Source organism: Diadema antillarum, unplaced genomic scaffold, assembly GCF_040938485.1.
Source record: "Diadema antillarum isolate AM-2024a unplaced genomic scaffold, OU_Dant_1.0 seq00000585_RagTag, whole genome shotgun sequence".
Lineage (NCBI taxonomy): Eukaryota > Metazoa > Echinodermata > Echinoidea > Diadematoida > Diadematidae > Diadema > Diadema antillarum.
This window is the reverse complement of record NW_027271519.1, coordinates 1-57,475: the sequence shown is the minus strand read 5'-3', so window position 1 is coordinate 57,475 and position 57,475 is coordinate 1. Positions and strand designations below refer to the sequence as shown.

Sequence of the window (57,475 nt, the reverse complement as noted above, 5' to 3'; positions counted from 1 at the left end):
GTAATCCCGACATCGTATGAAAAAACAAAGGAAACAAAACGATAGCGCAAAGTCTCAGCTACAACATATTAAAATCTGGGAGAAATTCACCGAAGGGTAAGTGAGCTAATGCTCGATAAAGACAATCATGTCAATTTTCACATTAAAGAAAATTCCCTCCCATAGAGATAACACGTCATAACGAAGATACAAAAAGAAGTACATATGACCTTTGACCTCAATTTGCAACGACAAGATGGCATCTGAGTAAAAAGTGGTTATTTTGTGAAATAATCCTTGTAACATGGTCTTTGCGTGTGCAAAATATGGGAAAGAGAGGACATGTATTCACTAAGATACAGGGTGAAACACTTATGACCTTTGACCCTACTTTACATACCCAAGATGGTGTCCGATCAAGTAGTTGTTATTTTATGAAATAATGTACGTGACATGAACTAAACATGTGCAAAATATAGAAGTGATAGAGGCCGTTTTTCTTGAGTTATTGCAAAGAAAGTTGCAGAAAGAAAGAAATATCTCAATACATCGAAGATAAGCCTGAATTTCAACCCAATTTTTTGACGTGATTCCGACATCGTATGAAAAAACAAAGGGCACATTTACGGTAGGGTAAAGTCTCAGCTACAACATATTAAAATCTGGGAGAAATTTACCGAAGCTTAAGTGAGCTAGTGCTCGATAAAGATAGTCATGTCAATTTTCATTTCCAGAAAAACTGCACTCCCATAGAGATAACACGTAAACTGGTCAAATTTGACAAGATTACTTTTAATCCATTTTTACGAGGTGATACCGTTATCCAATCAAAATATTGTAATTTTATGTTTGAAAGAACATTAAATAAGCTACATCATACTGAAATCTGGGTGAAAATTGACAAAGGACTAGTGAGATACGCTCGAATGAACTTGAAATTTGATGACGTCATTTTGAAAATTTACTTTTTTTACTTTATTAAGAAATTTGATATCTTTTAATCATTTTGTCAGCATTGCCACCCCATGAAATGACATGTACAACTCATCAGCTTTCAAAATATGTACAGAAAATGGAGGGTCACCGTCCATCCTGACGAGTAAAATCGGATTTAAAATTGACAGTTTTTTGGCATAGTTGTACTGTATATCGCCATTGACGCGCGCGCGGAATTTCAACTTTGACGGGCCCGTATGACCTCATATTGAGTCGGATTGACTTGAAACTTGGTAGAAATATTCCTTGACATTTCAGGCAGCCGATAAGAGTGAAAAAACGGGAAATTTCTATTGCATATGAGCTGTGCGTGCGTATATGAGCGCGCGCGTACGCGTCCGTCCAATTTTTTCAATTTTTCAAAAAATGCTCCAAATGGTCTGAAACGTGTGCAAAAAAAATTTGAGCTCGATTTGAGCATACAAATATTTCAACGCGCGCGTACGCGCACGTTTTAAGATATAGATGAATTTTGAGAATGTGAGTAGAATGCGCTTGACTTGAACTATATGTGACGTAAATTTGATTGAAAAATTCCATTCCATTAATGAGATATGAATGAAAATGTGTTTTCATATAATGACGTCATAGTGACGTCACGGTCGACTGATCACAATGATTTTACAAGATTTGTCGTCTTTGGGTCACCATACATATATGGTATAAGTTTGACATTGATAGGCAATGCACTTTCTGAGCTAACCTCTGCACAACTTTTGGGGAGAAATAAAGAAAAAAAAGAAGAAAGAATCCGTACAGATACAGAAGGTGATCCGAGAGGATACTCGGATCACCTAACAAAGAATCAGTACAGATACAGAAGGTGATCCGAGAGGATTCTCGGATCACCTAATAAAAAGAAATAAAGAGAGATTTTGACAATCACAATAGGTGATACGCTGATAGCGTATCACCTAATAAAGAGAGATTTTGACAATCACAATAGGTGATACGCTGATAGCGTATCACCTAATAAAGAGAGATTTTGACAATCACAATAGGTGATACGCTGATAGCGTATCACCTAATAAAGAGAGATTTTGACAATCACAATAGGTGATACGCTGATAGCGTATCACCTAATAAAAAGAAAGAAAGGAAGATTTTGACAAACACAATAGGTGATACGCTAAAAGCGTATCACCTAAAAAGAGAAATTTTGGCAATCACAATAGGTGATACGCTGATAGCGTATCACCTAAAAAGAGTAAGTGAAATATCTAAACATATTTTAAAAAAAGACCTTTACTAAAGTGAAACCTTTTCAAGTTTCCATATTTAGGTGATACGCTTTTAGCGTATCACCTATTGTGTTTGTCAAAATCTTCCTTTCTTTCTTTTTAGGTGATCCGAGAATCCTCTCGGATCACCTTCTGTATCTGTACTGATTCTTTGTTAGGTGATCCGAGTATCCTCTCGGATCACCTTCTGTATCTGTACGGATTCTTTCTTCTTTTTAGGTGATCCGAGTATCCTTCGGATCACCTTCTGTATCTGTACGGATTCTTTCTTCTTCTTTGTTTCTTTATTTCTCCGCAAAAGTTGTGCAGAGGTTAGCTCAAAAAGTCCGCTGCCTATCAATTTCAAAATTATACCATGTATGCATCATGTCCCAAAGACGACAAATCTAATGTATCATTGTGATCAGTCGACCGTGACGTCACTATGACGTCATTATATGAAAACACATTCTCAATCATATCTCATTAATGGAATAGAATTTTTCAATGAAATTTACGTCGCATATATTTCAAGTTATGCGCATTTTACTCATGTTCTCAAAATTCATATATTCTCTTAAAACGTGCGCGTACGCGCGCGTTGAAATATTTGTATGCTCCAATCGAGCTCAAAATTTTTTTGCACACGTTTCAGATCATTTGGAGTATTTTTTGAAAAATTGAAAAAAATGGACGGACGCGTACGCGCGCGCACATATGCGCGCGCACAGCACATATGTCATACGAATTCCCCGTTTTTTCAATCGGATCGGATGTCCGAAATGTCAAGGAATATTTCTACCAAGTTTCAAGTCAATCCGACTCAATATGACGTCATAAGGGCCCGTCAAAGTTGAAATTCCGCGCGCGCGTCAATGGCGATATACAGTGTAACTATGCCAAAAAAACTGCCAATTTTAAATCCAATTTTGCTCGTCAGGATGGACGATGACCCCCCATTTTCTTTACATATTTTGAAAGCTGATGAGTTGAACATGTCAAATCATGGGTTGGCGATGCTTAGAAAATGATCAAAAGATATCAAATTTCTTAATGAAATAAAAAAAGTACATTTTTAAAATGACGTCATCAATTTTCAAGTTTACTCGAGCGTATCTCACTTATCCTTCGCCGATTTTCACCCAGATTTCAGTATGTTGTAGCTAATTTAATGCTCTATAAGTTTTGATCAATTAAAGTTTTAATCAGATGATTTCTTTACCTCGTCAAATGGATTGAAAGTAACCTTGTCAAATTTGACCAGTTTACGTGTTATCTCTATGGGAGTGCAGTTTTTCTGGAAATGAAAATTGACATGACTGTCTTTATCGAGCACTAGCTTACTTACGCTTCGGTGAATTTCTCCCAGATTTTAATATGTTGTAGCTGACACTTAGGGCTATCGTAGGTGTGCCCTCTGTATCTTCATACGATGTTGGGATCACGTCAAAAAACTTGGTTGAAATTCAAGCTTATCTTCGATGTATTGAGATATTCCTTTCTTTCTGCAACTTTCTTTGCAATAACTCAAAAGAGAGAGCCCCTATCACCCCCATATTTTGCACATGTTTAGTTTATGTCACGTACATTATTTCATAAAATAACAACTAATCGATCAGACACCATCTTGGGTATGTAAATTAGGGTCAAAGGTCATAAATGTTTCATGCTGTATCTTGGTGAATATATGTCCCATCTTTCCCATATTTTGCACACGCAAAGACCATGTTTCAAGAATCATTTCATAAAATTATCACTTTTTGCTCAGATGCCATCTTGTCTGTGCAAAGTGGAGTCAAAGATCATATGTGCTCCATTCTGTATCTTCGTTATGACGTGTTATCTCTATGGCAGGGAATTTTTCCAGATGTGAAAATTGACATGATTGTCTTTACCGAGCACTAGCTCACTTACCCTTTGGTGAATTTCTCCCAGATTTTAATATGTTGTAGCTGAGAATTTGCGCTATCGTGCATATGTCCTCCGTTTTTTCCTACGACGTCGAAATTACGTCGAAATCACGTCGAAAAACTCGGCTAAAATCAAAGCTTAGCTTCATTAGGTGATCCGAGTATCCTTCGGATCACCTTCTGTATCTGTACGGATTCTTTCTTCTTCTTTGTTTCTTTATTTCTCCGCAAAAGTTGTGCAGAGGTTAGCTCAAAAAGTCCGCTGCCTATCAATTTCAAAATTATACCATGTATGCATCATGTCCCAAAGACGACAAATCTAATGTATCATTGTGATCAGTCGACCGTGACGTCACTATGACGTCATTATATGAAAACACATTCTCAATCATATCTCATTAATGGAATAGAATTTTTCAATGAAATTTACGTCGCATATATTTCAAGTTATGCGCATTTTACTCATGTTCTCAAAATTCATATATTCTCTTAAAACGTGCGCGTACGCGCGCGTTGAAATATTTGTATGCTCCAATCGAGCTCAAAATTTTTTTGCACACGTTTCAGATCATTTGGAGTATTTTTTGAAAAATTGAAAAAAATGGACGGACGCGTACGCGCGCGCACATATGCGCGCGCACAGCACATATGTCATACGAATTCCCCGTTTTTTCAATCGGATCGGATGTCCGAAATGTCAAGGAATATTTCTACCAAGTTTCAAGTCAATCCGACTCAATATGACGTCATAAGGGCCCGTCAAAGTTGAAATTCCGCGCGCGCGTCAATGGCGATATACAGTGTAACTATGCCAAAAAAACTGCCAATTTTAAATCCAATTTTGCTCGTCAGGATGGACGATGACCCCCCATTTTCTTTACATATTTTGAAAGCTGATGAGTTGAACATGTCAAATCATGGGTTGGCGATGCTTAGAAAATGATCAAAAGATATCAAATTTCTTAATGAAATAAAAAAAGTACATTTTTAAAATGACGTCATCAATTTTCAAGTTTACTCGAGCGTATCTCACTTATCCTTCGCCGATTTTCACCCAGATTTCAGTATGTTGTAGCTAATTTAATGCTCTATAAGTTTTGATCAATTAAAGTTTTAATCAGATGATTTCTTTACCTCGTCAAATGGATTGAAAGTAACCTTGTCAAATTTGACCAGTTTACGTGTTATCTCTATGGGAGTGCAGTTTTTCTGGAAATGAAAATTGACATGACTGTCTTTATCGAGCACTAGCTTACTTACGCTTCGGTGAATTTCTCCCAGATTTTAATATGTTGTAGCTGACACTTAGGGCTATCGTAGGTGTGCCCTCTGTATCTTCATACGATGTTGGGATCACGTCAAAAAACTTGGTTGAAATTCAAGCTTATCTTCGATGTATTGAGATATTCCTTTCTTTCTGCAACTTTCTTTGCAATAACTCAAAAGAGAGAGCCCCTATCACCCCCATATTTTGCACATGTTTAGTTTATGTCACGTACATTATTTCATAAAATAACAACTAATCGATCAGACACCATCTTGGGTATGTAAATTAGGGTCAAAGGTCATAAATGTTTCATGCTGTATCTTGGTGAATATATGTCCCATCTTTCCCATATTTTGCACACGCAAAGACCATGTTTCAAGAATCATTTCATAAAATTATCACTTTTTGCTCAGATGCCATCTTGTCTGTGCAAAGTGGAGTCAAAGATCATATGTGCTCCATTCTGTATCTTCGTTATGACGTGTTATCTCTATGGCAGGGAATTTTTCCAGATGTGAAAATTGACATGATTGTCTTTACCGAGCACTAGCTCACTTACCCTTTGGTGAATTTCTCCCAGATTTTAATATGTTGTAGCTGAGAATTTGCGCTATCGTGCATATGTCCTCCGTTTTTTCCTACGACGTCGAAATTACGTCGAAATCACGTCGAAAAACTCGGCTAAAATCAAAGCTTAGCTTCATTAGGTGATCCGAGTATCCTTCGGATCACCTTCTGTATCTGTACGGATTCTTTCTTCTTCTTTGTTTCTTTATTTCTCCGCAAAAGTTGTGCAGAGGTTAGCTCAAAAAGTCCGCTGCCTATCAATTTCAAAATTATACCATGTATGCATCATGTCCCAAAGACGACAAATCTAATGTATCATTGTGATCAGTCGACCGTGACGTCACTATGACGTCATTATATGAAAACACATTCTCAATCATATCTCATTAATGGAATAGAATTTTTCAATGAAATTTACGTCGCATATATTTCAAGTTATGCGCATTTTACTCATGTTCTCAAAATTCATATATTCTCTTAAAACGTGCGCGTACGCGCGCGTTGAAATATTTGTATGCTCCAATCGAGCTCAAAATTTTTTTGCACACGTTTCAGATCATTTGGAGTATTTTTTGAAAAATTGAAAAAAATGGACGGACGCGTACGCGCGCGCACATATGCGCGCGCACAGCACATATGTCATACGAATTCCCCGTTTTTTCAATCGGATCGGATGTCCGAAATGTCAAGGAATATTTCTACCAAGTTTCAAGTCAATCCGACTCAATATGACGTCATAAGGGCCCGTCAAAGTTGAAATTCCGCGCGCGCGTCAATGGCGATATACAGTGTAACTATGCCAAAAAAACTGCCAATTTTAAATCCAATTTTGCTCGTCAGGATGGACGATGACCCCCCATTTTCTTTACATATTTTGAAAGCTGATGAGTTGAACATGTCAAATCATGGGTTGGCGATGCTTAGAAAATGATCAAAAGATATCAAATTTCTTAATGAAATAAAAAAAGTACATTTTTAAAATGACGTCATCAATTTTCAAGTTTACTCGAGCGTATCTCACTTATCCTTCGCCGATTTTCACCCAGATTTCAGTATGTTGTAGCTAATTTAATGCTCTATAAGTTTTGATCAATTAAAGTTTTAATCAGATGATTTCTTTACCTCGTCAAATGGATTGAAAGTAACCTTGTCAAATTTGACCAGTTTACGTGTTATCTCTATGGGAGTGCAGTTTTTCTGGAAATGAAAATTGACATGACTGTCTTTATCGAGCACTAGCTTACTTACGCTTCGGTGAATTTCTCCCAGATTTTAATATGTTGTAGCTGACACTTAGGGCTATCGTAGGTGTGCCCTCTGTATCTTCATACGATGTTGGGATCACGTCAAAAAACTTGGTTGAAATTCAAGCTTATCTTCGATGTATTGAGATATTCCTTTCTTTCTGCAACTTTCTTTGCAATAACTCAAAAGAGAGAGCCCCTATCACCCCCATATTTTGCACATGTTTAGTTTATGTCACGTACATTATTTCATAAAATAACAACTAATCGATCAGACACCATCTTGGGTATGTAAATTAGGGTCAAAGGTCATAAATGTTTCATGCTGTATCTTGGTGAATATATGTCCCATCTTTCCCATATTTTGCACACGCAAAGACCATGTTTCAAGAATCATTTCATAAAATTATCACTTTTTGCTCAGATGCCATCTTGTCTGTGCAAAGTGGAGTCAAAGATCATATGTGCTCCATTCTGTATCTTCGTTATGACGTGTTATCTCTATGGCAGGGAATTTTTCCAGATGTGAAAATTGACATGATTGTCTTTACCGAGCACTAGCTCACTTACCCTTTGGTGAATTTCTCCCAGATTTTAATATGTTGTAGCTGAGAATTTGCGCTATCGTGCATATGTCCTCCGTTTTTTCCTACGACGTCGAAATTACGTCGAAATCACGTCGAAAAACTCGGCTAAAATCAAAGCTTAGCTTCATTAGGTGATCCGAGTATCCTTCGGATCACCTTCTGTATCTGTACGGATTCTTTCTTCTTCTTTGTTTCTTTATTTCTCCGCAAAAGTTGTGCAGAGGTTAGCTCAAAAAGTCCGCTGCCTATCAATTTCAAAATTATACCATGTATGCATCATGTCCCAAAGACGACAAATCTAATGTATCATTGTGATCAGTCGACCGTGACGTCACTATGACGTCATTATATGAAAACACATTCTCAATCATATCTCATTAATGGAATAGAATTTTTCAATGAAATTTACGTCGCATATATTTCAAGTTATGCGCATTTTACTCATGTTCTCAAAATTCATATATTCTCTTAAAACGTGCGCGTACGCGCGCGTTGAAATATTTGTATGCTCCAATCGAGCTCAAAATTTTTTTGCACACGTTTCAGATCATTTGGAGTATTTTTTGAAAAATTGAAAAAAATGGACGGACGCGTACGCGCGCGCACATATGCGCGCGCACAGCACATATGTCATACGAATTCCCCGTTTTTTCAATCGGATCGGATGTCCGAAATGTCAAGGAATATTTCTACCAAGTTTCAAGTCAATCCGACTCAATATGACGTCATAAGGGCCCGTCAAAGTTGAAATTCCGCGCGCGCGTCAATGGCGATATACAGTGTAACTATGCCAAAAAAACTGCCAATTTTAAATCCAATTTTGCTCGTCAGGATGGACGATGACCCCCCATTTTCTTTACATATTTTGAAAGCTGATGAGTTGAACATGTCAAATCATGGGTTGGCGATGCTTAGAAAATGATCAAAAGATATCAAATTTCTTAATGAAATAAAAAAAGTACATTTTTAAAATGACGTCATCAATTTTCAAGTTTACTCGAGCGTATCTCACTTATCCTTCGCCGATTTTCACCCAGATTTCAGTATGTTGTAGCTAATTTAATGCTCTATAAGTTTTGATCAATTAAAGTTTTAATCAGATGATTTCTTTACCTCGTCAAATGGATTGAAAGTAACCTTGTCAAATTTGACCAGTTTACGTGTTATCTCTATGGGAGTGCAGTTTTTCTGGAAATGAAAATTGACATGACTGTCTTTATCGAGCACTAGCTTACTTACGCTTCGGTGAATTTCTCCCAGATTTTAATATGTTGTAGCTGACACTTAGGGCTATCGTAGGTGTGCCCTCTGTATCTTCATACGATGTTGGGATCACGTCAAAAAACTTGGTTGAAATTCAAGCTTATCTTCGATGTATTGAGATATTCCTTTCTTTCTGCAACTTTCTTTGCAATAACTCAAAAGAGAGAGCCCCTATCACCCCCATATTTTGCACATGTTTAGTTTATGTCACGTACATTATTTCATAAAATAACAACTAATCGATCAGACACCATCTTGGGTATGTAAATTAGGGTCAAAGGTCATAAATGTTTCATGCTGTATCTTGGTGAATATATGTCCCATCTTTCCCATATTTTGCACACGCAAAGACCATGTTTCAAGAATCATTTCATAAAATTATCACTTTTTGCTCAGATGCCATCTTGTCTGTGCAAAGTGGAGTCAAAGATCATATGTGCTCCATTCTGTATCTTCGTTATGACGTGTTATCTCTATGGCAGGGAATTTTTCCAGATGTGAAAATTGACATGATTGTCTTTACCGAGCACTAGCTCACTTACCCTTTGGTGAATTTCTCCCAGATTTTAATATGTTGTAGCTGAGAATTTGCGCTATCGTGCATATGTCCTCCGTTTTTTCCTACGACGTCGAAATTACGTCGAAATCACGTCGAAAAACTCGGCTAAAATCAAAGCTTAGCTTCATTAGGTGATCCGAGTATCCTTCGGATCACCTTCTGTATCTGTACGGATTCTTTCTTCTTCTTTGTTTCTTTATTTCTCCGCAAAAGTTGTGCAGAGGTTAGCTCAAAAAGTCCGCTGCCTATCAATTTCAAAATTATACCATGTATGCATCATGTCCCAAAGACGACAAATCTAATGTATCATTGTGATCAGTCGACCGTGACGTCACTATGACGTCATTATATGAAAACACATTCTCAATCATATCTCATTAATGGAATAGAATTTTTCAATGAAATTTACGTCGCATATATTTCAAGTTATGCGCATTTTACTCATGTTCTCAAAATTCATATATTCTCTTAAAACGTGCGCGTACGCGCGCGTTGAAATATTTGTATGCTCCAATCGAGCTCAAAATTTTTTTGCACACGTTTCAGATCATTTGGAGTATTTTTTGAAAAATTGAAAAAAATGGACGGACGCGTACGCGCGCGCACATATGCGCGCGCACAGCACATATGTCATACGAATTCCCCGTTTTTTCAATCGGATCGGATGTCCGAAATGTCAAGGAATATTTCTACCAAGTTTCAAGTCAATCCGACTCAATATGACGTCATAAGGGCCCGTCAAAGTTGAAATTCCGCGCGCGCGTCAATGGCGATATACAGTGTAACTATGCCAAAAAAACTGCCAATTTTAAATCCAATTTTGCTCGTCAGGATGGACGATGACCCCCCATTTTCTTTACATATTTTGAAAGCTGATGAGTTGAACATGTCAAATCATGGGTTGGCGATGCTTAGAAAATGATCAAAAGATATCAAATTTCTTAATGAAATAAAAAAAGTACATTTTTAAAATGACGTCATCAATTTTCAAGTTTACTCGAGCGTATCTCACTTATCCTTCGCCGATTTTCACCCAGATTTCAGTATGTTGTAGCTAATTTAATGCTCTATAAGTTTTGATCAATCAAAATTTCATCAAATGAAAGTCTTCACCTCCTAAAAATTGATTGAAGGTAACCTTGTCAAATTTGACCCATTTGCGTGTTTGCTCTATATATTGGAGTGCAGTTTTTCTGGAAATAACCGCCAATTTTAAATCCGATTTTACTCGTCAGAATTAATTGACGTTGATATCCCATTTTCTTTACACATTCTAAAAGCCAATGAGTTGTACATGTCATTTCATGGGTTGGAGATGCTGGAAAAATGTTTAAAAGATATCAAATTTCTTAATAAGATAAAAAAAAGGAATTTTCAAAATGACGTCATCAAATTTCAAGTTTATTCGAGCGTATCTCACTTATCGTTTGCCGCTTTCCCCCTAGATTTCAGTATGTTGTAGCTTATTAAATGGTCTTTCATTATTATTACGTTACAATTTGATTGGATGACTGCATCACCTCGGAAAATGATTTAAAAGGAACCTTGTCAAATTTGACCAGTTTACGTGTTATCTCCACGGGAGTGCAGTTTTTCTGAAAATGAAAATTGACATGACTATCTATATCGAGCACTAGCTCACTTACCCTTCCGTGAATTTTCCCAGATGTTGCAGTTGAGACTTTGCGCTATCGTTATCGTTTTTTCAGACGACGTCCGGATCACGTCAAAAAACTTGGTTGAAATTCAAGCTTATCTTCGATGTATTTAGATATTCCTTTCTTTCTGCAACTTTCTTTGCAATAACTCAAGAGAAACAGCCCCTATCATCCTCATATTTTGCATATGTTTAGTTTATGTCACGAACTTTATTTCATAAAATAACAACTACTCGATCGAACACCATCTTGGGTATGTAAATTAGGGTCAAAGGTCATAAATCTTTCATGCTGTATCTTGGTGAATACATGTTCTATCTTTCCCATATTCTGCACACGCAAAGACTATGTTTCAAGAATCATTTCACAAAATAACCACTTTTTGCTCAGATGCCATTCTCGGTGTGCAAAGTGGGTTCAAAGGTCATATGTAATTCTCTCTGTGTCTTCGTTATGACGTGTTATTTCTATGGGAGAAAATTTTTCTAGATGTGAAAATTGACATGATTGTCTTTACCGAGCACTAGCTCACTTACCCTTTGGTGAATTTCTCCCAGATTTTAATATGTGGTAGCTAAGCTTGGCTTGTGCCGAAAGGGTGGGTTGGGTGGTGGCGCGTCGCGTTAATGGGAACACCCCCCTTCGTCCAATGCCCCCCCCCCGGTTTTGCCGAAAGGGTGCGTTGGGAGCGTTGGATCGCGTCGCGTTGACTGGAACCCCACCCTTCGTCCAAAGCCCCCCCCCGGTTTTGCCGAAAGGGTGCGTTGGTACTTTTTCTCTTTTTCTCATGTAGCCCTATAAAGCCCAAGCTATCTTGATGTTATTGTTTGATGTTTCATCGTCACATTCGGCACATGGGTAGAGCAACTCATAGTCTACATGACCGCATACTTGATTTTTTTCATGGTGACACATAGAGGGCGCTATTCACCAAAATATAAAGAAATACATAGGAAATATGCTAAAAACATGATTTTTCTGTATAATTTCTTTATCCCCACTATGTGTTATCATAGACCAATATATTTCATATTTGCCACAAACGATTTGCAAGTCAAAGCTCATTATTTTTTATGGTCGAAATTTCTCAAGGTCACTACATGGGGGCGCTATTCATAACAAAATAAAGAAATACATTATGAGACCTGAGATGTATTGTTAGGGATAGGTACATGCATATAGTTATCATATTTCATATACCAATAATATCGGAATTTTAAGTTTGCAGATTGATAATGTGATAAACAAATGATATTAGAGGTATAACTTGGGTGGAGGAATCAAAATGACACAAAATAGAATGGCAATCTTTGGAAAATACTGTTATTTTCAAGTATCTCTATTATATCTACTGTTTTATGGCATTGTTACAGAAAAACAAAGGAAATAATAGGAAAAACATTTCAGGGCCATAATTACTTCACATTTTGCTCCTTCAGCAAATTTCAGCCAAGAAACGCCCATTTTATACATTATAATATGGGTAATTGGAATTGGAACAGAAAAATATGCAAAATCTGACTGACATGGTTGTCAGTTTTATTGTTGCCATGGCAACCAGCAATATCAAATATAGCTTAATCATATATCAAAATGTTTGGAATAAGATTTTTAGAAAAGTCACCAAATTTGGTTAAAACTGAATTAAGGGCGAAGGAGTGGCGAATGAAAATCGGGTAGGGGGCACAATGTGCCCCCCCCTTGGGCTTTATAGGGTTAAAGGACGAGTTTTGAATTCATATCTAACCAACTGATATTAAACAACAAATAGCAATTAGACCAAACAGTAATTGGACGAAATGATGACTAGACCAACTGGTACATATTAGACCAACTGATATTAAACAGTCTATTAGACCAACTGGCTGTAGACCAAGTTGTATTAGAGTGTAAACTGATCCGGACGATAGCCTCTTTGAAATGGTTGTTTGAAGGTTAAATATAAATTCAATTCTTTTGATATTACATAAGAAAAAGTACCAACGCACCCTTTCGGCAAAACCGGGGGGGGGGGGGGGCTTTGGACGAAGGGTGGGGTTCCAGTCAACGCGACGCGACCCAACGCTCCCAACGCACCCTTTCGGCAAAACCGGGGGGGGGGGGGCTTTGGACGAAGGGTGGTGTTTCCATTAACGCGACGCGCCACCACCCAACCCACCCTTTCGGCACAAGCCGCTAAGCTTTTGCGCTATTATTTTCTGCCCTTCGTTTTTTTCATACGATGTCAGCATCAGGTTAAAAAACTTGTTTGAAAATAAATCTTATCTTCTACGTATTGAGATATTTCTTTCTTTCTGCAACTTTCTTTGCAATAACTCAAAAGAAACATGCCCCATCACTTCCATATTTTGCACATGTTTAGTTCATGTCACGTACATTATTTCATAAAATAACAACCACTTAATCGGACAACATCTTGGGTATGTAAATTAGGGTCAAAGGTCACACATGTTTCATCTTGTATCTTGGTGAATACCTGTCCTATCTTTCCCATATTTTTTACACGTATAGACGATGTCGCAAGAATCATTTCACAAAATAACCACTATTTCATCAGATGCCATCTTGGGAGTGTAAAGGTGGGACAAAGGTTATATGTACTTGTTGCTGTTTCTTCGTTATAGTGTATACAAAATTTGGTACCAAACATGGCAGATATGAGTCCCTTTGCTAAATGAGAATCCAAACATCACACGGCTAATGTCTCTAAACACAGATGAAACTTTCATGGTCATGCCTATTGCGATCAGGACTCGAATCATTGATAAAAAAAATCGGATCACCTTAATTTGTCAGTGATGACAAATTACAATCTCTAGTTTTTCTTTATTTCTCCCCAAAAGTTGTGCAGAGGTTAGCTCAGAAAGTGCATTGCCTATCAATGTCAAACTTATACCATATATGTATGGTGACCCAAAGACGACAAATCTTGTAAAATCATTGTGATCAGTCGACCGTGACGTCACTATGACGTCATTATATGAAAACACATTTTCATTCATATCTCATTAATGGAATGGAATTTTTCAATCAAATTTACGTCACATATAGTTCAAGTCAAGCGCATTAACTCACATTCTCAAAATTCATCTATATCTTAAAACGTGCGCGTACGCGCGCGTTGAAATATTTGTATGCTCAAATCGAGCTCAAATTTTTTTTGCACACGTTTCAGACCATTTGGAGCATTTTTTGAAAAATTGAAAAAATTGGACGGACGCGTACGCGCGCGCTCATATACGCACGCACAGCTCATATGCAATAGAAATTTCCCGTTTTTTCACACTTATCGGCTGCCTGAAATGTCAAGGAATATTTCTACCAAGTTTCAAGTCAATCCGACTCAATATGAGGTCATACGGGCCCGTCAAAGTTGAAATTCCGCGCGCGCGTCAATGGCGATATACAGTACAATTATGCCAAAAAACTGCCAATTTTAAATCCGATTTTACTCGTCAGGATGGACGGTGACCCTCCATTTTCTGTACATATTTTGAAAGCTGATGAGTTGTACATGTCATTTCATGGGGTGGCAATGCTGACAAAATGATTAAAAGATATCAAATTTCTTAATAAAGTAAAAAAAGTAAATTTTCAAAATGACGTCATCAAATTTCAAGTTCATTCGAGCGTATCTCACTAGTCCTTTGTCAATTTTCACCCAGATTTCAGTATGATGTAGCTTATTTAATGTTCTTTCAAACATAAAATTACAATATTTTGATTGGATAACGGTATCACCTCGTAAAAATGGATTAAAAGTAATCTTGTCAAATTTGACCAGTTTACGTGTTATCTCTATGGGAGTGCAGTTTTTCTGGAAATGAAAATTGACATGACTATCTTTATCGAGCACTAGCTCACTTACCCTTCGGTGAATTTCTCCCAGATTTTAATATGTTGTAGCTGAGACTTTACCCTACCGTAAGTGTGCCCTTTGTTTTTTCATACGATGTCAGAATCACGTCAAAAAATTGGGTTGAAATTCAGGCTTATCTTCGATGTATTGAGATATTTCTTTCTTTCTGCAACTTTCTTTGCAATAACTCAAGAAAAACGGCCTCTATCACTTCCATATTTTGCACATGTTTAGTTCATGTCACGTACATTATTTCATAAAATAACAACTACTTGATCGGACACCATCTTGGGTATGTAAAGTAGGGTCAAAGGTCATAAGTGTTTCACCCTGTATCTTAGTGAATACATGTCCTATCTTTCCCATATTTTGCACACGCAAAGACCATAATACAAGGATCATTTCATAAAATAACCACTTTTTACTCAGATGCCATTTTGTCGTTGCAAATTGAGGTCAAAGGTCAATTGTACTTCTTTTTGTATCTTCGTTATGACGTGTTATCTCTATGGGAGAGAATTTTCTTTAATGTGAAAATTGACATGATTGTCTTTATCGAGCACTAGCTCACTTACCCTTTGGTGAATTTCTCCCAGATTTTAATATGTTGTAGCTGAGACTTTGCGCTATCGTTTCATTTCCTTTGTTTTTTCATACGATGTCGGGATTACGATAAAAAATTGGTTGAAATTAAAGCTTATCTTCTATGTATTGAGATATTTCTTTCTTTCTGCAACTCTCTTTGCAATAACTCAAGAAAAACACGCCCTATCACCCCCATATTTTGCACATGTTTAGTTCATGTCTCGTACATTATTTCATAAAATAACAACTACTAGATCAGACAACATCTTGGGTATGTAAATTAGGGTCAAAGGTCATATATGTTTCATCTTGTATCTTAGTGAATACCTGTCCTATCTTTCCCATATTTTCCACACGTATAGACGATGTCGCGAGAATCATTTCACAAAATAACCACTATTTCATCAGATGCAATCTTGGGAGTGCAAAGGTGGGTCAAAGGTCATATGTATTCATTGCTGTATCTTCGTGATTCAGTGTATACAGAATTTGGTACCAAAGATGGCAGATATGACTCCCTTTTCTAAATGAGAATGCAAACATCACACGGCCAATGTCTCTAAACACAGATGAAACTTGTATGGTCATGCCTATTGCGATCAGGACTCGAATCATTGATAAAACAAAAAATCGGATCACCTTAATTTGTCAGTGATGACAAATTACAATCTCTAGTTAGGTGATCCGAGTATCCTTCGGATCACCTTCTGTATCTGTACTGATTCTTTCTTTATTTCTCCTCAAAAGTTGTGCAGAGGTTAGCTCAGAAAGTGCATTGCCTATCAATGTCAAAATTATACCATATATGTATCATGTCCCAAAGACGACGGGTCAAGTAAAATCGTAGTGATCAGTCGACCGTGACGTCACTATGACGTCCTTATATGAAAACACATTTTCAATCATATCTCATTAATGGAAAGGAATTTTTCAATGAAATTTACGTCACGTAAATTTCAATTCAAGGGAATTCTACTCATGTTTTCAAAATTCATCGCATTGTTAAAACGTGCGCGTACGCGCGCGTTGAAATATTTGTATGCTCCAATCGAACTCCAAATTATTTTGCATACGTTTCAGACCATTTGGAGCATTTTTTGAAAAATTAAAAAAATTGGACGGACGCGTACGCGCGCGCACATATACGCACGCACAGCTCATATGCAATAGAAATTTCCCTTTTTTTTACACTTATCGGATGCCTGAAATGTCAACGAATATTTCTACCAAGTTTCAAGTCAATCCGACTCAATATGACGTCATACGGGCCCGTCAAAGTTGAAATTCCGCGCGCGCGTCAATGGCGATATACAGTACAACTATGCCAAAAAACTGTCAATTTTAAATCCGATTTTACTCGTCAGGATGGACGGTGACCCTCCATTTTCTGTACATATTTTGAAAGCTGATGAGTTGTACATGTCATTTCATGGGGTGGCAATGCTGACAAAATGATGAAAAGATATCAAATTTCTTAATAAAGTAAAAAAAGTAAATTTTCAAAATGACGTCATCAAATTTCAAGTTCATTCGAGCGTATGTCACTAGTCCTTTGTCAATTTTCACCCAGATTTCAGTATGATGTAGCTTATTTAATGTTCTTTCAAACATAAAATTACAATATTTTGATTGGATAACGGTATCACCTCGTAAAAATGGATTAAAAGTAATCTTGTCAAATTTGACCAGTTTACGTGTTATCTCTATGGGAGTGCAGTTTTTCTGGAAATGAAAATTGACATGACTATCTTTATCGAGCACTAGCTCACTTAAGCTTCGGTAAATTTCTCCCAGATTTTAATATGTTGTAGCTGAGACTTTACGCTACCGTAAGTGTGCCCTTTGTTTTTTCATACGATGTCGGAATCACGTCAAAAAATTGGGTTGAAATTCAGGCTTATCTTCGATGTATTGAGATATTTCTTTCTTTCTGCAACTTTCTTTGCAATAACTCAAGAAAAACGGCCTCTATCACTTCCATATTTTGCACATGTTTAGTTCATGTCACGTACATTATTTCATAAAATAACAACTACTTGATCGGACACCATCTTGGGTATGTAAAGTAGGGTCAAAGGTCATAAGTGTTTCACCCTGTATCTTAGTGAATACATGTCCTTTCTTTCCCATATTTTGCACACGCAAAGACCATGTTACAAGAATTATTTCACAAAATAAGCACTTTTTACTCAGATGCCATCTTGTCGTTGCAAATTGAGGTCAAAGGTCATATGTACTTCTTTTTGTATCTTCGTTATGACGTGTTATCTCTATGGGAGGGAATTTTCTTTAATGTGAAAATTGACATGATTGTCTTTATCGAGCACTAGCTCACTTACCCTTCGGTGAATTTCTCCCAGATTTTAATATGTTGTAGCTGAGACTTTGCGCTATCGTTTTATTTCATTTGTTTTTTCATACGATGTCGGGATTACGATAAAAAATTGGTTGAAATTAAAGCTTATCTTCGATGTATTGAGATATTTCTTTCTTTCTGCAACTTTCTTTGCAATAACTCAAGAAAAACGGCCTCTATCACTTCCATATTTTGCACATGTTAAGTTCATGTCACGTAAATTATTTCATAAAACAACAACTACTTGATCAGACACCATCTTGGGTATGTAAATTAGGGTCAAAGGTCATAAGTGTTTCATCCTGTATCTTAGTGAATACCTGTACTATATTTCCCATATTTTGCACACGCAAAGACCATGTTACAAGGATCATTTCACAAAATAACTACTTTTTACTCAGATGCCATCTTGTCTGTGCAAATTGAGGTCAAAGGTCATATGTACTTCTTTTTGAATCTTCGTTATGACGTGTTATCTCTATGGGAGGGAATTTTTTTAAATGTGAAAATTGACATGATTGTCTTTATCGAGCACTAGCTCACTTACCCTTCCGTGAATTTCTCCCAGATTTTAATATGTTGTAGCTGAGACTTTACGCTACCATAACTGTGCCCTTCGTTTTTTCATACGTTGTCGGCATCACGATAAAAAAACTTGGTCGAAATTAAAGCTTATCTTCTATGTATTGAGATATTTCTTTCTTTCTGCAACTTCCTTTGCAATAACTCAAGAAAAACACGCCCTATCACCCCACATGTTTAGTTCATGTCACGTACATTATTTAATGAGATAACAACTACTAGATCGGACATCTTGGATATGTAAATTAGGGTCAAAGGTCATAAATGTTTCATCTTGTATCTTGGTGAATACCTGTCCTTATATCTTTCCCATATTTTTCACACGTATAGACGATGTCGCGAGAATCATTTCACAAAATAACCACTATTTCATCAGATGCAATCTTGGGAGTGCAAAGGTGGGTCAAAAGTCATATGTACTTGTTGCTGTTTCTTTGTTATAGTGTATGCAGAATTTGGTACCAAACATGGCAGATATGACTCCCTTTGCTAAATGAGAATGCAAATATCACACGGCCAATGTCTCTAAACACAGATGGAACTTGTATGGTCATGCCTATTGCAATCAGGACTCGAATCATTGATAAAAAAAAAATCGGATCACCTTAATTTGTCAGTGATGACAAATTACAATCTCTAGTTCTTCTTTATTTCTAACCAAAATTTGTGCAGCGGTTAGCTCAGAAAGTGCATTGCCTTTCAATGTCAAACTTATACCATATATGTATCATGTCCCAAAGACGGCAGATCAAGTAAAATCATAGTGATCAGTTGACCGTGACGTCACTATGACGTCATTATATGAAAACACATTTTCATTCATATCTCATTAATGGAATGGAATTTTGCAATAGAATTTACGTCACATACATTTCAAGTTATGCGCATTTTACTCATATTCTCAAAATTCATATTTTCTCTTAAAACGTGCGCGTACGCGCGCGTTGAAATATTTGTATGCTCAAATCGACCTCAAATTTTTTTTGCACACGTTTCAGACCATTTGGAGCATTTTTTGAAAAATTGAAAAAATTGGACGGACGCGTACGCGCGCGCACATATTCGCACACACAGCTCATATGCAGTGGAAATTTCCCGTTTTTTTACATTTATCAGATGCCTAAAGAGTCAAGAAATATTTCTACCAAGTTTGAAGTCAATCCAACTCAATATGACGTCATACGGGCCCGTCAAAGTTGAAATTCCGCGCGCGCGTCAATGGCGATATACAGTGCAACGATGCCAGAAAAACGCCAATTTTAAATCCGATTTTACTCGTCAGGATGGACGGTAACCTCCCATTTTCTTTACATATTCTGAAAGTTGATGAGTTGGATATGTTATTTCATGGGTTGGCGATGCTGGCAAAATGATTAAAAGATATCAAATTTCTTAATAAAGTAAAAAAAGTAAATTTTCAAAATGACGTCATCAAATTTCAAGTTCACTCGAGCGTATCTCACTTATCCTTTGCCAATTTACACTTAAATTTCAGTATGTTGTAGCTTATTAAATTATCTTTCATTAATATGATTACAACATTTTGATTGGAGGACGGCATCACCTCGTAAAAATGGATTGAAAGTAATATTGTCAAATTTGACCAGTTTACGTGTTATCTCTATGGGAGAGCAGTTTTTCTGGCAGTGAAAATTGACATGACTCTCTTTTTCGAGCACTAGCTCACTTATGCTTCGGTAAATTTCTCCCAGATTTTAGTATGTTGTAGCTGAGACTTTGGGCTATCGTAAGTGTGCCCTCCATTTTTTCATACGATGTCGGCATCAATTCGAAAAACTTGGTTGAAAATGGCACGAGGCTTCGATGCAGCGTCATTTTGCTTAATACACAGGGCCTATGGAGAATGAAATAGGTCATTGCGTAGCGCATCCGACTCGTAATCCTAAGGTCCCTGGTTCGAGGCTCACTCCTGCCAATATTTTTTAAAATTTTTTTAAACACTTTTTTTCTTCTTTTTCTTTAGTTAATCTTAATCTCCCTTTCCTTACTTTATCTTTTTCTGATTTTTTTATGCTTCTCCTTCAAATTTCTATAAAATAACATAATTTTTTCTTTATTTTTCTTTCTTTCTACTACTTTCTGTGCAATAGATGAACAACAACAATGGCTATCAATCCCATATTTTGCACATGTCTAGTACATGTCACGTACATTATTTCATAAAATAACAACTACTTGATCGGACACCATCTTGGGTATGTAAATTAGGGTCAAAGGTCATAAATGTTTCATCCTGTATCTTGGTGAATACATGTCCTATCTTTCCCATATTTTGCACACGCAAAGACCATGTTACAAGAATCATTTCACAAAATAACTACTAATTGCTCAGATGCCTTCTTGGGTGTGCAAAGTGGGGTCAAAGGTCATATGTACTTCTTTCTCAATCTTCGCTATTACGTGTTATCTCTATAGGAGGGAGTTTTTCTAGATGTGAAAATTGACATGACTATCTTTATCATGCACTATCTTACTTATGCTTCCGTGAATTTCTCCTAGATTTTAATATGTTGTAGCTGAGACTTTGTGCTATCATATAAGTGCCCTTTGTTATTTCACACGATGTCGGTATCACGTCAAAATACTTGGTTGAAATTAAAGCTCATCAACGATGTATTGAAATTTTTCTTTCTTTGCCCAACTTTCTTCGCAAAACCACAAGAAAAACATGCTCTATCACCACCATATTTTGCACATGTTTAGTTCATGTCACCTACATTATTTCATAAAATAACGACTTCTTAATCAGACGCCATCTTGGGTATGTAAATAAGGGTGAAAGGTCATATATGTTTCATCCTGCATCTTGGTGAATACCTGTACTATCTTTCCCATATTTTGCACACGTATAGACGATGTCGCAAAAATCATTTCACAAAATAAACACTTCTTCCTCAGATGCCATCTTGGGAGTGTAAAAGTGGGTCAAAGGTCATATGTATTTGTTGCTGTATCTTTGTTATCTAGTGTATACAGAATTTGGTACCACAGATGGCAGATATGACTCCCTTTTCTAAATGAGAATCCAAACATCACACGGCCAATGTCTCTAAACACAGATGAAACCTGTATGGTCATGCCTATTGCAATCAGGACTCGAATAATTCATTAAAAAAATCGGATCACCTTAATTTGTCAGTAATGACAAATTACAATCTCTAGTTAGGTGATCCGAGAATCCTCTCGGATCACCTTCTGTATCTGTACTGATTCTTTGTTCTTCTTCTTCTTCTTCTTTATTTCTCCGCAAAAGTTGTGTAGAGATAAGCTCAGAAAGTGCATTGCCTATGAATGTCAAACTTATACCATATGTGTATCATGTCCCAAAGACGACATGTCAAGTAAAATCGTAGTGATCAGTCGACCGTGACGTCACTATGACGTCATTATATGAAAACACATTTTCAATCATATCTCATTAATGGAGTGGAATTTCTCAATGAAATTTACGTCACATAAATTTCAATTCAAGGGAATTCTACCCATATTTTCAGAATTCCTCGCATTGTAAAGACGTGCGCGTACGCGCGCGTTGAAATATTTGTATGCTCCAATCAAGCTCAAATTTTTTTTGCATACGTTTCAGACCATTTGGAGCATTTTTTGAAAAATTGAAAAAATTGGACGGACGCGTACGCGCGCGCACATATACGCACGTACAGCTCATATGCAACAGAAATTTCCCGATTTTTTACATTTATCGGATGTCTGAAAAGTCAAGGAATATTTCTAGCAAGTTTCAAGTCAATCCGACTCAATATGACGTCATACGGGACTGTCAAAGTTGAAATTCCGCGCGCGCGTCAATGGCGATATACAGTACAACAATGCCCCAAAACCGCCAATTTTAAATCCGATTTTACTCGTCAGGATGGACGGTGACCCCCCATTTTCTTTACATATTCTGAAAGCTGATGAGTTGTACATGTCAGTTTATGGGTTGGCGATACTGAAAAAGTCATTCAAAGATATCAAATTTCTTAATAAAGTTAAAAAAGTAAATTTTCAAAATGACGTCATCAAATTTCAAGTTCATTCAAGCATATCTCACTTTTTCTTTAATTGATTTACGTCCAAATTTCAATATGTTGTAGCTTATTAAATGGTCTTTCAGATATATAATAACAACAATTTGATTGGATGACGGCATCACCTCGTAAAAATGGATTTAAAGTAATCTTGTCAAATTTGACCAGTTTACGTGTTATCTCTATGGGAGTGCAGTTCTTCTGGAAATGAAAACTGACATGACTATCTTTATCGAGCACTAGCTCACTTATGCTTCGGTGAATTTCTCCCATATTTTAGTATGTTGTAGCTGAGACTTTGGGCTATCGTTAATGTGCCCTTCGTTTTTTCATACGGAGTCGGCATCATGCCCAAAAACTTGGTTGAAATTAAAGCTTATTAGGTGATCCGAGTATCCTCTCGGATCACCTTCTGTTTCTGTACGGATTCTTTCTTCTTCTTCTTCTTCTTCTTTTTAGGTGATCCGAGTATCCTTCGGATCACCTTCTGTATCTGTACGGATTCTTTCTTCTTCTTTCTTTCTTTATTTCTCCGCAAAAGTTGTGCAGAGGTTAGCTCAGAAAGTCCGCTGCCTATCAATTTCAAAATTATACCATGTATGCATCATGTCCCAAAGACGACAAATCTAATGTATCATTGTGATCAGTGGACCGTGACGTCACTATGACGTCATTATATGAAAACACATTCTCAATCATATCTCATTAATGGAATGAAATTTTTCAATGAAATTTACGTCACATATATTTCAAATTATGCGCATTCTACTCATGTTCTCAAAATTCATATTTTCTCTTAAAACGTGCGCGTACGCGCGCGTTGAAATATTTGTATGCTCCAATCGAGCTCAAAATTTTTTTGCACACGTTTCAGACCATTTGGAGCATTTTTTGAAAAATTGAAAAAATCGGACGGACGCGTACGCGCGCGCGCATATACGCACGCACAGCTCATGTGCAATTGAAATTTCCAGTTTTTTCACTTTGATCGGATGTCTGAAATGTTAAGGAATATTTATACCAAGTTTCAAATCAATCCGACTCAATATGACGTCATACGGGCCCGTCAAAGTTGAAATTCCGCGCGCGCGTCAATGGCGATATACAGTGCAACTATGCCAAAAAACTGCCAATTTTAAATCCGATTTTACTCGTCAGGATGGACGGTGACCCCCCATTTTCTGTACATATTTTGAAAGCTGATGAGTTGTACATGTCATTTCATGGGGTGGCAATGCTGACAAAATGATTAAAAGATATCAAATTTCTTAATAAAGTAAAAAAAGTAAATTTTCAAAATGACGTCATCAAATTTCAAGTTCATTCGAGCATATCTCACTAGTCCTTAGTCAATTTTCACCCAGATTTCAGTATGATGTAGCTTATTTAATGTTCTTTCAAACATAGAATTACAATATTTTGATTGGATAACGGTATCACCTCGTAAAAATGGATTAAAAGTAATCTTGTCAAATTTGACCAGTTTACGTGTTATCTCTATGGGAGTGCAGTTTTTCTGGAAATGAAAATTGACATGACTATCTTTATCGAGCACTAGCTCACTTAAGCTTCGGTAAATTTCTCCCAGATTTTAATATGTTGTAGCTGAGACTTTACGCTACCGTAAGTGTGCCCTTCGTTTTTTCATACGATGTCAAAATCACGTCAAAAAATTGGGTTGAAATTCAGGCTTATCTTCGATGTATTGAGATATTTCTTTCTTTCTGCAACTTTCTTTGCAATAACTCAAGAAAAACGGCCTCTATCACTTCTATATTTTGCACATGTTTAGTTCATGTCACGTGAATTATTTCATAAAATAACAGCTACTTGATCGGACACCATCTTGGGTATGTAAATTAGGGTCAAAGGTCATAGGTGTTTCACCCTGTATCTTAGTGAATACATGTCTTATCTTTCCCATATTTTGCACACGCAAAGACCATGTTACAAGGATCATTTCACAAAATAATCACTTTTTACTCAGATGCCATCTTGTCTGTGCAAATTGAGGTCAAAGGTCATATGTACTTCTTTTTGTATCTTCGTTATGACGTGTTATCTCTATGGGAGGGAATTTTCTTTAATGTGAAAATTGACATGATTGTCTTTATCGAGCACTAGCTCACTTACCCTTCGGTGAATTTCTCCCAGATTTTAATATATTGTAGCTGAGACTTTGCGCTATCGTTTCATTTCCTTCGTTTTTTCATACGATGTCGGAATTACGATAAAAAATTGGTTGAAATTAAAGCTTATCTTCTATGTATTGAGATATTTCTTTCTTTCTGCAACTTTCTTTGCAATAACTCAAGAAAAACATGCCCTATCACCCCCATATTTTGCACATGTTTAGTTCATGTCTCGTACATTATTTCATAAAATAACAACTACTAGATCGGACAACATCTTGGGTATGTAAATTAGGGTCAAAGGTCATAAATGTTTCATCTTGTATCTTAGTGAATACCTGTCCTATCTTTCCCATATTTTCCACACGTATAGACGATGTCGCGAGAATCATTTCACAAAATAACCACTATTTCATCAGATGCAATCTTGGGAGTGCAAAGGTGGGTCAAAGGTCATATGTATTCATTGCTGTATCTTCGTTATTCAGTGTATACAGAATTTGGTACCAAAGATGGCAGATATGACTCCCTTTTCTAAATGAGAATGCAAACATCACACGGCCAATGTCTCTAAACACAGATGAAACTTGTGTGGTCATGCCTATTGCGATCAGGACTCGAATCATTGATAAAAAAAATCGGATCACCTTAATTTGTCAGTGATGACAAATTACAATCTCTAGTTCTTCTTATTTCTCCCCAAAAGTTGTGTATCGATTAGCTCAGAAAGTCCTTTTCCTATCAATTTCAAACTTACACCATATATGTATCGTCTCCCAAAGACGGCAATCGAACTAAAATCAAAGTGATCAGTCGACCGTGACGTCACTATGACGTCATTATATGAAAACACATTCTCAATCATATCTCATTAATGGAATGAAATTTTTCAATGAAATTTTCGTCACATATATTTCAAGTCAAGCGCATTCTACTCGTATTTTCAAAATTCATCTATACCTTAAAACGTGCGCGTACGCGCGCGTTGAAATATTTGCATGCTCAAATCGAGCTCAAATGTTTTTTGCACACGTTTCAGACCATTTAGAGCATTTTTTGAAAAATTGAAAAAATTAGACGGACGCGTACGCGCGCGCGCATATACGCACGCACAGCTCTTATGCAATGGAAATTTCCCGTTTTTTCACACATATCGGCTGCCTGAAATGTCAAGGAATATTTCTACGAAGTTTCAAGTCAATCCGACTCAATATGACGTCATACGGACCCGTCAAAGTTGAAATTACGCGCGCGCGTCAATGGCGATATACAGTGCAACAATGCCAAAAAACCGCCCATTTTAAATCCGATTTCACTCGTCAGGATGGACGGTGATCCCCCATTTTCTTTACATATTCTGAAAGCTGATGAGTTGTACATGTCATTTCATGGGTTGGCGATGCTTGAAAAATGATGAAAAGATATCAAATTTCTTAATAAAATAAAAAAAGTAAATTTTCAAAATGACGTCATCAAATTACAAGTTCACTCGAGCGTATCTCACTTATTCGTTGCTAATTTTCACCCAAATTTCAGTATGTTGTAGCTTATGAAATGCTCTTTCATTAATGTAAAAACAATATTTTGATTGGATGACGTTATTGCCTCGTAAAAATGGATTGAAAGTATCCTTGTAAGATTTGACCAGTTTACGTGTTATCTCTATGGGAGAGCAGTTTTTCTGGCAGTGAACATTGACATGACTATCTATTTCGAGCACTAGCTCACTAATGCTTCGGTGAATTTTTACCAGATTTTAGTATGTTGTAGCTGAGACTTTGGGCTATCGTAAGTGTGCCCTCCATTTTTTCATAGGACGTCGGCATCGCGTCGAAAAACTTGGTTGAAAATGGCACGCGGCTTCGATGCAGCGTCATTTTGCTTAATACACAGGGCCTATGGAGCATGAAATAGGTCATTGCATAGCGCATCCGACTCGTAATCCTAAGGTCCCTGGTTCGAGGCTCACCCCTGCCAATAATTTTTTTTTTTCAAACACTTTTTTTTTCTTTTTCTTTAGTTAGTCTTAATCTCCCTTTCTTAACTTTATCTTTCTCTGATTTGTTTATGCTTCTCCTTCAAATTTCTATAAAATAACATAATTTTTTCTTTATTTTTCTTTCTTTCTACTACTTTCTGTGCAATATATCGTATTATGAACAACAACAATGGCTATCAATCCCATATTTTAAAATAACAACTACTTGATCAGACACAATCTTGGGTAAGTAAATAAGGGTCAAAGGTCATAAATGTTTCATCCTGTATCTTGGTGAATACCTGTCCTATCTTTTCCATATTTTGCACACGCAAAGACCATGTTACAAGGATCAGTTCACAAAATAACCACTTTTTGCTCAGATGTCATCTTGTCTGTGCAAATTGGGGTCAAAGGTCATATGTATTTTTTTCTTTATCTTCGTTATGACGTGTTATCTCTATGGGAGGGATTTTTTCTAGATGTGAAAATTGACATGATTGTGTTTATCGAGCACAAGCTCACTTACCCTTCGGTGAATTCCTCCCAGATTTTAACATGTTGTAGCTGAGACTTTGCGCTATATAGCTAGTGTGCCATTTGTTTTTCGTACGAAGACAGAATCATGTCAAAAAACGTGGTTGAAATAAGGTTATCTCCGATGTATTGAGATATTTTTTTCTTTCTGCAACTTCCTTTGCAATAACTCAAGAAAAACATATCCTATCACCCCCATATTTGGTATATATTTACTTTATGTCACGTTCATTATTTCATAAAGTAACAACTACTTGATCGGACACCATCTTGGGTATTTGAATTAGGGTCAAAGGTCATAAATGTATCATCTTGTATCTTGGTGAATACATGTCCTATCTTTCCCATATTTTGCACACGTAAAGACCATGTTACAAGAATCATTTCATAAAATAATCACTTTTTGCTCAGACGCCATCTTGGGTGTGCACAGTGAGGTCAAAGGTCAAATATACTTCATTCTGTATTTCCGTTGGATGCAATCTTGGCTGTGCGAGGTATGTCAAGGGCCAAGACTAGGTTCGTCCTGTATCTTGGTAAATGCATGCCCTTTCACTCCCATATTTTGCACACAATTAGCCCATGGCATATGGATCTTTTCATGAAAAATCAACTTTCTAATCAGACGCCATCTTGGTCGTCTAAAGTAGCGTGAAGGATGAAACGAATTTTGTTGTGTATCTTCTTAAATATATTGCATATTTATTGGTCCCATAATTTGTACAGATATAGACCTTGTCAAGAGGATCATTGCATAAAGATAATGGCTTTTTCCTCAGACGCCATGTACCTTGTATCTCAAAATGAGGTTCAAAGATACAAAATTTTCTTTTTCTGTCTTTGTTGATTCGATAAGATCTTTCCATTTTAAATCTATAGATCATCTAATTTGTCAGGCTATACAAATCCTCGAATTTATTATTTTTCTTTCGTGTATTTCCTCTGCTAAGTCCTATGAACCCCATATTTTGCACAAGTTTAGTTCATGTCATGAACATGATTTCATAGGATTAGCCTACAACTTCATCCGACTCCATCTTGGGTAGGTAAATTAAAGTCAAACGTCAAGTGTTTTTCCTGTATCTTTGTGAATACATGTCCTATCTTTCACATATTTTGCAACCGTAAGGACAATGTTGCAAGAATCATTTCACAAGTTACCCACTTTTTGCTTAGATGCCATCTTGGCTGTGTAAAATGGGGTCAGAGGTCAAATATTCTTCATTCCGTATCCTCATTATAGTGTAAACCATCATCACCATATTTTGCACATGGGCCACGACAGATGATCATTTTGTAAAATAAAGATGGTTTGGTACATTCTTCTGTGATTTTTTTTTTTGTTTGTTTGTTTGTTCAGAATGGTCTCATATTCAAGTGATGTGCAGATTAATGTTTCCAGGTTAGCATGCCTGTACAGTGACGGGTAATCAAATTGTACATTACTTGAATATGAGGCCATTCTGAAGGAAACAATTTTCACACAATAGATATCAATGTATTCTCAAATGAACCCCACAAGGATTGGAACAATCATCCCGTACGTTCCCACTGATCAGTTACTAGCCATCCCCTTGGCCTTTAAACATCATTCTTCCCCAGTATGTTTCATTCTAAGCAAGTTCACTTTTGTGGTTTGGTCTTAAATCATATCTAGCTGTGGATGTGCTATATACACTCTTCCACACTCAAGTTCTGCTCCATTCTGAGTTCATCTTTACTCCATGTACTGCTTAACCTTCTAGACACGTTTCTAAGAAGTTTTGCAAGTAACATGATAACTAATAGCCTCAGAAATCACAATCATTTTTTTTTTTTTTTGCCTACACATGTAGTGCATGTGTATGCAGATTGGAACGAACTCTTGCGTGCCTCGCATGCAAGCATGATTCAGAGTGGTGCAGAATTGATAGGTACAGTAAGGACAAAGTTTGTGATAGGCATACATGTGTTGTATGGGATGTAACGAAGTCATTGGTTAGAAACAATAATTATTTCACTTAAAGGGGAAGGCTAGTAACTGATCAGTGGGAATCAGTGGAAATGCTGGGAGATGATTGTTCCAATCCTTATGGGATTTATTCAAGAGTTTATTGTATATCTATTGTTGTGTGAAAATGATTTGCTTCAGAATGGTCTCATATTCAAGTAATGTGCAGTTTAATGCTTCCAGGTTAGCGTCCCTGGTCAGTGACGGAGCATTAATCTGCACATTACTTGAATATGAGACCGTTCTAAAGCAAATCATTTTCACACAAGAATAGATATACGAAGAACTCTTGAATGAATCCATAAGGATTGGAACAATCTTCTCCCAGCATTTCCACTGATTCCCACTGATCAGTTACTAGCCTTCCCCTTTAAGTGCGGACAAATACCCTGTAACTCTTATACAGTTGTACCATGTCCAGTGAACACACACACAACACACACACAAACTGTTTCAGAAACCTAACAGCTTTATCAATAAGTATAAAACCCTTCATACTGTTCTCACTCTTCTTTCTCACATCAATCTCATGATCAAGCGTTGACGTTGGTAAAGGGAGAGCTGATAAATGACACGTGTGCAGCATAGCAATGTCATGATGCATTCTTTCACTTCACACAAAATCTGTCACAATAAGAGTCTGTTTCTTACTCCTATTTCAAATGGTGTGACCAGACAAAGCAAATGTCTCCACAGTCATGTACAGCAATGTGTTCCATTTGCGTGTGCTTTCAAGTAAATTTTGTAATAGAGATTCACCTCTTTGTGTAGCCTTTGTGTGTGGTTGAATGTCATGTGATGTTCATTAGGTGTTGTACTTGCTGCAACAAAAATGAGGCTAAAGCAATCATCGGTTTTAGGTCACTGGTTACACAGAATTTATTCCTCTTTCTTTGGATACATACAATATACACATTTGAATACCTATGATTTTAGGGTGTGCACACTAACAGCAGGGGCACATCCAGGAATTCCTTAAAGGGGCGCTTTCACAAAACGAAATGGGGGAGGTGCACGTCCCTTTCATTTTTGCCATTTTATTTCTTTTGTTTTAACAAATAATGCAGAGCAGGTCACATGCCCGATGTGCTCTACCATACGCCCTCCCCTCCCCCCCCCCCCCCCCCAATTCCTTTTTTGAACCGTCACTGAACAGGTGTGTCAAACAAACTATAGCACTTGCATAAGCATATATGTCATTCTTTTGAAAATGAGTCACTGTTAAAGACATTACTCCAGCATTTCTTTTATCATCAAAGCACAAAGAATTACTGGCCTCACTTGTGGCCACCTTGAAGAAACTGACTTAACTGTCTGTGAGGTTCAATGAGGGTGGTCATTATCAACCATACTCTTGGTCAGCGCGTTCACATTGGTCCCCGCGTCGCGGGGACAGCCACAAGAGATCTTATCTTTTTTATGACTGACCGTTCACATTGGTATCTCATCTGTCCCCGAGCTGTGGGGGCATTTTGGGGCTTGGAGCGAGCTCTGCCACTTGAATCCAGGCATAGCGCATGCGCACATTTGATGACCACAGCTGGACGCTATCAATTGCGCCCCAAGGTCACTCTCCCCTCCAAATCTTGTCCCCGTACCCAACTTGCTTCGCGAGGACGAGGGGACAAGTCCCAGCGAGCGTTCACATTATGGTTTTTGAGGAGAAAATCCCACAGCTCAGGACTTTCCCCGCGTCGCGGGGACCAATGTGAACGCGGGGATAATCACTCATTCATTTTATATCACATTGTGTTACGGAGGTTAACTTGGCCTAACGAACCATCATAACCACTAAAAATACCCAGACTCTCAAACAAGGTGTTTGGTCGATCTCGGTCATCTTGTCAAACTCGTTACTTGTACAAAAATTGTATTTACATATTCCTCCGCGAAACAATAAAGTGCCTAGAAATGATAGTAGGGCCTACTATGCACATGTATCTGTAACACTTTCCCCCCCCCCCCCCCCCCAAAAAAAAAAAGAATGCATTTACATTTACAACACAAACACAGACTCTTACCTTGGCACAATATTTTGGAACAGTATTGTACATTCCTCTTCCAATTCACTCTTGCAAATGCATGAGTTAACCATGGTTGCTGTATTGTTAAGAAAACATAAACAAGGTATGCTATGGCTATATCATCATCAGAACCTGTGATAAAACATGTACGACTTTAGTACCATTCAACTTATACCAATCTAACACTCTCGTGAGTTACTGCTGCTTTGTTAATTACAGCATACTGGAATTGCATGTAATTGAGCAACACTGAATACTGCAATGTCATGTCATGCATACAAACAATGCACAATATAACAAAGTTACATGGTTTCATCATTAGAACATACTTGTACATAGAAATCAGTTTTACACTGTCATATCAAATGATTAACCTGTGTACAAAGATTATAAACACATCATCTCTTCTAAAAGCAACTGCATATAATCCAACTAATGTAATCATATTACCTACAACCAAAATATCATATTCCATGATATGTGACCTGCATATCCCAATTACCTATAGATGTTGTGTCAGCATCTATTGAAACTGTCGAAACATCAACAAACTTCATACCTGATCATGTTTGTGAAGGCTTCAAATGTACCTGAATGAGATATCCTTGATGATAACCTGTGTGTACAAATAAGTGAGTGTATACCTGGATACATCCTGGTATAACACAGTCAGCTTAAATATATGCTGGTTGGTATGTTGGATCAACTGTGAAATACTGGACACCTTTACCAAGGCCATGATTGAGCTATAACAATGAGCAAAAGCTATGTACATGTATAACTATATGATTTCTGTACCTAATACTGTAAAAGTGGTTTCTTTTGCAGTAGTTTTATTTTCGCGCTTTTTGCGCTTTGAGGTCGAACCGCGAATTTAACATCACGCGAAAATGTTTTGAACTCGTCGCTTGTTACAACGCTACATTACCGACCGCGAATTTAAACACACGCGAAAAAGTTGGCACCGATGGAAACCGCAAAAGTTTCTGTATGCGAAAGAAAACACTTTTACAGTACCATATACATGCTAAATGGATCCAAAAGGCAACATCCAATCAACTTAGGGTATATGCCACAACAAATTCAACCAATACCTGTACATGTACAAGTATGAAACTTCAAATACCTGAACTAAACCTACATTACTCAATACACCACATTCTCTATACAAACAGCAACACTACCTGTTTGAAGTTATTTTACCAACAACTCACATTCTTGACAACTATTGATGGCTACCGTAACTTAACACAGCCTTCATAATGTCTTCTTTTGGAAAGTGACTTTTTAAAGCACAAATATAGCTTGCTGTGTTTCCGCACTTACACAAACATGTCTGAAAATACTTCCATATTATTGTTATTTACACACTCAAAGTGCCATTCATGCTGTTGGCATCACAATTATAGTGTATGCAACATACATACATATTGATGTACACACTGTCCTGAGTACTTGCAAAAACAAAATTACACCAGTTGAAAGTGTTACAAATATAAAATACACTTGCACAATTGTTGCATCTGGCAACGAGACAAAATATTGAGATGTCTCAATTAAGCATGAGAAAGGGTGTCTGTGACAATGTTTTCCTTTCCGCGAATGTACTTAATGTCAAGGTTATACTCCTGTAGGATTAAACTCCATCGCATCAGTCTCTGATTTTTGTTTCTCATTCTGTTGACGAATGTCAGTGGGTTGTGGTCAGTCCATACAACAACCGGTTGAGTTATGCTGCCCACATATACATCAACATAGCTGAGCGAAAGAATTAACGCTCAGGGTCTCCTTCTCAACGGTAGAATACTTCCGCTGGTGGGCGTTGAACTTCTTTGAAAAGTGGCAGACTAGTCTGTCCACTCCATCGTCATCAGCTTGCATCAACATGGCGCCTGCTTCGACATCGCTGGCATCGACAGCTAGGCTGAAGCCTTTCTTGAAGTGCGGCGCTGCCAATACAGGACCACTCGACAGGATTGCCTTCACTTGGTCAAACGCAGACTGGCATGTGGCTGACCACTAGTACTTCATATTCTTCAGCTGGAGATCAGTCAAGGGTGCCACAACATCTGAGAAAATATGGCAAAAGCGACGGTAATATGTGGCCGCCCCAATGAATCTCATGGAAAAAATTTTTTTGACAAGCACTTACAGTAAAAGAAACATGACTAGAAAGATTAAAAAAAAACTGAATAATTCAAAACAATTCTGTACAGGTGTACATACATTTTTGAATGGACTGCATTTCATAAAACTCCAAAATACACATTCTATAGAGATAATTACAATGAGTAGCTGAACACTGAGTAACATTGAGAGCATGTCTTTTACAAAAGTTATAGTGCCTATCTTACAAGATATTATATAAATGGGATAGCAGAAGAAAAGAAAAACTTACCTCTTAAGACAGTTGGATGAAAGCATGGACATGTCAGGCACAAACACAGACCAGTTCAACCTTCATCAGGCAAAGGAAAGCCATTAAAATATTACATGCAATAGTCCAAGACTAAGGTGTTATTTCATCAGCTCCTTGCATTACAATGGCTGGCAAAGACTAATTTAAATCATAGCAATCAAGTAATTCAAAAGCTGTGCTACACATATACCACATACATGATAGATTGAAATCTTGTTATACGTGATCAGTCAAAGGTGTCACTCTGTGTATTGGCAGTCTTACATGTATGAAGTATTCAATAATGTACATTACAACACGTGAATGCACATCACGATTTTGCATAAGATACACAATTCTTTTTACATTACTTTCTTTCCATTGATTTTCTTCTGCTCTTTATACTTATCATACCATAAAACAAGCTTTTCCTTAGAAGCATTTGATTTTCTGAATGAATAAAGGAGCCTACATTACACTTTTGAAAAAATCATAATGGAAAATCAAGTTTCAAAAAGTGAAAACAATAATTCTATGGGCAATGTTATATTTCTTTTCTACATCAGTTGTTATGTCTCTTCTTTGTCGGTTCTATTTCATTTCTATACCTGTTTCATTTAGTTTTAATACATTTCAGTTTAGGATTAGAGTATCTATCAGTCATTTCTGCAATGCTACAATTGTTGTCTCTTTCTTTCACCTTGTCATGCATTACCAAAAAAGGAATAAATCAAGAAAAATCAAAGATCATTGTTTCTGTCATATTATGTCTTGTCTATTCAGTTGTTTTGAAGTTAGTCTTGTCACTTTTTGTCTTGTAATGCTACTATTTTCTGTTCACTAGTCTTGCTTACGTTGTTCAGGTCTCGTTTCATATTCACAAGCATATTTTGAGTGCATCCCTCAATTCTTTGCACTTTTGGTCATTGCATATTATTAGTAGCAGACATTGTAATGGACAAGCGTACATGTCAATGGATAACGTGTCTGGCTGTCATTATTGTTGTATACTCTACTTATCTCACATTGTTCTGTTTACCTTATTCTGTATTACAAAATGAAATACAATTTGTATATATATAATGAAAATACATTCTAAGTGATTTGAGTATACATTGTATGTGAAATTACTTTGAATACACAGACAATGTTACTCATAAAAAGAAAATTCATTAAAACTGAATTCTAATAGCCTCATGATAACTGTAGTAGAGTGGAATAACTTCAGTGTGAAGTGCATCAATACCTATGCTATATACATGATCAATCAATGTGTCACCTTCTGTAGTAGCGTCAAGTACATGTTGTTGATATCCATAAGAACACATCAATTTATGCACACATGAATCACTTGAACCTTGTCTCAGATTTTCATTGAAGTCACCAATAACTATGCATTTTGTACTTCTTTGCTGCAATTCTATGAGTAATCTCTTCAGTTTCTCACAAAATTGTTTCTTGTCATATCTAGGAGGTCTATATATCACTGAAATGAGAAATGAAGGACAAGTTACAGCAAATGTAATATATTCTAGATTATTGACATGTAAATCCAGCCTACTAATAGATTTGATTTTACTGTACACTGCAACTCCACCATGTGCTTGATTTTTCAGTGCAGAAAATAAAGGACTTTCATCTGAATAAGATTTTGACCGAGGCTGATTGTACATTTTAAACTGATCTAAATTCACATCAAAAATGTCATCATTAAGCCAAGTTTCAGTTAAACAAATAATATCAGAATTTCCAAATAAGAAATTTGATTGCATATCTTTGAAATGTGCTTTAAGACCTTGAATGTTATGTAACATTATACTCATACTTGCAATGGAGACATCTTTGTCAATGTTCTTTTCATCAACAAATGTTGGCATGCTCTCCAAGCTTTCTTTAACAACTGGATTGCAATACATAACTTTTGGATCAAAATCTTCAATTGTTAGTCCACATAATGATGTAACACGGCTCAGAGCTACATATGCTTGTCCGGGCAAAAATATATTTTTCAGAGAAACGACAGCTTTTTCCATCGTCATGCCTTGTACTTTATGTATGGTGCATGCGTATGCTAATTTCAAGGGAAATTGTTTCCTAGTATATTTTTTTCCAATTGATTCCTGTTGCCTTTCTATTGACTGAGTTCCTACTCTTTCGTTGTCAAATTTTACCAGCACACTTGTAGGTCGTGCATTTTCATTTACTCTTACTATGTCAGTTACAGTGCCAATGCAGCCATTTGATAAACCTTTGCTCACATTCACATTTTTGATAAGCATCACTCTAGAATTTTCAGCAATCCAAAGATATGCTGGCAAAGAAGCTTTTGTACATCTCCGTGGTTTGTCACATGTGTTATTTTTACCCTCATCACTGAGTTCAGAATCTTCTGCATCAATACAGATGATATTTGTGCATTTCTTGTGAAGCATTATTTTATTCCAGTCATTTACTTGTTTGTTTGAAGAATATATATGCAATGCATCCTCACATTGTTCTCCAGTTTGGCATGATTGAAGAACTGCTATATCATCACTAGATAATTCATCTTTCTTTTCTTTTATCCTTAATTTGTTCAAAAGAACAGCAAACTTTGCATCATCCTTTTGTCTCATTATTTCATCTAAGTTAATTATAGAGAAGTTGTCTGTCCATAAAGAACTTTGCAGTGTATCTTTATACAAAGGAGTACCTTTTACTGGGGGTAACTGATAGAAATCTCCAACTGCAATAACTGAAACCTTTCCAAATGGAGCATCATCACGTGTCTGCTTTATTTGCCTTAAACGTCCATGTATATACCACAATAGCTTCTGATCAACCATTGATATTTCATCAATTATTAGTATCTGCAGTTGACCCAGCTGATTACGTAGATGACTTATCTTTTCTTCTCCAAGCGGTTGGTATGGCAGTGTAGCAGAAATGGGTATGGACAGAGCATTATGAATAGTACTACCATCAATGTTGTAAGCTGCAATTCCAGTTGGAGCTACTTTCATAATTGAAATATCATCTGGATTATGCATCATTCTGCTAAGAATTCTTGTCCCTTCATTACATATGCATTTCACAAGATGACTTTTTCCTGTTCCAGCACCACCTGTCACAAATATCTGAAATGGTGTAGGTTCTTTTCCATTAACTCTGTCAAGACACCATTGTCGTATTTTGTAGAACACTTTTTGCTGCTTGCTATTTATAGTTCTTAATAAGACATTACTGTCTTCTTTCGAAATGCTACATGAGCGAAATTCTATGCCGTATGACTCTTTCTCCTGAGATTTAGACTCAAGATCTGGGATTCTAAATTCATTGTCAGTATCTTCAACTTCTTCATGGATTTTAGCTGTTTCATGTCTTTCAATTTCTGTTTCTGGACAGAGTAATCCCCATGCATCTTCTTGTGGACCAAATTTCTCAAGATATTCTTGTGCTTGATCAATTATATCAGCATTTTTTTGAAACTGCCTGAGATTTTCATTGACAATAACTTTGACACTTTCCAGGTTTTTATTATACATTCGTACAGATCCAGTTTCGTAAAATTCCTGATATGTCAAAAATTGATTAGGTTTTAACTGTTTATCAGTGCGGAATGGCAAATATAGTTGCAATATACTCTGATAATATTTCTCTGGGCTTACAGTCGGTGAAAAACGAGGATATCTCACTACAGCATCATTGGTTCTTGATCGTTTTTGTACAAAGCCCAGCTGATCTCTCAATTTGAACACATTCTGTTTCTGTTTCTTACCCTTCATATCAGATTCACTGAGCAGTCTATACTTTGAACAAAATGTGGCTAAACACATATTTTCAAATTCAAAACTATCAGGTCGGGCTTTATATTTATCAATTCTGTTTGGCATCCATGGACTCCTATCATCATCGTCTCGTCTGCTTTGAATAATACTCAATGGTAAACTCATTCTTACAGGGTTTGGTCCAACAGGTATAAACTCTACTTTTCTTGAGCATTCTTTCAATCTCAGGCTACAAACACGATACACACTTTCTTGTGCTGAAACTTCACGGTTTTGCATATACACATGTCCTATTTCCTTCATACTTTTTCGAGCATCTTCATTGCCCTCTTTCATTTCACTTTCTGCATTTTTCAAGAGCAAACTCATCTCTCTTTCTGCTTTTGACATGTATGACACAACATAAACAATGCAGGCATACTCATTTGTTATATACTGCAAATCCATATTGGCATTCCAAGCTCTGAGTAAGAATGGATTATATTGATTCACCCATATATCTTTTGGATTTCTTCTCATGACTATATCTTCTTTTGTAGCTACAGCATTATAGGCATCTTCAAATTCCTTTTGAGACATGCCAAGAACTTCAAAGAGCTGTCTCGCATTATCACATTTCCCTTCCATACATGATGAATTCTTTACTGTAGACAGAATATCTTGAGCTTCATCAGTAACTTCTGGATTATCATCAGGCTTCACAACAAATGTTTTCTCAGAAGGTGGTCTTGGAAAATTAAATCTACAAGAAGTTCCCTTTTTCTTGCATGATTTTGAATGTTTCTTTGAGTGAAGCTGAACATTCTTCACTATTTCATATAGTTCCTCATCTTCATCCTCACATGGAATGTTGCAGGATATGTATTTATCAACAAAATCTGTGACAGTTTCATCTTGGTCAATACCCAAGTTAGGTGCATTTTCAACCCAGAATAAACAGTGTGTGTGTGGAGATCCTCTTTGTTGAAATTCAATTCTGTAGAAGTAGTCAATTATCTTGCCAATAGGTTCTGCCTCGGAAAGAATCACTTTGTTCAAAAATGCATGAAAGCGTTTATCAAACATACGAGATACTGTCACTGGATTTGACTTTAATAAATTACACTTATCTGTCCAATCTAGATCATTTGCTTTTCTTCTATCACCTTGTTGATGTAGCAATGTATTAATAACTTCAGGCCATCTCATCTCAGCTGAGGAAAATGATGCAAACCATGTAGGTTTTCCAAGTTGTCTAACCATTGCTAATACATCTTTCTGTGTAGATTGCCAGTATGGAGGTGTTCCCCGTATTTGTTTCAGAAATTTGTATCCTTTATTCGAATCCAGTATCTCACGAACCTTTCTTGCATCTTTGAGATCTGAAGACTGCATCGATGTGGGATTATCTATTTCCTCTGAGCTTTTTCTGACAGCTATAGAAACATTAGACAGTATTTGTTGCAGTTCATAAATACACTGAGCATAGAAGATATATTCTGTATTTTTTGCAAATCTGTTGTCTACATGCATCAGACGATTATGTAAATAACGACCAAGTGTTATGTCAATGTACCTAGTATCATGAAATGTTGGCTGGCCTGTTGGAAATAGAGCAGGAAAACATTTTGCCTCATTACTCTCATCCATCAGCAGTGATACAGGACTGTTCTTTTCACAAGGTGCACAACATATAATATCATCGAAAAATTGATCAAGCACTTCTTGCCTCATATCAACCTTCTGTAAACATGTGTTTAACTGAATTCCCTGTAACCGTCCAACTTGATCATCCTCTACATCATCGTCATCATCATTAATTTCACTTGAATCCAGCGGTTCAACACAAGCTGCTTGACTATTTTTCTCTGATAAATCAGAGCTCCATTCATTATTTATAGCAATATCAGAATACCACTTATTATTTTTCCTCAAATATTCCAATGCAGCTAGCACATTCTTTTTCTTGACAAACTGATATTCATAATGTCCTTTATATGACAGTTTCCTCTTCAGTTTTACACGAATTAATTGATCATCAGTCTCTGGTCGAGGTAATATCTTTACAGTTTCATCTGTGCGTGAAGGTACACAAACTGTTGGGCCATGTACTCCATACTGTCCTCCTTTTGGCAGGTTCAAAATTTTCATAAATGGAATGTTTAGTGCAATCAAATGTGTTTCCAACTGATTCAGATTTTCAAGTTCGGCAGGAATAGCATGTAATTCTAAGTTATTTCTGCTAGCTTCAGAAGGCATATTACCAGCTAATAATTTCCTGTGGCAAGTGTAACAAATCCATAAAGAATTTCTAGGTGAATTTACTATTTGACAGTCAACATCACAGTCATCACTGCATGTATGCAAGTACTCCTCTTTTAAGCATTTTGAATCATTATATTTTGCCTTCGTGCACTTCAATACTTGATTTCTGAATAATAATTTCAAACAGACACAACATACATATTCAGGGCCGTGTGAAATTATTTCCCTAAATTTTTTCAAAACATGATCACAATTTCTCATATTCATTTTTTCTCGCTTTTTTTGTTTCACATTTCTCAACGCAACCTGCTGTCTGTACACAAAATTTGTCTTGTACTTGATATTTGAAACTTTTCTCATAATTTTCTTACACCTCTCTCTAAATGATGCATTGTTTTGATATTTAGCTCTCCTCAGTTTCTTAAGCCTCTCTCGGAATAAAGCATTGTTTTGATATCTAGCTCTCCTCAGTTTCTTAAGCCTTTCTCGGAATAAAGCATTGTTTTGATATCTAGCTCTCCTCAGTTTCTTAAGCCTCTCTCTAAATGAAGCATTGTTTTGATATCTAGCTTTCCTCAGTTTCTTAAGCCTCTCTCTAAATGAAGCATTGTTTTGATATCTAGCTTTCCTCAGTTTCTTAAGCCTCTCTCTAAATGAACCATTGTTTTGATATCTAGCTCTCCTCAGCTTCTTAAGCCTCTCTCTGAATAAAGCATTGTTTTCATATTTAGCTTTGCTCAGTTTCTTAAGCCTCTCTCGGAATAAAGCATTGCTTTGATATTTAGCATTCCTCAGTTTCTTAAGCCTCTCTCGGAATAAAACATTGTTTTGATATCTAGCTCTCCTCAATTTCTTAAGCCTTTCTCGGAATAAAGCATTGCTTTGATAACTAGCCTTCCTCATTTTCTTAAGCCTTTCTCTGAATGTGGGATCCAAGGAGTACTTGTCTTTTTGCCTCTTCTTAATTTCCTCGTTCTTTTCTAACCTATAAGTTACATCTGTTTGATATTTTACTTTCTTTGCAGCTGCTTTTTTAAGTTTGCGGGATAGGTAAGGCTGATCATCTGATAAAAATTCTGTTTCTAACTGCCTTTGCTCATTTTTTTTCTTTTCTCTCTGTGCTCTCATTTGATCTCTATTTCTTTGTCGGGTAACATTAGCATTCCTTTTTTTTCTTTGTTTTTTCCTTTTTGTAGTCTGCATAGTAGTTTTAACTTCTTCAGATTCTTCAGTGTGCCTACTCATTTCAACTGCAGGTTCCATGTCATCCTCTAATACTTCATTGTTCAATACATTGATTTGACAATCATTGGCTTGTTTTCTAACTTTCCTCTTTGTTGTGAGTTTTCTCTTTCTTGTCACAGGTGTTTCCATATCAGTAATGTTTTGTGATCTTGACAGCTTTTGACATGAACCTGATTTTTGGATCGTTGGACATACAGATTCTACGACATCGTAATGATTGCCATTTGTGTGTTGCAAGTAAATACCTTTTTGTGATGTAATAATTCCAAACTGAAGTTTGCTCGCACCAAATAATTTCCATTTTGAACCATTATTTTCATATATATATATATCAGTATCTAGCAAATTTGATAAGGCCATTATTTCCAATTCTGTAGCCCATGTGCCATTGTTGAATACTCTTTCCTTTCCAATGTATTTTACAATATCTGTGTATCCTGATCTTAAAAGACTTACATAATCTTCCTTGTTTTGTAAAATATGTTTAACTATTGCTTTTCGAACATCACGGTGAGAATCTTCCTTGCCACATATAACATATGATATAGCTCTGTAAAAGCAATTTCCATCACCAGTAATTCTATAGATAGTCAATGGTTGTGACAGGATAGTAATATCATCCCTTTCTACCATATCTTTTTGCATATCATTACTGCTACATTTGTCATTAACCTTTATACCTAATTTGCAACAAAGCTTCTCTCTATCAGATTTATTCACAGGTCTGTACATGAGATCAATCTTTTTTATTTCTCCCACTTGTCTCACCTCAGATGCATCAATGTCCGCATTTACTGTCTCATCACATGTGTTTTGCAATGGAATTTGTGTCTCTTGCAGGTTTGATACCATTATTTGTTTTTGTGTCATTTTCCTCATTCTAACACTACATTTCTTTAATGTTAGGGTTTTAGTAATCTCACATGATAAATCATGACTTTCCTTCTTATTTTCTACACTTCTATCTGAATTCACATGGAATACAGGTAATTTCCCATTCAAAGTACTAGACAGAACAGTAGTTACACTTTCCACTGCGTCAAAATGATTGCCTCCAGTGAACAGAATATATATGGCTCTCTCAGTTGTTACTTTGTTGTAGTATCCAGGTTTCCTTGCAGACAGTATTTGCCAATTTTCTGTTCGATCATCATACACATATATATCACGATCTAGCATATGTGCCATTGAGCTAATATCAGTGTGACCAGCCCATGTTCCTAAATCCATCAATTTCTCTTGAAGAACAAAGTCCCTGACACTCTGATATTTCACTGTGTCTATCACATTTTTAAATAAATCACCCGTTTCCAGTAAATGTGCCACATTGGATTTCCTGAGAATGAAATGGTTTCTTTCGCTGCCAGTAACTACATGAGCAATACTTCTGTAAAAGCAGTTGCCATCACCCATAACTCTCTTGATATTTACAGGTTTCCCAATATACAAACTTTCATTTCTATCCTCCATTGATTCATTGGCAGTACCACTGTAACTGAAATTCAATTTATTGCACAAAGACTGTTTGTCTACGTATGTAATCGGCACAAATTTGAAATTTCGATCTCTTCTTTCTGTTGTCTTTTCAACTGAAACAAATTCAACTTCATTCTCATTCCCATAGCCATCACTGTTTACATTTACTCTGTTTTTCTTTGTTTCATTTTGAGTCTTACAGCTATCACTGTTAGTTCCTTTAACATGATCACAATGTTTTGAAATGTTGCTATTTTGATCATTTGTATTCCTCCATGCAGTATTTACTGAGTTTGATCTCTTGGAGCCACTAGTTGTCAATGCATTTTTCTTAGAATTGGATTCTAATGCCAGACCGGTTAGTTCAAACTGAGTAGTACGTAAATCACATGCCATTGATTTTGCCAAATTCAAACAGTGTACCTGTATACCTTGCCATGATGAAATGCTAAGCAAGACACTGCATCCATCTTGTACCAAGTACCCATCATGACTTCTGGAATGAGAATCAAATACATAATAACCATTGTCATGTGTAATGATTGCAAATGTACTCTCAGCAAAATTCATAAGACATGCATCATATCTGCATAGTTCTTGTTCTAAGGCTTGGCTCAATGACAAAGCACCAAAATTTGACAAATTGTTTTGATTTCCATCCAACACTCCATATTTTGATTCAGCATAGGTTATTTGAAATTTTTCATCCAGAATATGAAGTTCCTTGGGTAATTCATCTATCATTACAAGCTCTTCATTCAGTGGTGAATCCTTCTTTATGTAATAATACAACTCATTCCCAAGTGTCAGAATCTGATCAAGATCACGAGATCTCATTTCGATTCCATTCTTGGTTTGGGTGTAGAGAACTGCCACAAGGGAATTACATGCACATTGTTTGCCAGCAGTGTAACCAAATCGTTGATCACCTTGATTAAAATTTCCTTGTGCGATTGTTTTGGTCATAGGATATGATTGCCTTCTACCACATTCAGAACTTGAGAGTGAAACATGCTTACAGACGCGTTCTTCAGTCTCTAAATCACTTGCAGCTGGTTCATCATCTAATACATGTACTATTGATTCCTGTACATCATATGAATTGTGGTGGTCAGCACTTTTCGCAGAATCATCATTCATTACTATGCAGTCAGATGGATTAGTAGTTTTTTCACTTTCAGGCAAGAATATTGATTCATTACAAACTTCAGCACACTGTGTAGCTGAAACAGGTCTCTGACATGGAGAGTGAACACTTACATCTGTACAAGAATTCACAGGGAACAATTCCTTCACTGATATTTGTCTGTCACTTTCAACATCTTTTCTTTCACTGTAACATGGGTTCAGTTCATGCACATTGTGCATTCTGTCACGTTTCACTTTGGAGATATCATTCGAGCTTGTGTTGTCTCTACTTGTGGAATTACTGTCCTCATGGTCAGATGTTTCATTCTTACACAACTTTTCATTCTTTGCTACATGTTCTCCTTCAGGAATGTCAGGTTTGACCTTTCCATTATTACGCACCTGTGAGTCAGCATTTTTTTCCGGTAGCACACTTTGTCTGTTGATCTTGGTGAAACGACCTTTCTTTCTTGGTTGCCGTGCATTTCCACCTCCATAGAGCCTGTTCACATTCCAAACTTCTTTTTCAATGTCTGTGGAAGGGACAGAGGCACATGTAGTCTGATCACCATTCGGTACGCAACATTCATTACTCATATTCGGAGTGCTTTTAGCCACATCAGCCCAACTTCTCTGTGTTTTTGCATAGATCTGCTCAGTGTATTTTGCCATCACATGAGGTGACTGAACACACTTTGAATATACATTCAATACAGATTCAGTATATACCTGCAGACTATCATTTCGTTCTGTGTCCAAGTTTGCATTCACATTTTGCTTCACGAGTTTACCAGGTTCTTTTTGCTTTGTTTCTGCATTTGATTTCTTGCCCTTGCTGGTCTTGGCTCTTTTCTGTTTTTCAAGATAGTAGGCTTTCATTGCTTTGCCAATGTAGGTCACACCAGGTTGGAGAGGCACACCATTTACTGATCTCACTGAGCTCTTGTTAAAGGTCTTGGTCTTGGGATTGTCAGTCATTGTTTGGGATGTAGTCACTTTTGTCTTCCTTGATTTCACAGTTATCCAACCATCATCCACTGCAGTTTCTAATGGCTGAAATTGGCTCTTGGTCAGATTTGTCATGAAAGTCGAATCTGATTCATCTCTCTCACAATCTGCTCTTTTCTGCACACACACATTTGTCATTTCTAGAATTCCATTGTCCTTTCTTTTCACATACCGGTACCTCTTTTTCAGTCTCTTGCTTGGTTTCCTTCTCTGGTTGCAGCTCTTGCATGATGAATGTGAAACATCAGCACCAGAATCTTCATCACCAATGTCTTTGAGAAGCTCGTATCTGTTGAAATGACAGGGAATGCCAATTTTGTCAAAGATGCGATGGGCAATATTATTGCTTCCACATGCTGAACATATCCAAATCAACCTTGCATCACACAGTCTAGCCTCAGAAATAGTTCCTGTACACATCACATGAAACTGCTTGCCACAATCCTCACATGGTACTCTGCTTTCATTTTCATTGATCACATTACAACATGCATCACATTCACTGACCTCTAGATTTCTCAAGTCACAACTATGGAGGATATCTAGGATATCACCAATAACATTCTTGAATTCACTTGCTTCCATTGTCAAACTACAGGGCTTTGAAAGTAGGTACCTATTACCAAATAAATGTACTGTTCAATCAATATATTCCTTGAATCACTATACTTATATGAATCAGGTCTACCCCTGGTACTCTGTATTGCAATTGACAACAAAATTGTAGAATTGTATTGCCTTGAAAGCTAATATATACGTGAACTGTATTACACTGTACAATGTACTTGCAATGAGGCTGTGACACCAGTCCTTATAATGTTTCTACCAACAGGTGGCGCTTCTTATCTACCGAGAAAAATTATTTGTACAAGGTGTGTTGTTTAATTAGTTACTACCAACAGGTGTCGCTTTTTGTCTGCCAAGAAAAATTATTTTGTGCAATGTGTGTATTCTTAATTGTTTTCTACCAACAGGTGGCGCTCTTTGTCTATTACCTGCTAGTAATGGCTACTGCGGCAATTTCAGGAATGCGATTATAGCACTCGCACCTTTGCTTATCTTTGTGTACACCTATCTTGCCACCAGAAGAAGACTTGTATTGTCTACCGCAATAACGTTTATCACATATAATGCTTTTGTCTTAAGATGGCGCTCTTCAATTCTCTTTTACCGTAAATTCCCCACTCAAGACACCGTTTCTGAAGTGATGCAAGACTATATTTCTATTTTTAAATTTTCAGCAAACTTCTCGCCTCCTGTAAGAGAATTCTCTTTCAATTATGATTCTCTTCAATTCTGATTGCTTTATAGTTTTCACCTCCTTTACAGAATGCACTCTTTATTCAACACTCCTTAAAACTCTTTTGTTAGATTTCGACTCTTTTTCTCCTCAATTCTGACTCTTCCTCTCTTATTACTCTTTCTCTCTTTGATTCTAACTCTTTCTGTCTTTGATTCCGACTCTTTCTGCCTCTGATTCTGAGACTCTCTCTCTCTGATTCTCTTTGAAATTATTTCAAGTTCTTTCAAGATGAGTAGGATCAAAGATTCAGGTTTGCTGAAGATTCAAATTCAGTTAGAGCAGATAGAGTTTTATCTTTGTAATCACAGTCTTCTATTTGTGCAACTTTAAATATCCCAGGTTGGTTCCCTTTTTTTTACAAATTTGCCTATTTCTAAAGTATGTAATAGCAATTTTATAAGATTGTATTTACTCTAATCAAGCCCGTTTTTTCTCTATCACAATTTATATCCCAAGACAAATTCACAAATGACAATGTTTTTTAGTACTCATACTTTCAGATCTCTGTTTCTCCCTAATATCACTCTTTCCTCTTTTTAGTGTAATATCACTCTTTGTATTTAATCTCCAATATTACTCTTAACACTTATTCTGCAATTCCACCCCTTCTACTTATTCAGTTAAATCACTGGTTGCACTTTTTGTGTACTATCACTCTTTGCATTTATTTATTATGACTCTCTGCGCTTCTGTTCCAGTTTATATACAGGGGTTTCACTCGTTTCTTGTTTTCTTGATTGTATGTATACTTTCCAATTTTCTTGTTATATACAGGGGTTTCACCTGTTCTCCGGTTTTCTTGTTATACACAGGGGTTTCACCTGTTCTCCAGTTTTCTTGTTTTTTCAGGGGTTTCACCTGTTCTCTCGTTTATATACTTTCCAATTTTCTTGTTATATACAGGGGTTTCACCTGTTCTCCGGTTTTCTTGTTATATACAGGGGTTTCACCTGTTCTCCGGTTTTCTTGTTATATATACTTTCCAATTTTCTTGTTATATATACTTTCCAATTTTCTTGTTATATACAGGGGTTTCACCTGTTCTCCGGTTTTCTTGTTATATACAGGGGTTTCACCTGTTCTCCGGTTTTCTTGTTATATACACAGGGGTTTCACCTGTTCTCCGGTTTTCTTGTTATATACACAGGGGTTTCACCTGTTCTCCGGTTTTCTTGTTATATACACAGGGGTTTCACCTGTTCTCCGGTTTTCTTGTTATATACACAGGGGTTTCACCTGTTCTCCGGTTTTCTTGTTATATACACAGGGGTTTCACCTGTTCTCCGGTTTTCTTGTTATATACACAGGGGTTTCACCTGTTCTCCGGTTTTCTTGTTTTTTCAGGGGTTTCACCTGTTCACCTGTTTTCTCGTTTGTCAGGGGTTTCACCTGTTCACCTGTTTTCTCGTTTGTCAGGGGTTTCACCTGTTCACCTGTTTTCTCGTTTGTCAGGGGTTTCACCTGTTCACCTGTTTTCTCGTTTGTCAGGGGTTTCACCTGTTCACCTGTTTTCTCGTTTGTCAGGGGTTTCACCTGTTCACCTGTTTTCTCGTTTGTCAGGGGTTTCACCTGTTCACCGGTTTTGTTTTACAGGGGTTTCACCTGTATCCTGTTTTGTTTTACAGGGGTTTCACCTGTATCCTGTTTTCTTATCCAGGGGTTTCACAGACCTGTAAAGAAAGAAAACAAAAAGAACATAAGCTTTGTTGAAATTATATTGTGGTTTCTGATCCTGCCTCCCAAAGTCAGGGGAAAATTATGCTGCCCTACGATCTAAAACTCTGAAATTTTCAAGTTTGACTGCACTATTACTAAGAGGTCACTATGGGTAACGAAATTATGGTGGCAAAATCAAACTGATGATATCTGCTCTTCATTTCTTTTTTTTTTTTTATAATATAACCGGGAGGGGTAGCCATTATATTAGAGCGGAAAAACTAATATCATTTTCTTCATTCACTCAAAGTTAGCTTTCGAAGTTACTTCCTTTTGTGACCTGAGGGAAGCATAATTTTCCGAGACTTTCTTACGCAATAACACTTGCTGTCTTCCAATATAATGTTTTGTCTTCTAGATCTCCTTTGACAATATATTCCTCATCAATATACATGTAGTATTACCAAAAGATGCATAAAGTTTTGACATATATCTGATGCAAAAATAAAAAAATAGATAAATTTGACTTCTGACTGGCAGGACACTAAATGTGGACTTCATCACTCTCATCAATTGTGAACAAAATTGACATAGCAATAAACAAATAATTGGGAACACATGACCTCAACATGACTATTTTTCCTCATCCTCATCAGCACACTTGATATAATGACCATGATCATGTATACCAATGTACCAAGGGTGACACGACATTTGCTCCAGTCTACATATCTCGAAACATTAAAGGGTAAGGTCAAGGACATGATTTCATTTTTTGTTCAGAACAATGCAAAGTTTAGGATTAGGGTTAGCATTACAGTTAGCGTTAGGTTTAGGGTTATCATGGCAAAAGTAGACCGGAGCTACTGTTGCGAGAGCAAATGTCATGGAACCGTACCACATTAGAACATGATTCATGCAGAAATAAATAATTGAGAGGTACTGAAACAGTTTGTCTTCCAGACCCTAGCGCCCTCTCTCAACGGTATTTTAAAAATATTTTAAAGACATCAATGCACTTATTTACAAATTTACCAACTGAATATCATAAGTTACATGAAGACTATATTCTGTAATTTTCAACGCATTCCATGCAAGCGAACTGATTTTATGCCAAAGAGAAGCTTTCATTATTTTTGTTGGAAATGCCAGCAAAAATTATTTGTTATATAAAATTGCAAAATCTAACCCCGTAAACACATTTTTGTTTTTCATCCCCCTCACAGTTGTTTAAGATATAAACATTCAAATAATATATGAATAGACTGGAATGGTGACATGCTACCTTGATGGAATTTATGAATACTAAGGACAGGCCTTAAACAAAGTGCCAATTTCATGACAAAGTCAAAGTACTTTTTTATGCAAAATGATAAAGTAAAAATAAGGTCCTTTTGTCACAATCTTAACAATTCAATCAAAGTTTTTGGTACCAATGGCAAAGGTATTGGTATCAACGACAAAGGTAATTGGTATCAATTTAATGGCAGAGGTTACTGGTATCAATTCAATGGCAAAGGTAATTCGTATCAATGGCAAAGGTAATTGGTCTCAATGGAAAAGGTATTGGTATAATGGCAAAGGCAAGTATATTCCATCTTACAATGCATCTATTGTGAGTGCTACAGTAGTCTTCACGGATCTGAACAATCCAAAGTGACACACAGCAAACTAGGAAGCAGTGTGCTGATACATTTGGATTGTACTACTCATATCAGCAGGAATGTGAACAAACTCTTGGCATATTTCTGAATTGTGCTTACACACACCTTTTTACTAATTAATATGACATAATTTTTAATTAGCCAAATGGTTTTAGAGCTACACAAGTCTCCCACTTCACCCTTTGTCCCACTTGACCCCAGTCTTCCCTATTCCTTTACAGCAATACTAACCCTATAAACAAGGGATTTTGTAATCTCAAGTCAGTACACATTGCCAGTAATTTGAATCAACCATACAACAGTAGTGTAGTTTGGCAGTAGGCTATAAAAAATTGATGAAAACAAGCACAACTGGTGTAGGGCCTACACACAACACAGTGTACACCACTTAAGTGATGTCAATGTGTGCTATATTCCATTTGTCATCACCCACTGCAAAACTTGCACTTGTGTCCTTAGAGTACATTAAAACCCTCGTAAACAACTTGAAGAAGGAAACATTTCCTTTATAAACAAGACAATTGCCAAAATGTCTCTTGTCCGTTTGCACAGAATAGAAAAAATTCTAACTCTCAAAGTTTGGTAACCCATGTCTGTGACCTTTAACCTTGTAATGACCTTCAACTCTCCAAGAGATATCTACCAAATAAGATTCGTTCCAAACAGACATGTCCGTCAAGAGCTGTGAGAAATTACCAAAATGCACCCTAAAAAACATGACTTTGGCCCCTAAAAGATCATTGACCCCTGCCTGTGACCTTCAACCTTGTGGTGACCTTCATCTCCCAAGGAAACATTTACCACCTAAGTTTGGTTGCAAACAGACATGTCCATCAAAAGTCATGAGCCATTATCGAAACACGCCATCAAACACTTGTCTTCAGCCCTTAAAGTTCATTGACCCCTGCCTGTGACCTTTGACCTTAAGGTGACCTTGCTGTTTAGTAAAATGTGTAACTTTCCATAACCACTCTACCCTCCAAATTTCATTAAAATTGAACCCCTCAGTACAGATATTCCAGTTTTTGTAGCGTTACAGACAGACGACAGACAAGCCGACAATGGACGGTCGGACGCTGCACACAATCCCTTAGTCCCGCCCCTCACCTCCAATGGGCTCAACAAAAACCTACAATAGGCAATCACGTACAACTCAAATGAAGTCGTTCAGTGCCCTGTTCCATCTCTCATGAACCCAAGGTAAAACTGCACTATTAGTCTATTGAAGATACTGGTATCCTCACAATAGACTACACAAGCCTGATTCTAGTCCAAAAAAAAAAAACTGCAATAACTTATTCTCCTAAAGTGAATAATTGTACATCCTGCATAACCTTTAGTCACTACCAACAATACGCAAGTATTTACTTTAGTGGGATATACTATAGTGCAATGCCAGTTATCATAAACACCAATGGCAGACATATTCCTTCACAGGAATACTACATATTGCGCAGTGTTACGTCACATATTGCCTGTATTTTAAAGCTACCATGTAGACCTTACTGCAGTTTGGCACTAGGATGATGACTGATGAAATAACATCCAACTGCTGCACACAGATCACAATCTGCACCCCTGTGTGGTTTATTCAGTCTTTTAACACCCCAGTGCAAAACTGCACATGTGTCCTTGGTACATTAGCCTGCTAAAGATGAGTCCCAAGTATACTCAGTCTGGCGTCTAAGGAAAAAGCATTTTATATCAATATCAGTTCATTTTCATAAAAGAAATACTGCTATCTCCACAGTAGACTGCTCAATTCCAACTCCTGCCAAAAAATAACATTTGTACCTAAAGTGTTAAGGGTAATCGGCAATGCACAATAATTTAGCCCGCTAAAGTGAATTACCCAAACACTATACCACTTTGCTCTGTCCACAAAAAAAAAAAAACCCGAATCCTCCACAGATCCAAATGATGATGAGGAATTCTGAAACAAAAAACAAAAATGCTATTATTCAATAAAATATATATCTTTTCTAATATAACATGCAAACATAAGTAACGTTTGAATATCATAACAATCATGAATAATTAACATTCCAGTATTCTTGGTTTTGACATAGACTGTCTCTAATGTATCGCATGTTGAATGGCCCAAACTTCTACACTGTTTGCTACTGAAACACATGAAGTAATAGTATTGCAACTCATGCCTTTCTGACTTGACAATATACCACCTAAATTTGGATCCAAACAGACATGCCCGTCAGAAGTTATGAGAAATTATCAAAATGCACCCTAAACAACTTTTTGGCTCCTAAGAGTTCATTGACCCCTGCCTGTGACCTCCGACCTTGTGGTTACCTTCATCTCCCAAGGAAACATTTACTACCTAAGATTGGTTGCAAACAGACATATCCATCAAAAGTTATGAGCCATCATCGAAACACGCCATAAAAAAACTTGACTTCCGCCCTTAAAGTTCACTGACCCCTGCCTGTGACCTTTGATCTTAAGGTGACCATGCTGTTTGGTAAAATGTGTAACTTTGCATAACCACAGTACCCTCCAAATTTGATTAAAATTGAAGCCCTCAGTACAGATATTCCAGTTTTTGTAGCGTTACAGACAGACGACAGACGAGCGGATAAAGGAGGGACAGACACTGCACACAATCCCTTAGTCCCGCCCCTCACCTCCAATGGGCTCGACAAAAACCTACAATAGGCAATCACGTACAACTCAAATGAAGTCATTCAGTGCTCTGTTCCATCTCTCATGAACCCAAGGTAAAACTGCACTATTAGTCTATTGAAGATACTGGTATCCTCACAATAGACCACACAAGCCCGATTCGTGTCCAAAAAAAAAAAACTGCAATAACTTACCCCCCTAAAGTGAATAATTGTATAACCTTTAGTCACTACCAACAATACGCAGGTATGGTGGGATATACTAAGTACTATAGTGCAATGCCAGTTATCATAAACACCAATGGCAGACATATTCCCTCACAGGAATACTACATATTGTACAGTGTTACATCACATTATATTGCCTGTATTTTAAAGCTACCATGTAGACCTTACTGCAGTTTGGCACTAGGATGATGACTGATGAAATAACATCCAACTGCTGCACACAGATCGAAATCTGTACCCCTAATATGATGTCACTGTGTGCTTTATTCAGTCTTTTAACACATGTACCCCAGTCCAAAACTGCACTTGTGTCCTTCATACATTAGCCTCTTGAAGATGAGTCCCAAGTATACACAATCTGGGGTCTAAGGAAAAAGCATTTCACATCAAAATCAGATCATCATCTAAACAAGGAAAAGTAGAAATTACGCAGTGCGTAACATATGTCCCCGCCGGAAGTAGCATTTTGTAACAAAATGTGCAATATAGGTAAAAAATCAAGGTCAAAGGTCAAAGAAGTCAAAGGTCAAAATTCTGTGTAGAAGTTTTGAAGCCCTCACCTAGTGCCATCACATAAAGCAAATGGAATCGAAATTGGGTTAGAAATGGCGAAGGAGTAGCATTTTGTAGCCAATGTACAATATAGGTCAAAAATCAAGGTCAAAGGTCAAAGAAGACAAAGGTCAAAATTCTGTGTAGAAGTTTTGAAGCCCTCACCTAGTGCTATCACATAAAGCAAACGGAATCGAAATCGGGTTAGAAATGGCGAAGGAGTAGCATTCTGTAGCAAAATGCACAATATAGGTCAAAAATCAAGGTCAAAGGTCAAAGAAGTCAAAGGTCAAAATTCTGTGTAGAAGTTTTGAAGCCCTCAACTAGTGCCATCATATAAAGCAAACGGAATCGAAATCGGGTTAAAAATGGCGAAGGAGTAGCATTTCGTAGCAAAATGTACAATATAGGTCAAAAATCAAGGTCAAAGGTCAAAGAAGTCAAAGGTCAAAATTCTGTGTAGAAGTTTTGAAGCCCTCACCTAGTGCCATCACATAAAGCAAACGGAATCGAAATCGGGTTAGAAATGGCGAAGGAGTAGCATTTTGTAGCAAAATGTACAATATAGGTCAAAAAATCAAGGTCAAAGGTCAAAGAAGTCAAAGGTCAAAATTCTGTGTAGAAGTTTTGAAGCCCTCACCTAGCGCCATCACATAAAGCAAACGGAATCGAAATCGGGTTAGAAATGGCGAAGGAGTAGCATTTTGTAGCAAAATGTACAATATAGGTCAAAGGTCAAGGTCAAAGGTCACGACTGAAATTCTGTGTAGAAGTTTCAAAGCTCCCATGTAGTGCTATCATATAAAGCAAACAGAATCAAAATTGGCTCATAAATGACAGAGAAGTAGCAAATTGAAGATTTTGATCACACACGGACGCACACACGGACACACGGACACACGGACACACGGACGGACGGACGGACAGACGGACGGACACACGGACACACACACGTACGGAGCCCGTTTCATAGTCCCCTGCTCGAACTCGTTCGGCGGGGACAAAAAAAAAATACTGCTATCTCCACAGCAGACTACCAAATCCCAACTCTTTCCAAAAAACAACATTTGTACCTGAAGTGTTAAAGATAATTGGCATTGCACAGTAATTTAGCCCGCTAAAGTGAATTACCCAAACACTATACCAGGAAAATGACCACTTTGCTCCGTCCACAAAAAGAAAAACCAAATCCTCCACAGATCCAAATGATGATTAGGAATTCTGAAACAAAAAACAAAAATGTTATTATGCAATAAAATATATATCTTTTCTAATATAACATGCAAACATAAGTAATCTTTGAATATCATAACAATCATAAATAATTAACATTCCAGCATATTTGGTTTTGACAGACTGTCTCTAATGTATCGCATGATGAATGGCCCAAACTTCTACAATGTTTGCTACTGAAACACATGAAGTAACAGTATTGCAACTCATGCCTTTCTGACTTGACAATATTCGCATGAAACAATGAAAAATTACCTGAAAATTTGTGCAGTTTTGATAGGATACCTAACAAAAATACTAGTCCAAAACTCTTTAAATAATGTCAAACATTTTGAAGGATATTAGGACAGAAACAGAAAAGAATAAAACCTTGTTTCATAATTATTAATAATATTTAAATACTGTAAAACATGATATATTGGCGGCACGAATTTTTCGCGAATTGGAACCGACAGCCTTTTTCGTGGCATGAAATTTTCGCGAAGTGCCACTGGCGTTCAATGCATGTAGTGTAAACAAGGACTTTCGCGTGCATTTTAATTTCGCGATTCTTGGCGCTCGCGAAATTAAAGTGCACGCAAAAATTTGTTTTACAGTAAGAAAATTCGGGCAAATGATATCTATTTTCGGGCAAGTGTTTTGCAAGTATCAAAATTACCTAGCCTAATCAGGCAATTGCCCCCCCCCCCCCCCCCCAAAAAAAAAAAAAAACAAAAACCAAGAAATTGTGTACCACCCTGAAACTGCCCTAATTATCCATTAAAGGGGAAGTTCAAGACTGGAACGGAGTTTGCAAATTTCCTAAAGAATCTTAGGTACGGTAATTATCCCAATTCCAATAAAGATACATTTCTGACAATTAAGAACTCGTACCTAAGTACAATGTAGTCTCTTCCCTGTATGCCCCCTAAAAAAAAGGAAAAATGAAAGGGAGAAATGTTGTTTTTCGTATTTTATTACCACTTTTAAATCATTCTGATTATCTGCGCCACGTCATCCTCTAACCCTAAGGAGTCCATGAAAGAGTCTATGACTGAGCTCATCATATTAGGTTGATCACGTCACGCTCACTCTGTTCTAGGTTTCTGCTTACGTGCCTACCTCTGTCAAGCAGAGCTACCAAGTCTCACGCATGCTGCGCGAGACTCTAGAATTTAGGGGCCATCTCACAATCTCATGCATGACACCCATTTTTCTCACGCATAGGGCGAAGTCTGCAACTTGGACCTATAATAATGAGCATAGCTCAAAAGATTTAAGTGATAGTTGCAATTGAGGGTATATTTCCCTTTTGTCTGTCAAAATAAGAAAAAAAATAATCACTGAAGTGTGCACCTGACCGCACCATTAAGAGCAAAAAATTGAAAAAGCTCCCTACCGTGGGAGGCCACAGGAAGGAAAAACCCTCCCACACCCTCACTCGCGCGCACATTCGCACGCCGAGATACCAAGTTATGAAAATCTCACTCATAAAAATTGTTTGAACTTGGCATCCCTTGTCAAGTGGCAGTGTACAAGATAAATTTCCCTCCACCATAATGGAGTGTGTGCAGTGCATCTATGTACAGAGCATCTATTCACAGGGATGCCAAGTTCAATTTTTAGCTCTTAGACCGTTCTAGTCTTAATGGCACGATCAGGTGCATAATAAAGCGACCATCTTTTCTTTTACTTATTTTGAAAGACAAAAGGAAAATATAGGCCTAGACCTTATGTCTACCTTCAATTGTAACTATCACTTTAATCCTTTGAACCATGCTCCTTATTATGGGCCCTAATTCCAGACTTTGCCCCATACGTGAGAAAAATGGGTGCCATGCGTGAGATCGTGAGACGACCCCTAAATGCTTGAGTCTCACTCACAATGCGTGAGACTTGGTAGCTCTGTATTCATATCATGCACAGAAATCACTGCTATTACACCACATAAATACGCCCTCTATCGATCTGTTAGCTAAGAAATGGCGTCCGTATTTCGCCCATGGACCTACTGACGTACGTTCTACTATTGACCGAAAGATCGGTCTGTATCTGTCCGTCGGGGAATGTTCCGCGGAGACTGCGTCTGGCTTCACGGATCCCCTCCGTATACAGACCGAAGTCAATGATTGCGGCTCCTGTGTGGAGCAGTCGCGCACAGATCAAACGTTACGATAAACCAAATTTCAGACAGCTTTTTTACATTCAAACAAGTATGACATGACATGACACATTATGCAGCAATATTTGGGATAAATTTCTCACATTGTGCAATCGAAATACTCACATAACCTCGGTTATAATGCAGAAATTTTATCGATATCGCAACATCGCCGTTCGCGAGCAGTAAGTCGCCATTTTGAATCTGTAACAATTGCTAAGCCAATCACATGCGAGGTACGTGTTTTAGTAAAACAAACACGTAGAAACTACCTCGCATGTGATTGGCTAATAGATTCATAGTGTATGTTTCTGCAGTTTGAATGTGACGACGCGACAGGCTGTGTTTTACGTTGAAAATTCTCCTAAAATGTTGGATTATTCATTAATCTGGTGAGTGTAACCTATTCATAAAAAAATAAATTCACCATACAAGCTTAAATTTGCCGACCTAGGGCCGTGAATTAGACGCAATCGAGAAGGGTGAGGTACCTCACCCAATTTTCCATAGAGACAGTGGTTAAGAACATCCACACAGCAATGGGTACTGCAACCTTCCGTCTGTCTACGGGGGACAGCGTTAATGGCAAAATATAAAAGAGTCCTCCGGACAGACGGATCTTTCTGTCTAGTTCTACTACTACCCCTAAATCACTAGGTTTCTATCTCTTTGGAATTGAATGGAACTTAGGCTTCTTACAAATCTCACCTTGCCCATAGATTCAGGTAACATGGTCTAACATTAAATTCTACGTAACTACGTTAGAAACCTTGCTTGCGACCAACAGCCTCATACGCACTACAACGTACATTCAGGGAGGTATCTCCCTTGATTTTACTTTAATAGCTGCGGGGGCCTGCATGTGGTGCATACGGTGGGGCCAGATACCAAGAATCGAGTAAGGGGGACAGTCTGTGTTTAGACATGCCTGTGCACCTACCTGGTATGGTACTCGAGCTGAAAACTCAGTGTCAAACAAAGGTCGTGTCTTAGGCTAGGAAGAAATTAGACGTAGAGTAGTCGTAGAAAGTTTACAGTTACCATCACACCATAGCTTTACGTACGTCGTGATTGCATACAAAGTACTGTAGCACATCGTACCACTGTAAACACGCGTACTGTATACACGTACACGGTATAGGGATCGGAGAACATGTGTGTACGTGTATAGAGCGCACGCAGTTTGGTAGGTACATAGGCGGAAGCACAGAACATCAGTCTTACAAGGAGTTCTGTGGGCTGAAGACGTTGTCACGCACAAACGCTCAAACTATGGCAAGCCGAGTGTATTTCCTAACCATTAACTACAGTTCAAATTTACGATCAGCTCGATATCCGAAAGTTCGTTATTCCGAGGGCTCTTTATTAGGTGATCCGAGTATCCTCTCGGATCACCTTCTGTATCTGTACGGATTCTTTGTTCTTCTTCTTCTTCTTCTTCTTCTTCTTTCT

The 57,475-nt window shown here is 37.1% G+C and overlaps 1 protein-coding gene across 6 annotated transcripts; it reads right to left on the bottom strand.

The window, feature by feature from the left end:
- Window positions 1–31,322: 31,322 nt before the first annotated feature.
- On the bottom strand, window positions 31,323–57,382 carry LOC139735551 (uncharacterized). Of its 6 annotated transcripts, none has more exons than XR_011711216.1 (6): window positions 56,964–57,382; window positions 53,782–53,871; window positions 51,097–51,164; window positions 44,781–47,581; window positions 44,003–44,133; window positions 41,156–42,968 (listed from the first exon to the last, which is right to left on the bottom strand). XR_011711216.1 is itself a non-coding variant. In XM_071646307.1 (2 exons), exons 1-2 carry the CDS (start codon window positions 45,191–45,193, stop codon window positions 42,960–42,962), a joined length of 1,200 nt encoding a protein of 399 aa, XP_071502408.1. In that variant the 5' UTR covers window positions 45,194–47,091; the 3' UTR covers window positions 41,156–42,959. The 6 variants fall into 6 exon arrangements, 1 of the variants encoding a protein (XP_071502408.1); XR_011711214.1 differs by having other exon boundaries at window positions 44,787–47,581; window positions 56,964–57,380; XR_011711215.1 differs by having other exon boundaries at window positions 44,787–47,581; window positions 53,795–53,871; window positions 56,964–57,380.
- Window positions 57,383–57,475: the final 93 nt, after the last annotated feature.

Coding starts and splice junctions, on each gene's coding strand:
- LOC139735551 (XM_071646307.1), bottom strand. CDS start 45,193: ATGGAAGCAAGTGAATTCAAGAATGTTATTGGTGATATCCTAGATATC.